The 72,089-nt window shown below is 35.3% G+C and overlaps 1 protein-coding gene and 1 non-coding gene across 3 annotated transcripts; one reads left to right on the top strand and one right to left on the bottom strand.

Annotated features, from left to right (window-relative positions):
- Positions 1-16,340: 16,340 nt before the first annotated feature.
- On the top strand, positions 16,341-24,942 carry LOC110673166 (uncharacterized). 2 transcript variants are annotated; one of them, XM_021836208.2, is made up of 9 exons: positions 16,359-17,103; positions 20,058-20,264; positions 20,381-20,650; positions 21,667-21,733; positions 21,813-22,004; positions 22,151-22,242; positions 23,370-23,552; positions 23,675-23,811; positions 24,206-24,942. In XM_021836208.2, exons 1-9 carry the CDS (start codon positions 16,612-16,614, stop codon positions 24,390-24,392), a joined length of 1,827 nt encoding a protein of 608 aa, XP_021691900.2. In that variant the 5' UTR covers positions 16,359-16,611; the 3' UTR covers positions 24,393-24,942. The 2 variants fall into 2 exon arrangements, 1 of the variants encoding a protein (XP_021691900.2); XR_009151786.1 differs by lacking the exon at positions 24,206-24,942 and having other exon boundaries at positions 16,341-17,103; positions 22,151-22,246.
- Positions 24,943-52,680: 27,738 nt separating this feature from the next.
- LOC131169927 (small nucleolar RNA R71) lies at positions 52,681-52,788 on the bottom strand. The gene has a single exon (XR_009140872.1). It is a non-coding gene; the product is annotated as a small nucleolar RNA R71 (small nucleolar RNA).
- Positions 52,789-72,089: the final 19,301 nt, after the last annotated feature.

The raw sequence follows: 72,089 nt of genomic DNA, 5'->3' as shown, positions 1-72,089 counted from the left end.
TCAGCTAAAACTCCAAAATGACTGCCCAGTGATAACGAAGGTCGAATTCTCTTTTTTTTTTTTTTTTTATAAATTCCATGTATTGATTTAATTGACTGATGAGAAAAGCATCGCGATGGATAAAAATACATATATTATTAAAAAGGAATGAAAAATATAATAATTAAATTTATAAAAAATTAATTTTAATAAATATATTCCTTATGTATAAATCATACACATATGAGTTTGAGTTGGTTTGGTATTGACAAATGCATATAAAATAGAATGAGTATATTTGTCAACTCATGTGAGGATAATAGTGAATGTTGTTTCATTGCAGAGATGGGCGTGGAAGAGAAATTATTTTAAATCATGATTGTGATGCTTTTGCCACATGAATTGGAATTCAGTAATTTGTCTCCTGCAAGAAACATTCCTTGCCATTTCAGGTCAAGCCACAAGCCACTAGCTATTAGCTTGCTGCATCACCGCATTCTCCCCTCTATATTTTTTGGCTTTGTAATCCATTATACCTTCACATTAATTGGTACTGCATTATCTGCCACAAGCTTACTTTTCATTCTTATAGTCCCATTTTGTCAAAATATCATATATTATATTTATCATTATTTTTTTTTTCGCTGTACAGATAAACCGACTATGCATTTAATAGAGAATATTACACCTTTTACACTCACATCTCAAAATATCTCAATGCATTTATATTGAAGCTAAAACCTAGAATATTTTCATGAACGAAATTAATTATTTGGATGTAGATATACAATTACACTAAAGTTTTGTTTAGTATGATGTAATTAAAGTTATAATATAATCATGATTGTATTACATATTTGATTATATTGTCTAGTAAAAAAAATTGACATAATGGAATGATAATCATATAATATAATAATTATACTTAAAATAACATAATGATCTGATATCACCTTGAATTTCTTGGATATTGGATTTGGTCGGATTAAGGGTTTCCTGAAAATCAAAGAACAGGTGAGGGTCGGCGGTAGTTGGCAATCACTGCAACGTTCATGTCAGTAATCGGTTTATGAATTGAATATTTAGCATAATAGGAGTAAGAGTATTGTTTTGCATACCTATTTCTGAAGCTTTACTTTGTTTTTATAGTGATGGGGATGAAATCTTGGCTAGATCCTCGTCGATTCCTTATTTAAGTTGCAATGATAATCATCCTTAGATTATGCTAAAAATTAGGCATGATCAGTGGCGTGGTCAGTGACACAGTCTTCATTTGGTCCGAGCTTAAAGAGAGTATCGATCTCTTCGACCCCTTCAAAATGGGTTGGAATGCTCTTTGGGCTTTCCTCAGAGCTCAATATTGATCTTTAAGATCGGATGGGTGAATTTCATCAGGTACCGAGCTCGGATGGGAGAACTCTGCCTAGTTCCGAGCTTGGATGGACGAGCTATCCGGTTTTAACTTCGAATGGGCAAGCTCTAGCTGGGTTGATTTATTAGCCTTTTATATCATTAGTCCCCCCACCAAGTCCAAATCTTTAGGTTCGAAAGATAATGTCTTTTCGAAGCTCGATGAGCATTCATGGCTTCTCTCGAAAGCTATAAAGAGAAATAACTATTTTAGGCATTCGAGTTGGTTTTGGCGTCATTCTGAATTTTTTAATTATTAATGCTCTAGCTATATATATAGGTGTATCCTTCATTTTGTTTTATCTGCTTCTCTGAATTTTCTTGAATTTTCTTCAACAGGCAATTTTGCGTCTCTTAGTGTCATTTTGACAAAGTGATTTCTTCTATCAAAAGGTAGTGCTCTCTTTTTCCTAATTTCATCTTTTCTGTTGCTTCTTTTTTTCTTTTTCAGAGATGAGTGACACCGATAGTCAAAGGACAATGAGTACTCCATCCGTTCAATTTTCATGGAGTTCCGATGAGGATGTGGGGACTAGTGGGTTGGATGATGCAGGTGGAGTGTAGGTCGAGCCGAACTTGAATAAATCTATCGGTCCAAGCAAGGAAAAAGCTCAAAAGTCGAGGAAAGAGTTGCTTCCAGTGGATGAAGTTCCATCAGTTCTGCTATCTTCCAATCTAACATAAATAAGCAAAGAGTTCAATCTCTTAGGGGATATGTTTGAGCTGATAAAGTGTTATGGGGACTTTCATGCCGATCACAGTTTTGAAGAGGTAGATCAGATCGTGGTGTATGAAGAGTAGTTCAAAGCTGGTCTACAATTTCCCTTGGAGTAGTTTTACAAAGATGTGATGAATTATTATCGTATTTATGTGGCTTAGCTTTACCTGAAGCCGTGGCAAAATTTGGTAGCTTTCCAAGGTTTGTGCCAAGCTAAAAATTTGTCTCCGACTATGAAGACTTTTGTTAATCTGCATTACCTCGAGAGGGAAAAAAAAATAAAGAGTACTCATTCTTTCAAGTGAAGTCGAACTGTGGGCTCTTCACTGAACTCCCATCTTCTTTAAAAAATTGGAAAGATAAGTTCTTTGTACTCCAGAGCAAGGATCTGTATGGCTTTGAGGGTGTTTTAAGAAGCTAGAACTACTTGGCTGAGAGACCTCGAGGAGATATCGTCCTGAATTGGGATGAAGAAGCAATTGTAATGGAGTTAAAAAGTCAAGCGAACACTTATCAGTACTTGAATGCTGATGTTATGGGTGCTGAGCTGAAGTGGTGGTTGGCTAATGTGGTGGCTGAGGAGAGCGTTCCATTACAACTTTCCGATCTTGGGCCTGGAAAGGGTAAAAACCCTAGTTCTTATTCTCGTGACTCATTATGAACTCACTAACTACTTTTTGTATGCAGATATGGCTGGGACTGAGGCTGAGAGAGCTTCTAAGAAGAGAAAGAGGGAGCTCGCCAAATAAGTTCTTAAGAAAAAGGAGGACACTGCTTAGGCTACTGCGGCTAAGGTAAGTAAATATCAAATAGCTAAAAAAGGCCCGAGCTACAGAGACGAGCTCGCCAGCTTGTGCTCAGACTAAACCTACCAATCTTGGGTCCCCTCTAATTCAAGATCGACCTTCAAGCCAACCACTAGTCCCTATAACTTTAGGGGGTGGTTTATCCAGTTAACCGATCTCCAAGGGAGCTCAAGTGCTTTCTTAGTCTGTTAAGAGAAATCGGTCTATGAAGGGCAATATAGATTTGGCTAAGGTTACTGCCGCGACCTTATGCCTTTTTGAAAACTAAGCTCAGATGGAGTCAGAGAGTATCGATGATCTTCTGAGTCAATCTATGAGCTTGAGTTTTAGCCTAGAAGCGGTTGCCACTCAATACATGGTGAAGGAAAAGGTGAACTATCTTAGGAGTGAGATGTCTAAGGTGGTCAGTGTGGCCATATACTATAAGAATAACTTGACCGTAACAGCTACTAGGGTGCATAACTTAGAAGACTAAGTTTGAGTTTCTAAGGAGCATGTAGTTCGGTTGCAGAAGGAACTAGAGGATGCCAGGGCAAGCTGAGCTGCTGATTTATTTAAATTCTTAGAGGAGCTTAAAGCCAAAGAGAATGAAATAACTGAAAAGGAGGTTAACGGCTATGTGCAAGCTTATAGTGACCTTCTTGCCGAGCTACTAATCGCTATCCTAATGAAGACTTTGCTTGGCTGAAAAGCTCACCCCAAGTGCTGAAGCTAGGGATGAGAGTGAGGATGACGAAACTAGGGGCTTTATGAGCGGGTGGGGATCTACTTGCCGAATGACTGTACTCTTTTCTTTTTATTAATGAAATATGTTTTATTCCACTCTTTTTTTGTTAATTAAGTGTGTCACACCTTACCTCTCTTTAAGGCATAATATGATCCCGTAGTATACCTAATAAATTACCGACTCTGTCTACCGATAAACCATTAAATACACTACAAGGGATTTTAAAACAATTTTCTTACTTTTTGAAAGTGGTGAGCTTTTCTAGCAGGTATTAAAAATATTTACTTGAAGTTTAAAGATTTGATAAAATTTTTGTTTATTTTTATTTTTTTACAAATTTTGAAAAAATTTCGGCAGAGTGCCGACTGTATTTGAGAAAACCGAAAATTTTACCTGTAGAAAACACTTCCAATATAACACTTCATCAAATCACAACCACCATTTCAACTAAAATCAACACAAATTAGCTCAACTCCCATAATTCAAATCAAAATTTCACAACTCAAGAATTTCAATTCAAATATTTCTAAAAATAGAGATAATTAGTTTCATACACATTACATTAAAGAAAAATTAATTTACATACATTAGTATAAATTTACATCTGAAAATCCAAAATAATAATATTACAAAATCTGTACAACTGCTCATGACCAGTCTATAAAATGCACATACAACTAATTACATCAAAATAACCATGTACAATTAGGGTATAAAAATTATACCCAACAAAATATCCAAAAGTAGCATAGCAGTCCTTAGCAGCTCACTCAGCTGCTCTACCAGTCTCTTTACCTGCGACAGCAATAAAAAGCTATTGCTGAGTACTATGACTCAGTGGTGCACAACATACTAAAATACAATTTTATGCATAAATCCAAACACATTTATTCAATTAAGGTGCTGAAAATGAAAAGCAGATACAAAACACAATTTATACTTTTAATCAAACATTCTCATTTCGAAAGTCACAAAATAAATTTCAGAAAAACACACAGTTATATAATGCCATCAGTATAATGTTCATCTCAATAGCCAGAGGCTTATGAGGAATCTCAAGGCTAGTTAGCTCAAACTATGGGTACCCATTTAAATCTTCCTCTACTGGCACACACCTCAACACTTCAGTCAGAGAGGGAATTCAAAATTCAAAACTAATTTCTCCCACTAGGCATGCTAGTGAGGCATTCAGATATATGGTCATGACACTGTGGTTTCAAAACTATCTTAACATTTTACCAAATATTTTTTTTGACAATTCAAACACATACAATCAAATTTCCAACAATTTAAGTCAAAAGCATAATTTATTCATCAAAACAAAGTGTCAAAGAGAATTTACAGAAAAATTTTATATTGTGCACAAATCTTGTACGAGTCACCTCTAGACCTTGACTCAGTGATTTAGATTCTTTTCCAGTATTCTTTTCAATTGAAACACATAATTTTTCAGTGTTTCAGTATCACAACTTATAATAAATCCAATAAATAAATTCATAATTACTTATGTCTAGGCCTAATATGCTTAAATTAACGTTCTTTGTAAATTTGTATTTCGGAGTTACTATTCACGATACTATTCAAGTCAAATTATTGACTTTCTTATGCTTAATAGGTATGGGAATTTCAATTTTACCCACATACCACATTTTGGTTGCCAATTTTGTTAGTTTTAGTTGCTCCTTAGATTTTTAGGTTTCCTAGGCACAATTTCAAATTTTTCAGATTTGGTATCTTGTTTTATATTGTTCCATTTGTCATGTTGCTATTAGAATTTGGCAAAGTGTTCTCCATAAAACTTGTTCCTTATTGTCTTAAATTTAATTCTCTTCTTGAATCACTCCTTTTGGAGTTTTGTAGCCCAAGTTATGGCCATTTGAACAGGGCTGGCCGGATTGGTCTGCCCAGAATTTCTGAGCACCTAATTTGGTTTTGACAATTTTGGACTACTAATTTTAGGTGGCAAAATGACTTAGTTATGGACAGAATTTGGGTTGGTGTTCTTCATGAAAGTTGTAGTGCTATGTCATACCTTTCCAATGCCACAAAAATCAGGTCATTTGAACTTGTATAGCTCAAGTTATGGCTAAATGAATAAACACTGTTTATTTGGTCATTTTGGTACAGTGGCAGTGCACTACACCTGAGTTTGACCTAATTGTTCACTAAGTTAAGGTCATTTTCTGGACATGATTCCTAAAATAAAAATGGTCCATTATGTGTCTAGTTTCATTTTCAATTGGCCTCACACCAATTGGATTGGTAAATTTTCAATTTTGATCCCTGAAAGAGACCTAGGTCAAGCTGCTAGAATATGCACACTAACCAATCTGAATTACAATTTAGGTCAATTGCATCAATTTACCAATTTCCTCAATTTTTTCCCCAATTGTCAAAATGCTCAAGAACCCTAATTATATAAAGTTAAAATCTAATGCATTCAAAGTATATATCCATAGTCTACATACATAATTCAACTTAAACAACCCTTCCATTGCACCAATTTCAATCAATTCAAACCCTCACATAAGCTGACCGAATTCCATCTTACTCCCCCATAATAATTTTCTTTTATTTTTAAGTTAATTTCTAGGTTCATTGAGCTAAGAACACAAGAATTAAACTAAAAGTTTCAATTTAACTCACTAACCTTAAACTTTGAAGTTCAATATTCAATTCTACTCCTTTTTTCTTCTTTCTTTCTTACTCAATCACCTTCTCTAGTGTAGATTAAAAGCTTTTTAAGGTTTAGGGTTGGAATTTATGGGACACAATCAAGAAATTCAAGCTTTAAAAGCTTGTTAATGGAGGTTGGCTATGGAGATCTTCAAGAGAGAGAGGGGCTGCCGATTTCATGAAGGAAGAAGAGTGACTTTTTTCTTTTAATTTTTATGTATTTGTCTTCTTTAAACAATTTTGGACTTGGTCAATATTGGTGGGTAATAAAAAAAATCAATTATGATGTCATAAAGGTAAGATAAGCATGATGTAATAACTTTTAAAATTTTTTTTTCTTTTGCATTTATTTTTTTATTAGTTCTTTAATTTAATTCTCGATTTCAAAATTTTTGTATTTTCATTTTCATTGAACAGTTAGGTCAGGAGTCAGCTCTAGGGGTGAATTGACCAATTTGCCCCTCATCGGCTCAATCCGGTTTGTAAGTTATTTGATATTTCTTCTGAATCCTTGACCTAATTATTTGACCTGCTTAATAATTCTTTTCTATGATTTTCTCTTTTTCACTATGTTTGCAATAGTCCTAAGGACCGCTGCGTCATATTTTCTAGTTCAAAATTCAGGTTAAGATTGACATTGCAGTCATTTCCCGGGAAGGTCACCCATCGCTGTGACTCTCGGCTCCTTTAAAATTTTATGTTTTGTTTTTCTTCTTTATACTTAACTATTTGGCAATTACTAATTATTTGTATTTAGGATTTATCTATGTGTCTTAGATGTGGTTCTAATCCCCTTAATTGTCCGGACCGATACCGATCATCGGAATAGTAAAATATACTAGGCTATACATATAGGAGTGTTACAAAGTGTTTGTACTGACCTTGCTATTTTTTATCTTGAAAGATCGTCCCTTTTTGCACTTGCTCGAAAAAATCTTTTAGAAGCCCGAACCTTAAGTAGGGCAAATTAATTTTATTATTGAAAGTTTGGAATTATAAAGTGAGACTTTAGAGAGATGTGCCTTTGGTAAGATCTTGTGCCTCAAATGATGTTTGCGCTTCGAATGATATCTTTTGTGCCTTGGATGAGGTCATTGTGCCTCGGATGAGGTTTGTGCCTCGGATGAGGTCTTTGTGCCTCAGATGAGGTCTGTGCCTTAAATGAGGTCTTTGTTCCTCAGATAAGGTCCTTGTGCCTTCGATCTTTTTTAAAGATCGATAATTATGTGTGTGGATCGGATGTTTCTTCGAAGATAGTCTTTTAATGAAAACTGAGTCTAAACTCATTTATTGATAATATTTTTTCAAGTTGCAAACATTCCATGCCCGTGGGAGTTTGCTCCCACTTGAGTAAGCGATCTTATAAGCTCCCGAGCTTTTGTGCTTTGCATGATGTCTTTTGTGCCTCAGATGAGGTTTATGCTTCGAATGAGGCCTTTTGTGCCTCTAATGAGGTCTTTGTGCCTCGGGTAAGGTCTTTCTGCCTCGGTTACCTCCGATCTTTTTTAAAGATTGACAATTATGTGTGTGGATTGGATGTTCCTTTGAAGATTTTCTTTTGATGAAAACTGAGTCTGAACTCATTTATTGATAAAATTTTTTCAAGTTGCAAACATTCCATGCCCATGGGAGTTCACACCCACTTGGGTAAGTGATTTTATAAGCTTCCGGGTGGATAACTTTCGAGATTACATATGGTCCTTCCCAGTTGCTGCCTAGCTTTCCTGCTCTTACTGTGCCTCCTGAAACATCCAATCTTTTCATAACTAGATCGCTAATAGTAAAGGATATGTGTTTTACCTTTTGGTTGTACATTCTAGTCATTCTCTAATGATATTTTGCCATCTTGATGAAATATTGGTCTCTTACTGTCTCTATTAGATCAAGATTGAATCTGAGGTCTTCACTGTTCATTGCTGCTTTTAGATTCTTAGCTTAAGATGCTGATCTCTACGGGGATTACTGCCTTTGATCCATATGCTAAGGAAAAAGGAGTTTCACCGGTTGCTGATCTATGAGTAGTATGAAGCGCCCATAATACAAATGGGGGCTCTTCTAGTCATCATCCTTTTGATTTGTCTAGTCTTCTTTTTAGTTTGTTTAGGATAGTTCGATTGGTGACTTCTATTATGCCGTTGGATTGTGGATAGTATATTAAAGTGAATCTGAGGTCGACTTCCCATTCTACGCAAAATATCTGAATTTGTGTCCTTTGAATTGAGTTTTGTTGATTGTGATGATGATTTTGGGATACCACTGTGGCAAAAGATATTTTTCTTAACAAAAGATATGGCTTTATCAACGGTGATAAGCTGTATTGCTTCTGCTTTAGGCCATTTGGTGAAGTGGTTTATGGCTATGATGACGTACTGTCTGGATCCAGTGGCTTTTAGGAATGGTCTGAGTACATCTATTCCCTACTAGTAGAACAACCAAGGGCTTCCAATTGCTGTCAATTTTTTTGCGGGGTTCAGGGGATGAAACTGTGCTCCTAGTATTTTTTGTATTACTGAACTAGATTCTTGGCATCGTCTACTTCTATAGGCCAAAAAATACCTTTATCTGAACAGTTTTTTACCTATTATCCGAGCTCCTTCATGGCTTTCGCATAACCCCTCATGAATATTGATCAGGACTGCTACTCCTTCTTCGAGTGAGATGTATTTTATCCCTAACTGAGTGAAAGACTTCCACTAGAGTTGACCATTGAGAACACTGTAACCTAATGACTTTTGAACAGCCTTCTTTGCATCTAAAGGTCCATCAGGCAATGTCCCATACTCAAGATAATTGAAGATCGAGGATATCCTTGTTGAACCAATATCGAGTGGGAGGATCTCTTCCTGGTTGATTATTGGTCGACTTATTTCCTCAAGGTGGATCGACTGAGATTGGTATTACTCCCCTCTTGCTACCATTTTGGCTAGGGCATCAGCATCACAGTTCTCTCCTCTGAGGATTTGTATGAATGTGACTTCTCCAAAGTTGGAATGGATTTGGGCTATTAACTATTGTATCCTGGTTTCGTATTTTTTCAGGTTTGGGTCTAACATTTGGAAATTACCCTGACACTAATTCACTACTAACTGAGAGTTAGAATATATAGTAACATTGGGAGTTTTTACCTCTTTGATTATGCGTAGGATGATCAACAGAGCCTCATACTCAGCTACGTTATTTGTAGCCTGGAAGTTTAGCCATGCAGTGTACTTGAGTTTTATACCTTTAGAGCCTTCCAAGAGGATCCCAATTCTAGATCCGCTAGTGCCTGCTGCTCTATCGACCCAAATGCTCTATGTTGCTTTCTCCTCTGTTTTCGCTTTCGCCAATGGTGTGAGTTCGATAACGAAATCAGTAAGGACCTATGCCTTTAGGGCTGTTCAAGGTACATACTTGATGTCATAAGCCCCCAATATTACTGACCAAGTGGATAAGTGACCTAACGTATCTAGTCTTTGCAAGATCTTTCTTAAGGGGTAGTTTATGCGTACTTTGATATTGTGAGACTTGAAGTACTTTCTTAACTTTGTGGCTACTGAGAGTACGACAAAGGCTAATTTTTTCAAGGTCGGATAGTTGAATTCGATTCCTTTTAGGACTTAGCTTGTATAGTGAATTGGTCTTTGCCGTCGATCTTCTTCTCTTACCAGAACTGAGATCATAGTCTCCTTGGTCACTGCAAGATAAAGATACAGGATCTTGCTTTGTCTGGGAGAGTCTAATAGAGGAGGGTTTGTTAAAAAATTTTTGAGTTCATCGAAAGCTACTTGATAGTCTTCTCCCCATTTGAGGCTCTTCCTTGCTTTAAGCGCTTTATAGAATGTTAGACATTTCGTTGCTGAGCATGACATAAAATGCCCAAGCGCGGTTATTCTCCTATTCAATATTTGAATTTCTTTGATACTTTTTGGTGGCTTCATCTCCATAATGGCTATGATTTTTTCAAGGTTGGTCTCTATTCCTTTTTCTAAGATTAAAAATCCCAAGAATTCTCCTACTTTGACTCCGAACGTGCATTTTTCTAGGTTTAGCTTCATTCCAACTTTGCCGAATATATCGAATGCTTCTGTGATATCTTTTGGATGATCCTCCAAATTTTTGCTCTTTATGATCATGTTATCCATGTATGCCTCTACTGTCTTGCCAATTAACTTTTTAAACATTTTGGTGACCAACCTTTAGTAAGTTGCACCTGCGTTCTTAAGGCCAGAAGGCATTACCTTGTAACAAAAGTTGCCCATGTTCATGATGAATACTATCTTCTCCTCGTATTCAGGATCCATCTTTATCTTATAGTACCCTAAGATGGCATCTACCAGAGGGCATATAGAATGATTAGCTGTGGAGTTGACTAACTTATCAATTATTGATATTAGGTAGTGATCCTTCAAGCATGCTTTGTTGAGGTAAGTAAAGTCGACACGCATCCTCTATTTGTCATTCGGCTTTTTAACTAGGACTACATTCACTAGCTATGTTGGGTACTTGACCCCCTTTATGAGACCTGCTTTTAATAACTTTTGGACCTCCTCTTTAATGATTTGGTACTTATCTGTGTTAATTTTCCTTTTCTTTTGTTGTACTAGCTTGGTGTTCCGGTCAACATTGAGGCTGTGGACCATGACTGTTGGATCTACCCTTGGCACCTCTTTCGAACTCCAAGCAAAGGTGGACAATCTCTTAGTACGTGTTCTGATGAGCTCGTCCCTATTTGGACCTTACAGCGTAATGCCTATCTTAATCTTTTTTCCCTCGTGGAGCTCAACCTCTTTTATCTGACCTGCCGGCTTTGGAGAGATGCTGCTTACTGGTTTTTCTAAGAGATTAACTGGTAGCGTGACCTTACCTCATACTTTTGTAGATCAGCTATAGCATTCCTGGATTGATTTCTGGCTCTCTCTTACCACAGCTATTTTACCTAGTGCTGGAAGTTTTAAACACAAACAGTCTATGTTAATTAATATATTATTACCATTTAAAATTGATCATCCCAAGATGGCATTGTAGGAAATGGGATGTCCACTACTATGAACTCTGCGTATATTGTATGCTTGTGGACTTTGTCGCCTAAGATTATTGTTAAATTTGTGGTTCCAATCACTGGCATGGTCTGGTCTCCTAGTCCAACCAAGGGGAATGCTACTTTAGTAGGATCTGCTTTCTTTAATCCTGCTTCTCATAAATTTCTAGCGTGATCAAGTTGACCCCACTGCTTGTATCAATGAGAACTCTTCGTACCATATACCTATTCAATAAAATATTAACCACCATAAGGTCAAAATGAGGTCTTTTAATATTTTCATAGTTTTTTAGCTAAAAAATGATTGGGTCCCTAGAGATGGATTTTGTGTCAATGAAAAATACATTTTCTGAGCTAAGAACCTCAGCTACCCTTTTACTATTGCTTTTATGCCCTCCTGGTCCTCCTGCTATGACATTGATGACTGCGATAGGCTCTTCTTTGTCGTGTTTTTCTTGGCTCCTGTTTTTTGGTTTTTCTGGTCTCCTTTCTATCCTAGCAAACCTTTTAAGGTTTCCTTGTAGAATGAGTCTTTCAATTTCATCCTTCAGCTATCGACATTCATTTGTGGTATGTCCATGATTGTCATGGAAATGGCAGTACTTCTTTTTGTCTCTTGGATTTGTGGTTTCTAATTTCAATTTTTGTGGCCATTTAATTTCTTGGCCATTCTTCTGTATTCATATTAATACCTGAGCTTTGGACTCTATCAGCTGCATGTAAGAGCTGTATTGATCTCATCAAGGAGTTCTAGAGTCTGAACCATAAGCTCACTAGTTACTACGTCTTTTTTCATATCTTCTTTTTGAACTTTAGCCCACGCGCCATTTTTCTTTCAAGGCTGTTCTTTCATCATCCAACTTGATGTACTTCTTTGCTCCTTCCATAAGTTGCTTGTAGTCCATAGCTAGATTTTTTATTAAGGAATCCATAAATCTGTTGTTTTTGGATCCCTTTTTTATTACTTCACAGGCTGTTTTATGATTAAGGTTTTCTATTTAGATAGCTTTTGCATTGAACTTGGATACATAGTCCCTAAGAGATTCTCCTTCTGCTTTTCATATCTTCATGAGGTAAGATGATAATTTTCTGGATAGGATGCAGCTCGCAAATTTCTGCTTGAATGATCTTGCTAGTTATTCAAAGTTTTCTATGAAACCGTTTGGGAGCCTTTAATACCACTTCTAGGCCAGTCCTATTAGCGTCGTTGGAAAAACCTTGCATAAAATAAAATTATTAGCATTCTATAAAAGCATCATTGTACTAAAATTTGCCAAGTGGCTCCAGTGGTCAGAGGTCCCATCATATTTTTCAAGAGTTGATAATTTAAATTTTGATGGGAAAACTTCTGATAATATTTCTTCACTCAACGGTGAACCATCTCCTATTCCATAATCATCATCGTGAGAATTCTTCTGGAACTTTTTAATTGCATGTGCAATTTTCTTACTAAGGGCACTCTGTTCAGAATCTGATTCGTTATCATCCGAATAAACTCTCTTTGCCTTCCCTTTACTGGTTTTAGATTTCACCTCTCTGACTGGCTTTCCAGATGGTATGATGGTTACGGAAGGTGGAAGTGGCGGTATTATCACTGGTGTATCAGGGGTGCTACCCTTAATATTCTGTTCATATTTTTTCTTTAATGATTCCAGCATAGCTTCTATTTTCTTGATTCTTTTGATCATAGAATCGGGATCAGAGAGGCCTCATGGCTGGGTTCCATGGGCTACTACATTTGGTCATGGGGCTATTGCCATTGGCAGAGCGTCCATGTCTCCCAAGATTTCTGAAGGTGTCTTTCTAGAGTTTGAACCTGTATCAGCCATGAGATTGTTATGAACGAAATCAAAAAATTTTTCAGGAAAAACTACAAACAACGTTCTAATGAGAAAGTGAAGGAAAAAATAGCCAGTGATTTTTCCTCATAGACGGCACCAACTGATAGTGCCGTGGATTCCTGGATACTGGATTTAGCTGGATTGAGGGTTTCTTGAAAATCAAAGAACAGGTGAGGGTCGGTGGTCGTTGGCAACCATTCCGACGCTCTAGTCAGTAATTGGATTATGAATTAAGTATTTAATATAATAAGAGTGAGAGTATTATTTTGCATACCTATTTCTAAAGTTTTACTTTGTTTTTATAGTGATTGGGATGAAATCTTGGCCAAATCCTCATTGATTTCCTATTTAATTTGTAACGATAATCATCCTTAGGTTATATTGGGAATTAGGCGTGATCAGTGGCCTACTTAGTGGCATAGTCTCCGTTTGGTCCAAGCTTGAAGAGAGTACCTATCTCTCCGATCTTGTCCGATCTCTTCGAAATGGGTTGGAATGCACTTTGGGCTTTCCTCAAAGCTCGGCATTGGTCCTTTGAGATTGGATGGGCAAACTCTGTTAGGTGCCAAGCTTATATGGGAGAACTTTGCTTGGCTCTGAGCTTGGATGGGCGGACTATCCGGTTTCTAAGTTCGGATGGGCGAGCTCCAGTTAGGTCAGTTTATTAACCTTTTATATAATGATCATTATATATAAAAATAGTGTAATCGTGAGTACTTAGTTTTGATTTCATTTATTGTTAATACTATCGTTACCACCAATTCTCGACTACTGCTATTATTATTATCACCAACCATCACTATTAACACTAGCTACTATCACATGTATCATCACCTAGCCACTACTAACGCCATTACCTCGCTGTTGTCACCATCATCTAACCACTATTGTCGTCATCACTATCACCACCATCACCACCACCACTACCACTGCCACTACCATTTAGCTACCATTATCACTCAACCACCAATCTCTACAATATTACCACTTATTATTAATACCATAAATAAATTAAACATTAAAAATCAAAATTATTATTACATTACAATATTTTATATTTTTATTTTACAACGAAATATATGAATATAATGACATTACATTATAACTTTGATTGCATTACATTACATTTTACCAAATATAACTTAAAGTTAATGACAAAATTTAAACTTCATACCTCAAATTGTCCTTACCACCTAAACCAACCCCTTCACTCGTCGACTCATTCTAAATATGGGAAAGTAATTCTTATTGACATAATATAAGTAAAGTTCAAGGTTGATATAGAAGTGATAATTTTTATGTTATGCTGCCATACATATATAATTCATCAACTCAAATAAAATTATCCCAATTAATGCAATTACTTTTTATTGAATAATAGGTCAATCAATTAATAAAGTGCTTTTGAAGTTTAGCCCAAGGATTGGCTCAGATGATAAAGAAGATTTATTTAACCTAAAAAATTTTAGGCTCGAATCCTATCACTGCTTCTCGATGTGATAGTGTATCTGTATCCAATTAATTTTATCAACGAAAATATCCTAAGTTTTGGGTTGATAGATTAAAAAAATTATTACACCACTAATATGTTATTTAAAATTATTTTATCTATTTTTTATTATTTTTTAACTATTACATCTTGAAATTCTTATTTTGATAATTAATATTATGAAGTAAAAAAATTCATTTAGTCATAAATTTTATTTTCTTTTATTTATAAATTTAGAAAATTATATTTATTAGTTAAAAAATAAAAATATAAATAGAAAATCGAATTAGTTGTAACGAATCTAAATAAAAGATTAAAAGTGTAATTAATTATTGAAATAATTTAAGAGTTAATTTATGTATTAAGTCAAACGTGGGTCGGTGAATATAAATAATTACAACGTGTAATTATTTAAAAGAAATGTAGAAGCCTTGGATTCCTGATAGAAGTCAATATTAGAAATGCAAAAGTCAAAGCATACGAGGAATTAGGTTTGAATTTTTTAGAGTTCTCAAACTTTTCAGAATTGAATTACTTGTAGCCGTAATTTTTTCATTATTCTCTCTAAAAAAAACCTAACGTGTTTAACTTTCTTTTGACAAAATCTATTTTCAAGCTTTTGATTTTGTGCTAAACCACTATTATTTTACTAATTATGTGTTATTAAATAATACTAATTATTTTTAAGACTATAAAATTTTGAATTCAAATTTCAATCGGCCATTTATAAAAAAAAAGTCAATTTTTTTTAAAAAAAGTTATATTATATTTTTTTAATTTTTTTACATTATTATCTTACTAAACTGTTATGAATTGAACTACACATATTTTATAAATATATAAATATTTTTTCTTGAAACATATAAATAATCAATGTAATTAATCATTTTTCATATTAATTATGCATATATTTTTGACTCTTAAAAACAATTTTCTAGATGCACTTATTTTTTTATGGAATACAATGGAGTTTTGTTGATAATAAAAGACTTAAAACCCAACATAGAAAAGTGCCTCACTCAATATTAACATGTTAAATTTTGACCTTAAGCTTATAAAAGAGAGCCATGACCATCTCAACTAAACACAGCCTTCCCAACCCTAGCTGAAGCGAGTTGGGATTGAACTTGTTGAAGAAGTAGATGAATCGCCGTTGTTAAAATTCAAGGTTCATTAGGACCTTTTGTTACACTAGATATCCACCCCCGATAGAAAAGAGTACACAACTTTAGACACATGATTAGGCTCTTGTATGGAATCAGAGGATAACAAAACTCACACAAAATTCAACTCAAACAGAGTAAATACACCATTATAATTTTAAAAATCGCACAAAAAAAAAAAAAAAAAAGAGCCCTCTGACTTCTCTTTTTTTTTTTTTTTTTTCAATCTCATTCCTGATACAAACAAATACTAACATCATGATACGTAAGGGTGCCAAAGCAAAAAAGAAATGAAGAACCATAATTCTCGTTCTCCCACGTTGGATCTGCATCTACGGTCAAAAGTAAACAATCACATTTACACTTGCGAGCACACAAGCATATCCCTTCTACCAATATTGGCAACAATCTTCTCCTCTTAAAAAGAATGCCAGTATCGGTTGATATCGCCCAACTGCCCAGCTCAAAAGCTTCTCTCTCCACGCCGCCACGGTATTCTGCGAAGTCACTGAAATTAATAATAAAAAGAAATCGAAAATGCAAATAAAAATTATTATAACTGCAAAAAGATAAAGCCAAAATCCAAAGTATATATTATGCTGACACCATTTACTCACAGCTCACACCAAAAAATTAAAAAAGAAAAAAGAAAAACAAAGAGAGCGAAGGGTACGTTCTCCTTCTCTCTCTCTCTCTCGAGCTCTGCACGACTGCCGATGATAACCACCAACAACCACCTCCGGCTCCGGTGGTAACGCATCCTTCCGCTTCGCCCGCTAATTATGGCCGCCCAGAGCGACGTCGTTTCGAAAACCTTCCGAGCTCTGGTGGAGAGCGCGGACCGGAAGTTCGCTCGTGTTCGTGACCTTCCGTCGTACGGACGTGCTCAGAACCACTACTTCCAGAAGGTTTTCAAGGCCTACCTGCGTCTATGGAAGTACCAGCAAGAGAACAGGTCGAAGCTGGTCGAGGCCGGTCTCAACCGCTGGGAAATAGGCGAGATCGCTAGCCGGATCGGCCAGCTCTACTTTAACCAGTATATGAGGACGAGTGATTTGAGATTCTTGATCGAAGCCTATGTGTTCTATGAAGCGATTTTGCATCGAAAGTACTTTGAAGGAGCTAAAGCTAAGGATGTCGGTGTGAGATTTAAGGAGTTGAGGTTTTACGCGCGGTTTTTGCTCGTTTCCTTGATTTTGAACCGGACCGAGATGGTTCAATTGCTCGTAGAAAGGTTTAGAACTCTCGTTGATGATAGCACGTCAAATTTCCGGGTACTTATAATTTTATATTATTATTATTATTATTATTATTATTATTAAATCTTTTAGTGCTGTAATGTGTATGACTATGTTTATTTGGTGCTTTTAGCTGCAATTATTTGTCTCTTTAGGTCTTTGCTTTGTTTTGTTATTAATTTTTTTTTTTAATAATTGCTTGGTAGTGAGACTAAAAAATTCGCACTGGAGTTCTGTTTTAGATTTATGTGGTAGCCTTCTGTTTTAGCTGGTAGTTTTTAGTGAGATGAACTCATGAAATGAGGGAATTTGTGGAATTGGAGATGGTGAAATTTCTTTTGGTGAGAATTAGCTCTTTTTTAATGATTGCAGGACCGAGGCTTAGGTAGGCTTTGCTTGATTAGCAATCAGTGTGCCGTCTTTGTGAAATTGGACAATTTTTGAGGCTCATTCGCAGAATTGGTATTTTGGGTGGGATTGAGTCGAATCGGGTATTTGTTTGGTTGCTGGGGAAAAAACTGTGATTTTTTTTAATGTTATTTTGCTGTTTAATTTATGTGGAAATTAGTTCATATTTGATAAAACTAGATTCGCAGGGTTCTTTGGTTTACTTGGAAAATTAAAACCATGGAACAGAGAATTATTTATTTTTTGCTACTAACAGAGAGAAAACTAGATTTGTATTTGGTTTTCTTGAAAGATCAAAACCACAGAACAGACAAGACAACTAATTTTAGCTTTTCTACAAATGGAGCCTTCACAGTGCCAGGGAGGTTTAGCTATTTTTCAGTCCTAGGAGATGAAGGGGATATCTTGAGAATTTTCTTTCTTTCTTTATTTTTTCTTTTTGGAGTTTTTGATTGTTTGCTAATCTAGAAGATGCTATGTTATGCGAAGTCATATCATTTAGATCCATCAAATAGGTGTCATGGGACCTGTGAGTTAGATATGACATTCAGTTTAATGCAATTCAAGGTATGTGATTTCCCTTAGTATGCATAATTACTATGCATTGCATATCATAGTAAAGCACAGTTGATTCATCAGACTCTATCTTTTGCTGTTTTTGCCCATTTATGCAATTTTGGAGGAAGGATACTTGTGATTCAACTAGGTTGTTGAATTAATTACTGTTTTAAAAATTGGTCAAGGTTAAGGCAGGAGTGAAAACTTGTCTTTATGAATGAAAAGGGCAATTTAGAGAACCAAATATAATGTATCTTAATATTCATTAAAGTTAACTGAGGTCTGGCTACTTGTTTTGGGTATTCTTTTGGTGCAAGGCCGGAGCTACTGAGAATTGAATTGGTGAGTGGAAATCTCAAAACTGCAAATACCTTCCTTTGACCCAAGGAAGATATGCCCTATTTTTAAAATGTGATGCAATTTATATAGCTGATCCGATCTCTGGCTTTTAGGTTTTTCATGTGAATAGAGGAGCTTTTACAGTTGTCGGTGTGCTATTGGAAGTGAGGAAAAACTTTGGACTTTGAGCATGCGTGAGGTATAGATGTCTTAGAGGCTATCAAGTCCTTCATTGCCTTGGATGTAATGATTTCTTTGTTTCTTAATGAAGTTAAAACTTCCCATTGAGGGGGGAAAAAACCTCTGCAAGGGTTGAGTTATCTGGATTGCTGGGCAACTGGCTGGCCATGTGGGTTTTTGGTTCCATTTTTTAGAGGAAAGTAAGGGGCAAAAAGTAGTGCTAATATGATGACTCCTTATGATTTCAGACAATTTGGCATGTGAGTGTGACTGATAGAAAAAGTATAGAGCTTCAAATTAAAGAACTTATAATCATGTCAAGACCAAAAGTCAAAGTATAGTGGGTGTTTGGATCATATGAAAGTTTAACTCCTGAAATTCTGATCGCTTTTATGAGACTTGAAGAAGTGAAAGGCTGAAAGTGACATGGTGAAGGGGACATAACTATGCTTGTATCCCCTTAATTTTCCAACTCTGTTACATATTTGTGCAGCAGCATTAGCAAAGGTCACTAAAAAATGCTCAGAATCATTAATATGACTTTATTTAGCCTAGTTCACTTGCTATGTCTCAAATAATTGATTGGCTAATTGGTCTTGTGGGGGATTGAGAATAATATTTGTTAGAGTTAGAAATCCCATATCTGAAAAATGCAAAAGAGATTAACGCTTAATAAAATTTTTGGGCCTTACCACCCTTATGTGTAAGCTTTTGGGTTGGATTGAGTGTTTCTGACATGGTATAAAACCCAGTTCTACGCTCCAATCTTTGTGTTTCCCCTCGATCTGCCATGTCTATTGGAGTGTGTTATTAGGGCTTGGCACGTTTGTCTCTTCAGTCGTTATGTTCCACCATGTCAGCAATCCAGTTGTGCCATGTGCTAATAGGGCCTAGCAGGTGTCAAGATGGGATATTAGAGTTAAAAATCCCACATTGCAAAAACACATAAGAAATTAAGGCTTAATATAATTTTTGGGCCTTACCACTCATTAGCTTAGGCTTTTGGGTTGGATTGAGTATTTCTCACAATAGTATGACCTGTCAGGTCAGGATGGGCAAGGGTGATATGTAAAATTATAAGAATTGGTCTCCATACTATGAAAAAATACAGGAGTGCAATTTGTTCACTACATAATATTTACTTCCTTCTTTTTTGTATTTATAAAACCAAATTTCCTTCTCATAACTTGAGCAATCTAAGCTTTTTGAAGTGAAAGTTAACTGAAAGTTTAGGGATGCTAATAGAGGAATTTCAGATTTATATGCAAGTGAATTTTTCATTTACTAGAAATGACCTCTGACAGTAAAATCCTCTCATCATTACAAACGCTTGATTATGAACATTTTGGAGACATTTCTTAAATATGTCATTATTCTAAGTTAACACTAAACTTTACATGTTTCCATATGTGTTTGTGCACAATTGCTCTTAAGAGCAAGCAGTAGTATGATTTTCAGCTGATACTTACTAGTGGCATGATCAAGTTTCTGGATTATATATTCAGGAAACAAACTTCAAAGAGTGGAAGCTAGTGGTGCAAGAAATTGTCCGCTTCTTGGAAGTTGATACTGCCTTTGCAAATACCAGGCCTTTGCGTTATTGTGTCCAGTTTGATTCACGTCCAACTTCTCATCCATACGTGGCCCGTTTCCATGCAAGGAAGGTCCTAAAGTTTAAAGATGCAGTCCTGACAAGCTATCACCGGAATGAGGTAAATAGTTTTTTAACTTTCTGTGATTGCATGTTGATCACTTGGATTTAAAAAATTAGGAATTTTCCATGCAAAGAGAAATATATATGATGTGCAATGTATTTTGTAACTTTCAGGTTAAATTTGCAGAAATTACTTTGGACACTTATAGAATGCTGCAATGTTTGGAATGGGAGCCAAGTGGGTCTTTCTACCAAAAGCATCCAGTCGAATCAGTCAACCAAACACGTGCAGTTGAATCATATGAGAATGGCACTATAACTGATAATTCTGGAGCTTCTGGACTAATAGATATAAACTTGGCTGCAGATTTGACTGATCCAACTTTGCCGCCAAATCCTAGGAAAGTTGTTCTTTATCGTCCTTATACGACACATTTTCTAGCGGTTAGTTTTGAAGCTTTGACTTGATTATCTTTGTTGAAGTTATTTTGCATTGTATGGGATGGTTACATTGGTATGTCCACTTTCATTTTGAAGTGGCAATGCTTCTACTCATATTTAGGTGGTTATTATCAATATTTCCTCATAACCAGGTGTCTTTTTTATATTGTAATTGTTAGTGACCTGGTGAATGATTTCTGCCTCAATCAGTTAAATTTATGCTGTGGTATATTGTTGTCATCTAATATTCTGCCCTGGTCAACTTTATAAAGATTAAATGTTATAATTTTCTTATAGGTAGTAGTTTCTATCAACTGTAGTCTGTTGTTGATAGAGAAAAGAATGCCGACAGTGATTCAAAGACACAACAACAATCAATAAGAGAATAGAAATAGAAATGGAGAAGGGAAATTTATTAATTCCAATATTTTCTCAGTACAGAGACAGAATTACAAAATGAAAAGGAGAAGAAGACTCCCCATCAGAATCACAATACAATGCTCTGCCCGCCAAGCTGAAGAACAGCTGGCCAAACATTCAAATCCACTAACAAATTTCTTGACACCCCAATCCCTCTCTTATTCTCTTTTTATAGCTTTTTGTCCCATCTTTCACATGCCAGCCGAATGTTCCTCTAACTGAATGGTTTGCACAGTTGGCCCTTTTTCTTCTAAAGCTTTCTGGATAACCAATTCTTTGCCTTCTAAAGTCTTATTGGGCCTTCTAGTGTAGACCCTCCATGTGGCTCTTGCCCTTTTGATGGTTGCAAATTCTCATCAGTTGTCCATTGTTTCTACATTCAAATTTAAAGAAGTATCAGTAAGTCAATTAGCAAAACCTTAATGTAGGTTACATATAATGTATACAAGGAAAAACTTATAAGCTCATTGAGAATCAGTAACTAGCACTAATACTAGTTATGACCATTTTAAAATTCATTTCTTGTGCACTTTTTCATGTCCCTTTTTGTTATGGATTTATGATAATTAAGGTTAATGTTTAACTATACTTTTGAACAGGTTATAGCAACAATTTGTGAGGAGCTCCCTCCAGAAAGCATTATGCTAATATATATATCAGCCTCAGGTTAATTTTACCTCCATGTTGCTACTAGAATTCAATTGATCATGTCTGTATTAATGACCTAAATGAATCCCTTATGCAGGGAAGGGTGCTCAAAGTAATGTTTCTCAGATGGAAAGCTCTGGAGGGTCCAGGAAGTCTTCAAAAAACAAAGTTGTTTCTGGAAGATTCAGTGAACAGAATAGTTCTGCATCTGAATCTCATAGTAATGGCAAGCGAGAGTCAAGTGACTATTATGACAATTGCCTATGGTTGGGTCCCAGAGGAACTGCTGGTAGGTGGCTTTCTATTTTTACCCCTCTTTCTAGAAACTAATTATTGTTCAGATGTTACTTCCAAGTTAAAAGACAATTACTTCTCTACATATCTACTTCCCATGCTATTGTTCCACAATTATGCATGGTACTTTTCAATTTTCAGGTTCAAATGCCCTTTACCCTGGTGATATAATTCCATTTACTAGAAGACCGCTCTTTTTGATTATTGATAGCGACAACAGCCATGCATTCAAGGCAGGTTTGTCATAACTTGTGTATGACTTCTTGGATTATAATTTGTTCTACTGCATTACATAGTAAACCAAAACTTGCTGCCTTCGGAACAACATCGCATTTCAGGACCAGTTTAATCTCGAAGGTATTTGTTTTTTTATAGCTTACCTTAGATGTCTGTAGTTTTTGCTTCCATCCGGTACCCAGTCTTGAAAATTGTAGCATGATTTACATAGATAACATGATTGATTGAAGTTTGATAAAATAAAATTATTTAAAAAGTTATGAATTTGTGAAAATCTTGTTAGTTTTACCCTAAACCTGGTGATATGCATATATAATACCCATGTGTTAATATGAAATAGGAATTCACCAATTGCTAGGCTAAAGTGGATGTGTTTAATTGATACACAACAGCATCTATAACCGATTAAATGTATAAATTTCACTTGAGCAATTTATCCTACAAGAATGTAGGTGGCCATGCAAAAGTAGGTTGTTCTAGGCTTTTAGCAGCTGGTAAAGCTAGTATGCACTATTAGTAAGATTCTATAATGGGGTGAGAAATAAACATTTTTGTATGGTATCATATGTCAACTTTTGGAGTAGGAATTTAGAATTTTTTATAGGCATATTAAATTTATAAAAATGGAATTAGTTATCATAATATATTTTATTTTATATAAAATATTAAATGTTTTTGGGCTGGTTTTGGTAGTATATGGGTACTGGGTAGTGTGAATTGGATTTTGGATGGTTATAGGTGCTAAGGGACGAATTTTAATTGGGTTTTGTCGTTGGAACAAGTTCAGGCAGTAAAATTGTTAAATGGGTATGGTTATGTGTGGGACAGTTTTCACATACACCTTACTCATTGCCATTCCTGCGAGGGAAGTCTTATGTTTGGGAGTACTTGGGATTCATTTTATTTACTAAATTGGGGAGAAGGAGTTGGAGCCCTCGTTATATGTTGTATTTAAATCTTCTGCCTTTCTACAATTAAGTTCAAATTTTCTTCCTGTCCATTTGGAAAGGAACACGAAAAGGAAAATCCTGTAGAACTTAATCATCTTCAGGTGTATTTCTTCTTATGTCCTTTGAAGTTCTTGATTATTGTCAGCTTACATGTGAATTGTGGACGGTTTCAGGTCTTGCATGGTGCAGAAAGGGGAGAGCCATCTGCATTGCTATTTTCGCCTTTGAAGCCAGCATTCAAGAACCTAGCTGGTGTTGATGCAACACATAATGGAAGTCAGTTTACCTTTTTCTTAACTGCTCCTCTACAGGCTTTTTACCAGATGGTTGGCCTCTCATTTATTGATACTGATACAGTAAGTTGATTGCATTTTTTTTTTTTTCCTTTTTTGATGAAGCATAATGTTTCAATTGGTATGATAATCATATTGTTCCTGCTTGGTCTTCTTTGCTAAGTGTAAGTGGACTCCGTTTTTAGGATGTTTACAATGATGCTGAGGAGATACTCTCCAGTGCATTCTCTGAGTGGGAGGTGATTTTATGTACATCAAATAGCCTGGATCTGGTTTGGGCTCAAGTTTTATCTGATCCATTTCTGCGGTGTCTTATTATCAGGTACATATTTCTGTCTTTAATATTAAGAAAAGAGAAGGGGTTGTGGGGGTTTGAACCTCTTTCCTCTTGTATTCCTAGGCAAGCATTTGACTGGAGCTATCAAACCAGTTAAAGGACATTTTTCTCTTAAGAAATGATATATGCAAACAAGTAAAGTGCGTCACTCTGCTTCACATAATATGATGGATACAGTGTTGACCTTTTGCGACTGAAATCATTTCAAATCTTACAAAGTTACAATGATGAGATTTTGGTGATGAAAATGCAGGACCTTTTCTACCCCCCTCTTCACCTGGGCTTCTTTTTTATGAAATGAATATGACAATAATTCTTTTTAGTTTTGTATATCAATAAATTTGGCTAACTGAGATATGTTTATGGAATGCGTCTCCAGATTTATATTCTGCCGTTCTGTCCTATCATACTTCTGTCCTCAAAGAGATAATGAGCAATATCTGCCTGTTTGCCTGCCCCATCTTCCCAGTTCTGTGTCTCCGAGCTCTGAAGTTGTGCGTTCGGCAGTTCTCCGACTTTCAAATCATCTGAAGGTTGCTGATTATTTTCACTTTGATGATGTGTAATTAGGATCACAAGCTGTTGAAAAAAATTGGAGGCTTTAGGCATTCAAGTTCCATTCATTTGATGAGATTAACGTCTCGAATTCAACGAGTTGGCTTTTAAGGGCACTTAAGAGAGGAATGTAACTGGTGGTGGAGCTTAAGCTGGAAAAACAGAGAATGTATCGAGCATGGTTGCTTCTGCTTGTTTCATCGCCTGTGCAACCTTGCTGATTTTTCGGACTGAATGCTAAAATCATATACAGGTTTGCTGTTATCGTTAGCTGTATGTTTGATGATTTGCAGGTGTGTAAGTATGGTTCAATTCTTTAGGAGCTGATTGGTGTATAATCTAATTGTTAGAGCTGTTTTCAGGTAGTGCTAGTCTTTTTTGTATTCTTGTAAAAGAAATCAGGTAGTCAAATGGTTTTTCCCTTTACATTTACAGTTGTTTCATATTATTCTTAGAGAACCTGCTTAAGAGGCAGATGTAAATCGAGTACTGTATTTGGAGAATGTCTTCAAAATGGTTCTAAGTTTGTCGTCTGTTTAATTCTCCAGTATTTGTTCTTCATAGCCAGTTTGTAATGTGATCTCCTGTATCCTTTTTCTTTTTAATCATAAAATTAATTTATTATAACTGAGACGAAGCGAACAAGCATTGAATTGATTTAACAATTTACATCATCCTTTTCATCCATGCATCCATATAATCACCACTATCCCCCGAGTTGTCTCTATCAAAAAATGAAAAGTCACTAAATCCACTGTAATTACCCTCTTTAACATCATAAGAGGTTCTATTGTAATAATCCTATTTTTTCTTAAATTCTATTTTCTTAAATTTAAAACATTATTTTAAATTAGATATTTCAATTGAATGTTATTTTAATAAAATTACTATTATTTAAAAATTTAAATTTATGTCATTTAATTATAAATATTTTTAAGAATTTATTTAAACATATTATTATTATTATTATTATTATTTATTGTATTTTTAATTTTTTATATATTAGTATTTTGGGACTTACTTGAAAAATATATAAAAGATCAAGGGTTTATTTGAAATTTTTCTCAGGAATGAATCTAGATAATATATATTTCCAGATTATCTAGATTCATTCCCAGCAATTTAAAAAAAAAAAACAATAGCAGTAGTAAAAAACTCTCCCACCCCCCTGTTGTTCTCTCTCCTCTCCTCACCCATTTTCTTTTCTCTCCACCATTTTTTCTGGCAACCACTCACCCCACTGCTAGCGAGGAGTTCCCTCCACCCTGGGCTACACTGGAGACTGGTTTGCTGGCTGGGCAGCGCCGACAGTGGCGCAAATGGAGGAATTTTCTCCTAAAACGCGAGCGCAGGTGGCTCAACTTCCAGGCCCAATTTCGGCTTCATCGTACCTCCGATTAAGGTGATTCAGGTAGCATTATAAAAGCTTATTCCGATAGCTTTCTTTTGATACTAATTTTGTAGCATTTGGTGATTGGATGAGTGAGATATGTAGGAGAGAAGTTTCGAGTTTTTTAAGTTTTCTGGTCAGATCTAGGACGATCCAATCGTTGGATCGACGATCCAAGACCACCGTTGGACTCAGGGCAACAAAATCTTTGAGATGAGACTGGTCCGGCTCCGATCGGATACTATTTGAAAAAGGCGATCATCGAACGGTTCAGATCGCTTGGTGAGATTTTCAGACTTTTTCAATTTCAAAAAATTAAAAATAATTTTATGATAATTATTAATAATTTTTTGGCTTAATTTAGGTGTGATTGAATCGATGGTGGCTCATCAGCATCTAGGATCATGTTTTCGATCAGATCTGGCTACCTGGCGGCTTGTCCCGGAACGTAGCCAATATTATAGTCGATCTTAACATTTTCAAATGCCTCAAATGCATTCCAAGCATTGGAATTAGCATAGGTGAACCCGAACCCTAAGTTTTTTTAATTATATAGTATCGAGTTTAGAATAAAAATTTATAAAATATTCATGGATGATTAAAAAATTTTAATTCTTTTTGCAACAGTCTTATAACCTTGTTAAGGATCGCGGGGCAAAATTTTATAATTTTTAGGGTTAGTTTGAATGATATTTGTAGAATACTAGTTCTAAGGGCCATAACTGAATCTTTTAATTTTATGAGATTTGCCTGATTTGAAGGGTCCAGTGTAAGGAAACATCCACTAGATTTGGGAACATTTCACAACCAGATGCATGCTTGTTGGTTCAAAAATTTTTCAATCCCTAAGTTTTATGCAAGTCATATAAACATTTTATACTATTACAAAACACTTAGAATAGGTCCTAATTAAGTCTTAACATTCCCAATTTGCCAATAAGAAACATGTTTCCCAAAGATAAAAGTTAGGGTTTGGTGCAGGTTTGCTCACTTCCAAGGCACAAAATCAGATTCCACCACCTTTAATCCAAGAAGTTAAGCCCTCAAATGCTGATCCTCTAGCTTGTCCACACAAGCTCCATGATAATGGTACCTCAATCCAAGCAAAGCTCTCCAGCTTTCTTTCAAAGTAATCTAGCCAAATACAAGGAAAGATGAAGGAAGAGTGCTTTCTTGGTTAAAGGGTATGGAAGTGATGAGAAACAACTTTCTCAAGCTTAATTCAAGACTCCAACTCTTGGATTTGTCCTGAATTTTGGCTTAGGAAGAAGAAGAGAACACTTTCTTTTATGGGCAAGAATATGGACGGGAGAAGAAAGATGAAGAAGACAACCATTCTTCTTTATTTATCTTTTACACTTTCTTAATCAAATTTGGAAAGATAAATGTCAACTTTTGATTAGATGACCACATGAGCTTTCATCTTCTCATTGGTCCATTTGTCCTTCCTTAATCTTAATTAAGAAAAGTGTGTTTGATTAATTAGTATTCATAATACAAATTAATTAAACTTAAGCCTCTATATTTGACTAAGTCTCGCTTTGTCCATGTAGGCATTTGACTAAGTCAACCTTTGACATGTCATATGGTCAAACTTTGAAAAGTCATATTTTCCATAAAATTTTGACGAAGTTCATAATCTTTTTGTTTCTTCCTTTAAATTTAGTCCTTCAAGTTTATATTTAAACATTTTAAATATTAACTTGAATGCTTCCATAGGTTAATTTAGTTTCAAGTTATGCTAGGGACTTTATAATCTAATTACAAACTAAATTTGTTAATTCAATTAATTAATTAAATAATTTAATTAATTAATTAAATTAATAGTGCTTTGATCATGGAACTCTTATGTGTGTGACTTACTAGGTTCATTACTAATTGGCAATGAGAATAATATTAACTCTTTAATATTATTAGAACCATTCCAAACTTAAATGAAATTCTCTTATCATCTAAGTTCTCATAAGTCATAGTTGACATCTAGCATTATGTGCTATGACTACCCAATTAGTGATAAATTGATTCCCCAATTCATGAACCTTGATCATATGCACCATGCATTATAATCTCTCCATTACAAAATCTCGATTTCAGCTAGAGTCATGGTTTATGTCAAACTCTTGCACTTAGAATCATATGTCCTTCAATTAATTCTAATTCTTGACTAATAGACTTTCCCATCAGAAATTCTTTGTAACACCCCTATATGCATAGCTTAGTATATTTCACTGTTCCGGTGATCGGTATCGGTCTGGACAATTAAGGAGATTAGAATCATATCTAAGACACCTAGATAATCCCTAAATGAAAATAATTAGTGATTGCCAGATAGTTAAGTATAAATAAGAAAAACAGAACATAAAAGGTTAAATGAGCCGGGAGTCATAGCGATGGGTGACCTTCCCCAGAAGTGACTGCGAAGGCCATCGTAACTCAAATTTTGAACCAAAAAATATGACACCACGGTCCTTAGGACTATTGCGGACATAGTGAAAAAGAGAAAATCACATAAAAGAATTGTTAAGCAAGTTAAATAATTAGGTCAGGGATCCGAAAGAAATATTAAATAATTAGCAAACCGGATCAGATCGGGAGGGGCAAATTGGTCAATTCACCCCAATAGCTTATTCCTGACCCAACTGTCCAATAAAATCGGAGAAACAAAAATTTCAGAATCGATAACTAAATTAAAGAACTATTGAAAAATTAAGGAAAATGGAAAAAGAAAAGAAAAAGTTTCATTGCATCACACATATGACATCATGAATGATGTTAAAATTCATTTTAATTTTTCCCCAATAATTGACCAAGTAAAAAACACTTAAATACACATAAAAACAAAAGAAATGAAAAAAAAAATTTGACTTGTCTTCCACCCCAAACCAGCCGGCCACCTTCACCCTCTCTCACCACTATAGCCAAACCTACATTAAAGCTTGTTTCAAGTTTTAAAACCTTCACTAAACCCTTATTTCTCCCGTAATTAGTTCATAAGACCTTCTTATCTTCCCTTGAAAAAGAGATTTAGCAAGAAAGAAAGAAGAAAAAAGGAGAAAATTTGAAGATTGAACATCAAAGTTGAGGTAAGAATTTAAATTGAAATTTTTAGTTTAGAACATATGTTTTGAGTTAATTTAACTTATATTTAACTTAAATTCAACCAAAAACGATCATTGGGGGACTAGTTAGGAAATTCGGCCAGCCTATGAGGGGGTATAGATTGAATGAATTTGATTAAGTTGAAGGATTAATTGAGGTGAATTAAGTGTGTAGATGTTAATTACACACTTTAATTTCATTGATTGAGTGAATTGTGTAATTAGGGTTCTTAACCCTCTTGAAAATTTGGGAAAAATTGACGAAATGGTCAAATGATGCAAATGACCTTAATAGAGGTTGAAAATGGTCAATTGGGACCATTTATGGTATGTTTGTATTGGTAGAAACCAAGTGCAATTCGGATTGGTTAGGTTCACTATTTTGGCAGCTTGACCTAGGTCTTTTTCAAGGATTAAAACTGAAAATTTACCAACCCAATTGGTGTGAGGCCAATTGGGAATGAAAATAGACACATAATGACACATTTTTCATTTAGGAACATGCCCATAAAATGACATTAGGATAGTGAACAATTAGGTCAAACTCGGGTGTAGTGCATTGCTACTGTACCAAAATGACCAAATTAACAAGTGTTTGTTCATTTGGCCATAACTTGGGCTATACAGGTCCAAATGACCTAATTTTTGTGGCATTAGAAAGGTATGACATAGAACTTCAACTTTCATGAAGAACACCAACCCATATTCTGCCTATAACTCAGTCATTTTTCCACCGAAATTTAGTGGTCCAAAACTGCCAGAACCGAATTAGGTGCCCAGAAATCTGGGTTAGACCAATCTGGCCAGCCATGTTCAAATGGCCATTTCTTGGGTTACAAAACTCAAAATGGAGTGATTTAAAAAGGAAATTAAAGATAAGACAATAGGGAACAACTTTTATGCAGAACACTTTGTCAAATTTCCCCAGCAACTTGATCAAAGGAATAGTGCAATACAGGACACCAAATCTAAAAATTTGAAAATGCAATTAGGAGACCTAAAAATTGAAAGGGCAACTAATACCAACAAATTTGGTAACCAAAATGTGGTATGTGGGTGTAATTGAAATTCCTATACCTATTAAGCATAAGAAAGTTAAAAATTTAACTTGAATAGTGTCATGAATAGTAATCCCAAAATACAAAATTTAAAGAAAGTTAAATTACGCATATTAGGGCTAGACATACGTAATTGTGAACTTATGATTGAATTTATTATACGTTATGATACTGAAACACTATAAAATTATGTGTTTCAGTTGAAAAGAATATCGAAAAAGAACCCGAGACATCGAGTCAAGGCTTAGAAGCGACTCGCACGAGATTTGTGCACAACATAAAATTTTTTTTGTAAATTCTCTTGACAATTTGTTTTGATGAATAAATTGTGCTTTATTTTTATTGCAAATTTGTGAATGAAATGAATATTATACTTTTGACTTAAATTGTTGGAAATTTAATTGTATGTGTTTGAATTGTCAATACATATTTAGTAAAATGTTAAGATAGTTTTGAAACCACAGTGTAATGACTATATATCTGAATGCCTCACTAGCATGACTAGTGGGGGGAATTAGTTTTGAATTTTGATTCCCTTTCTGGCTGAAGTGTTGAGGTGTGTGCCGGTAGAGGAAGAAATTGAATGGGTATCCATAGATTGAGCTAGCTAGCCTTGAGCTAGCCTTGAGATTCCTCATAAGTCTCTGACTATTGAGATAAACATTGTACTGATGGCATGATATAACTATGTGTTTTTTTGAAATTGTTTTGTGACTTCCGAAATGAGAATGTTTGACTAAAAGTATAAATTGTGTTTTGTATCTGCTTTTCCTTTTCAGTACCATAATTGAATAAATGTGATTTGATTTACACATAAAATTATATTTCTGTTATGTTGTGCACCGCTGAGTCATTATACTTAGCGATAACTTTTCATTGCTGTCGCATATAGAGAGACTAGTAGAGCAGCGGAGTGAGCTGCTAAAGATTTCAGAGCTACTTCTGGACCTTTTGTCGGGTATAATCTTATACCCTAATTGTACATATTTATTTTGATGTAATTAACTGTATGTACATTTGTAAATTGGTCATGAGCAGTTGTACAGATTTTTTAATATTATTATTTTGGATTTTTAGATGAAATTTCTGGACTGTTGAATGTAACTTAATTTTTCTTTAATGAAATATGTATGAAACTAATTATTATTATTTTCGAAAATATTTGAATTGAAATTTTGAGTTGTAAAATTTTAATTTGAATTGTGGGAGTTGACCTAATTTGTGTCGATTTGAGTTGAAATGGTGGTTGAGATTTGAAGAAGTGTTATATTGGAAGTGTTTTCTATAGGTTAAACTTTTCGATTTTCTCAAATACAGTCGGCACTCTACCGAAATTTTTCTAAAATTTACGGAAAAATAAAAATAGATAAAAATTTTATCAAATCTTTAAATTTCAAGTAAATGTTTTCAATACCTGCTAGAAAAGCTCACCACTTTTAAAAAGTAAGAAAATTGTTTTAGAATCCCTTGTAGTGTATTTAATGGGTTATCGGTAGACGGAGTCGGTAATTCATTAGGTATACTACGGGATCATGTTATGCCTTACAAAGGGGTAAGGTGTGACATATTTTAGTGGTATCAGAGCAAATTTTTAAAGTATGTTTTGACTTGTGAATTTGTATATTTTCTTTGATAAGTACAACTGCTTAATGTCCTTATTTGATACATACAGTGCATTACATTATAAATATGAACTAATGGAGAGAAATCTCCTTGTGTTATTTGTCCACGAGATATCCTACTCCCAATTTAAAATGGAAGAAGGGGACTGCTCAGTTAAGCAATCTGTAGAGACTAAGGCACAAGAGGAAGCCCCAGCTCTTCAAAATGTCAGCGGTTCAGTGGCATTAGCCCCATAAATGCCGCAGTTTCCTGCACAATTTGCTCAGCAGATGACTGCGATGTTCCAACAAATGGCTGGAAGTATGCCTGCTCAAGCTTCACTTCAGACACCTGTGGTGTAACCTCCACCTTCGGCCAGGCAGTATGACAATCTACGTAAATATGGGGCTACAGAATTCAAGGGTACAGTAGACCCTCTAATGGCAGAGCAGTGGTTGGAGAGAATGGATAGAGTATTCAAGAAACTACACTGCCCGGATGAATTGAAGTTTGAATATTCAATGTCTATGCTGCAAGGGGATGCGTATGACTGGTGGAAGACCATTCCCCACAGCTTAATGGAACCTCCAGTATTGACCTGGGACGACTTCATCAGAGAGTTCAGACATAAATATGTCCCAGATGCATATGTGGATCAGAAATTGCAAGAATTTTTAAGTCTGAAGTAAGGCATTAAATCAGTGGCAGAGTATGAGAGGGAGTTCTCCCGTTTAAGCCACTATGCAGGGAGTCTCCTATCTACCAGCAGAGATGTTAGTAGTATGCCCTAGAACATATCATTTAGTATATATCTTGTACATCTTTTATTAATAAAATGCATTTTTACTTTTTCGTTTACATAATATATTTATGTGTAATAGAAAAAGTCCATTGATATTTTGTTAGAAATTCTATTCTTAAGTTGTTAAGAATATGAGTGACAATATTTCTAATACAAAGTATCATAAATAGGTTCACAATCGAGGATACTTCATAATAAGGACATGACTTATCCAGAAAGATTGTATTCATGTTTGTTCCTAAGTTATTTATATGAGATATAAATAAGATGGAATGGTGAGTCTCATGCCATATAACAAACATGATAGGCACTTATACATGATAAGTAGGTCGAACCAGTGACACTTATGACAAGCACATGGAGTTTACTCTTGTCAATGTATTGTCATAAATCATATCAATGCATATAATCTTTAGACCTGAGATAGCACAGTTATCTTGTATATAGGTGGTTTGAGTTTGATACTATTTTCATACTTGTACTGTGTATGGGTATATGGGCATGTGTTGGCTCCTACTAGTTATATATGAGGTAGGTGTTGATCAAGATGGAATCTGTTCCTCTAAGTAAATAGGGATAAAATCCTATGTTCATTTAATTATTTTTAATGTTTCAAGTTCCTGGCCAGGATAAATAGATTTAATAAAAAAAGAGTTTCTGATGAGAAAATCTTTTAATCAAGAACTGGAATTAAAAGAAAACATAATATTCATAGCAAATGGGGTTTGACATAAACCATGACTCCAGCTTGAGTTGGGATTTTGTAACAGAGAGATTCTAGTGCATGGTAACATATGATTATTGGTTCATTTAAGGTAAACCTTATTATTGATTGGGTGGCCATGGCATTCTATGCTAGGTATTAACCATGGTCTATGAGGTGCATAAAATGGTTTAGAGAAATCATTTATGGCAAAAAGAGTTCTGATGATATTAAGAGTTGATATCATATCTCATTGCCAATTAGTGATGAGCCTAGTAAGTCACACACATACACAAGTAATCAACAAATTAAACATGATTTAATTAATTAATTAAAGAGTTTAATTGATTAATTAAATATGTTTGATTTGCAATTAGATTGCAAAGTCCCTAGCATGACTTGAAACCAAATCTAGATTATTGGATGTATAATATAAATTAAATTTATATTTAAAGTGTTTAAATATGAATTTAATTAATGAGAAATTAATTAATAAAGATTAATTAATTGATTTATATTTGATATAAATTGATTAGAAGAAGAGAAATAATTATTTTGGGTTGAGAACTCAAAATTAAGACAAGGGGCATTTTGGTCATTTCACAGGGTGACATGTGGCACCATGAGATGGTGACACATGACACTACACATAAGGTTTCCAAATGTCTTTTAATCATATAAGATGATTCAAATTTAGATTAAATATAGGTTTGACACTTGGCACAATGTGATTGGATCAATTAAACCTAGAGCCAATCAGAAGGTGACATGTGGCAAGGGTTTTAAGTGGTGACCTAGCTATATAAGGGAAAAGATGAAAAGAAAAATACCTAGCTACTATTTGTTTCATTGGTGCCGTCCCAAAGCACCTCTTCCTTTCATCTTCTTCATCTCTCATCAATTCAAAGAGATTTCCTAACAATCTCTTGAATTAAAAATACTAGAAATTGTTTTTAGTGTCTTGTTTACATCTTTAATCTTTTTAGAGGCAAAACTTGATTTTCTAATTCATAGAAAAAGCTTTAGAAGCTGTTCAAGGGCTGCCATAGGTGATCTTGGTGTGGACAAGCTAGAGGGACAATATCTGGTGTCCTAAAGACGCATCCCAAAGGTACAAATACGCTGCTGTGCATCAAGAGGTTAGTGTATTTGTTCTTGATCTAATCTAGGATTCTAAAATTAATCTGATTAATTCTAAAATCTTAAATGGCAAATACAGATCCAAAAACATATTAAAAGAGTTTTAATATGTTGTTTATCATTAAAATCAAATAGTTAAAAATAAATCTTCCATGATACATGTGACCCTAGGTGAAAATTTTTGAATTCAATGATATAAACTTGTGTTTTTTATGCTTTCGCTCCTTCAATTAGTATTAGAGCCACTATATTTGCCATTTAAATTGTCTATTATAGGATTTAATTGTGTGGAATAATCATGAGATGATAGATCCATTGCTGGTTGCAAGAAAGGTGGCGGCTTTGGTGAAGAACACCATCATTGGTGCGCCATGTTTGGCCTTCATGGGTGGCGCAAGATTTAGTATTAAATTCTGCAATTGTTGTATGATCTAAAGGCCTATCCTATGACTAATTAAAGTGTTTAATTAGTAGTTTTAATCACACAATTAAATTTTAATTCAAATCAGAATTTTAAAAATTGTTTGAATGTGATTCAAATCTGAATTTTAAAAGTTGTTTGAATATGATTCAAATCTGAATTTTTAAAGTTATTTGAATCATATTCAAATCTGAATTTTTAAAGTTGTTTGAATAATATTCAAATCTGAATTTTTTAAAAATTGTTTGAATGTGATTCAAATTTGATTTTTTAAAAATTGTTTGAATGTAATTCAAATCTTAATTTTTAAGGTTGTTTGAATGTGATTCAAATCTGAATTTTTAAATTTGTATGAATGTGATTCAAATATGAATTTTTAAATTTGTTTGAATCATATTCAAATCTGGATTTTTAAGTTGAATATGAGATATTCAATTTAATTTAAATATGTATGTTTTATTTAATTGTTAAATGGTGATTGCATGATGGATGATCATGGACTATAAAAGACCAATGTGATTGGATTTATTTCTTTTATGTTTCTTTGGGATTGTAAATTAATTAATTTATTTTAATTTATTTTGGGCATGTATTATTAAGGTTGTAATAATTTTGGGTTGTAATTTCATTTATTTAAGTTCTTGTAAATTCGCCTTGGTATGCCAAGGATTACTATGTAATTGGATTGCAAGAAGATCAAGGAGGTCAAGAGCATTGGTGGGACCAGTGGAGGGATTCAAGATCAAGTATTGATTATGTACTCCTTCAGCAACTCTTGTAAAATGAATGAATGAAATGCACCTAGGAATGCCCTGATTCAATTCTTGGTAGCTTAGAATTGAATCCCTTAGAAAGTCCATGATCATACCATATTTATTGTTTATCCATGAATGCATGAGACGTATGGGAATGTATGCAACTATATGATATATGCATGCTAAATGGATAATGTGCAAAGTGAGACCTTAATAGTAATTAGGACGACCATAAAATCTTCCAAACAAATGATTAAGTTGAAAATGCTATAATTAAAGTAATTATAACATGGGCCCTCCATTGGAACAATTATTTTAAGAAATTTTAAATAGTTGCATAAGATGCAATTAATTTAAGAGATTTTCTTAAGAATAATTGTTAAGTATGAGATGTTGTAAATATGTAAATGGTTTGGTGGCCAATATTGGATGTACCTGAGGATATTAAAATTATTTGCATAATTACTGGCTCAATGGGATCAACTTAACTAATACAAGATAAGTCAATAATGGATGTACATGAGATTTTGAGCATTAGGGGCTAGGTAAAGGATTGAACCTCACATGAGATGTGATGGGCAAGGAGTTGCTCACTTATAGTTTATTGTAATTCCAATAATAGATGTGCCTGAGGATGATCAATAGAATTATAAGAATTCAATTACCCACTAGAAATCCATCCAACTAGGATTTCCGTTTTCTACTTTGGAAGTGTAGGATTCGCTAAGTTAGTGGGAGGACCAATTTGATTAAAAGCCCATAATGATTTTGGTTAATTACATGATACATTTACTAATTAATCTGATTATTTTCTACAATTAATTTTCTAATAATAATGAGCACACCACAACCACCACCATCCAATATCCTTGCAAGCATACTTAATCGCAATAGGTTGATAGGACCTAATCTATCTGATTGGCTAAGAAATTTGAAACTTCTCCTGAACCTTGAACATATAGGATATGTTCTAGACTCAAATGTTCCTGATCCCTTACCTCTAGTGGCCACTCAAGAGGAACATGAAACTTTGGATAAGTGGAAGGAGCATGATATGAGAGCCAAGTGTTACATGCTTACTTCTACGAGTAATGAGTTATAGAAGCAGCATGAGAACATGCAGAGTGCGAGTGAGATCCTCCTTCACCTACAAGAGTTGTAATGGCGAGCACAGCAAGAATGCTAGGTATGAGATATCTAGACAGCTATTCTGTATGAGGATGTCTGAGGGACAGAATGTTGGGGATCATGTCCACAAGATGATTCGGCTAATAGAACACCTGGAATATCTTGACTTTAACATGGATTTCTAACTACAGACGGATTTGATCCTTCAGTCCCTTCCTGAGTCTTTTGGGAATTTTGTGACAAATTTCCATATGACTAAACAGGAATGCACCTTCGCTGGTTTACTCAACATACTGGTTATTGCCCAAAAGAATATGCCGGGCAATAAAGAAAAAAAGGTAGCTTTGATTGCATCTTCTTCTGCTGGAAAGTCCAACAAGAAGAAGGGCAATAAGAAAAAGAAACCTTAGATTCCTAATCCTTCCAAGAAGATAAGCTAAACAGATAGGGAAGACCAAAGCTGACAAAGGCAAAAGGAAAGTGTTTCCGCTACCATAATGATGGGCATAGAAATAGGAACTGCCCAGAGTATAGCCAATAATAGAAGCTTGCACTAACGAAATATTAAACTCCGAGTTGGCAAAAGCTCAACTGTTGAAGTTTTAGCCATAGGATCTAAATCTTTATACGTGTATAAACATGTTTTGTATTTAAACAAGGTTTTATATGTACCTGATGCTTTTAAGAACATCATTTCTATATCTAGTTTGACTAGAAATGGCTATGAACTTCTGTTCATAGATGATGTTTGCAATATTTATTTTGGAAATAAATATGTTAGTTCGGGTTATATGAATGATGGTCTTTATTATTTGGATAATAATGACAAACACAAAATGAAAGCAAGTGATCTAAATGAATGCAATGCCATGGTGATAACCAACTCAAGTTCAAAATATATTTGGCACTTAAGGTTATGTCATGCTGCAGAAGATAGGATTGCAAAACTGGGGAAAATGAGGATTTAATGCTCATTGGGTTTTGGACCTACTCCAACTTGTGAATCCTACCTTCAGGGCAAAATGACTAAATCAACCTTTGTTGGACAAGGACTAAGAGCTGAAAATATTTTGGAGCTGATACATAGTGATGTATGTGGTCCATTTAAGGAAATGGCTAGAGGCAGCTTTCATTACTTTATTACCTTTACTGATGATAAATCAAGGTTTGGGTATTTGTATTTGATGAAATACAAACATGAATCATTTGAAAAGTTCAAAGAATTTAAATCTGAAGTAGAAAACAGGGAAGGGTATTAAAGCTCTTCGATCAGATCATGGAGGTGAATATTTGAGTACTGAATTTGATGAATACTTGAGAGAGCACGGCATTGTTTCCCAGCTGACTCCTCCAGGAATGCCATAGCTGAATGGTGTATCTGAAAGGAGAAATCGTACCCTATTAGATATGGTACATAGAATGATGAGCTATACTGATATGCCAATCTCCTTTTGGGGATTTGTATTAGAATCAGCTTTGTATATTCTGAATAGGATTCCATCAAAATCAGTTTCTTCCACACCTTATTAGATATGGCATGGAAGAAAACCAAGTCTTAAGCATGTTAAGATTTAGGGTTGTCCAGCTTATATTAAAAAGCCGAACACTGATAAATTGGAGACCAGATCAGAAAAGATTCGATTTGTTGGATGTCCAAAAGATAGTTTTGGATATCCAAAAGATAGTTTTGGATATTATTTTTATTTGCCCACATCACAAAAGGTTATGATAAGTAGAGATGCCACATTTCTTGAACAACAGTTTGTTCAAGAAGGAGGCAAAGGAAGGCCAATAGAATTAGAATTGGAGAATTTTGACCAACCAACAGATCAGATGGATATAGATCCATCTAGTCAACCTACATCTATTGATGAAACATCTACAGCTATTCCTCGCAAAACAACCAGGGTATCTCAGCCACCAGTGAGATATGGTTTCCTTCATGAAGAAGAACAAGAGTTGTCTACTCATGAAGAAGTAGATCATGGAGATGATCCACTTACCTATGAAAAAGTTATATCAGATATAGACTCTTCAAAATGGATTGATGATATAAAATCCGAGATTGATTCCATGTATAAGAATCAAGTTTGGGATCTTGTTGACCCACCTGAAGATATTGTATCTATAAGGAACAAATGGGTTTTCAAGAAGAAAATTGGTTCTGATGGAAAGGTAAAGACCTATAAGGCAAGGCTAGTAGCGAAAGGGTTTTGCCAAAGGCAAGGAATCGACTATGAGGAGACTTTCTCACCTGTTGCCATGCTTAAATCAATTAGGATTCTATTAGCAATAGCTATATACTATGATTATGAGATTTGACAGATGGATGTCAAAATAGCTTTTCTTAATGGATACATTGAAGAAAACATTTTCATGGAACAACCTAGGAGTTTTTGAATCCCAACATGGTTCCCAAGTGCGTAAGCTAAAGCGATCCATTTATGGGTTGAAACAAGCTTCGAGGAGTTAGAACATCCATTTTGATGAAGCCGTTAAATCATTTGGTTTTGTCAAAAATGAGGATGAGCCATGTCTATATAAGAAGGTTAGTGATAGTGTGATCATTTTCCTTGTCTTATATGTAGATAATATTCTGTTGATAGGTAATGACACAGGTATGTTGACAATTGTAAAGGTATAGTTGTCAAATACATTCTCTATAAAAGACTTAGGAGAGGTAACCTATATTCTTGGGATTCGCATCTATAGAGATAGAGCGAAAAGAATAATTGGTTTATCCCAAATTTTATACTTTGAAAAGGTGTTAAAGAGGTTTAACATGCTTGATTCCAAGAGAGGATTATTATCAGTGAGACATGGTATCCATCTTTCTAAAGAGATGTCTCCAAAGACATCTGAAGAAAGAGATAAGATGGCCAGGATTCCATATGCTTCGGCTATTAGAAGTTTAATGTATGCAATGTTGTGTACTAGGCCGGATATCGCATATGCTGTTAGTTTGACTGGCAGGTATCAATCCAATCCAGGTTTGGAACACTGGATAGCTGTCAAGAATATCCTAAAGTACTTGAGAAGAACTAAGGATTTATTCTTGATTTATGGAGGTGGAGACTTGCAATTGGATGGTTATACCGATTCTGAATTCCAATCAGATATCGATGATAGAAAGTCTATTTCTAGGTTTGTGTTCATTTGTAATGGAAGTGTAGTTAGTTGGAAGAGTTCTAAACAGAGTATGACTGTAGATTCCACTACTGAGACCGAGTATATTGCGACATCAAATGCTGCAAAAGAAGTTGTTTGGATATAAGGAACCCCGGTCTCACTAGAAATTTAAACACATAGAAAGGCATTACCACATTATCAAAAAAATAGTTAGACGAAGCGATGTAGCCAGCAGAAAATAGCATCAGCTGAAAATCCAACTGATCCATTCACTAAGCCCATGTCACAGACTCAGCTAGACCGACATCTTGAGAAGATGGGTATAAGATATTGAATGAATAGCTCTAGTGCTAGTGGGAGATTGATAGTAGTATGCCCTAGAGCATATCATTTAGTATCTATCTTGTACATCTTTTATTAATAAAAGACATTTTCACTGTTCCGTTTACATAATATATTTATGTGTAATAGAAAAAGTCCACTGATATTTTGTTAGAAATTCTATTATTAAGTTGTTAAGAATATGAGTGACAGTATTTCTAGTACAAAGTATCATAAATAGGTTCACAATTGAGGATACTTCATAATAAGGACATGACTTATCCAGAAAGATTGTATTCATGTTTGTTCCCAAGTTATTTATATGAGATATAAATAAGATGGAATGGTAAGTCTCATGCCATATAACAAACATGATAGGCACTTATACATGATAAGTAGGTCGAACCAGTGACACTTATGACAAGCACATGGAGTTTACTCTTGTCAATGTATTGTCATAAATCATATTAGTGCATATTATCTTTAGACCTGAGATAGCACAGTTATCTTGTATATAGGTGGTTTGAGTTTGATACTATTTTCATACTTGTACTGTGTATGGGTATATGGGCATGTGTTGGCTCCTACTAGTTATATATGGAGGTAGGTGTTGATCAAGATGGAATCTGTTCCTCTAAGTAAATAGGGATAAAATCCTACGTTCATTTAATTATTCTTGATGTTTCAAGTTCCTGGCCAGGACAGATAGATTTAATCAGAAAAGAGTTTCTGATGAGAAAATCTTTTAATCAAGAACTGAAATTAAAAGAGAACATAATATTCATAGCAAATGAGGTTTGACATAAACCATGACTCTAGCTTGAGTTGAAATTTTGTAACAGAGAGATTCTAGTGCATGGTAACATATGATTATAGGTTCATTTAAGGTAAACCTTATTACTGATTGGGTGGCCATGGCATGCTATGCTAGGTGTTAACCATGGTCTATGAGGTGCATAAAATGGTTTAGAGAAATCATTTATGGTAAGAAAGAGTTCTGATGATATTAAGAGTTGATATCATATCTCATTGCCAATTAGTGATGAGCCTAGTAAGTCACACACATACACAAGTAATCACCAAATTAAACATGATTTAATTAATTAATTAAAGAGTTTAATTGATTAATTAAATAAGTTTGATTTGCAATTAGATTGCAAAGTCCCTAGCATGACTTGAAACCAAATCTAGATTATTGGATGTATAGTATAAGTTAAATTTATATTTAAAGTGTTTAAATATGAATTTAATTAATGAGAAATTAATTAATAAAGATTAATTAATTGATTTATATTTGATATAAATTGATTAGAAGAAGAGAAATAATTATTTTGGGTTGAGAACTCAAAATTAAGACACATGGGCATTTTGGTCATTTCACAGGGTGACATGTGGCACCATGAGATGGTGAAACATGGCACTACACATAAGTTTGCCAAATGTCTTTTAATCATGTAAGATGATTAAAATTAAGATTAAATATAGGTTTAACACTTGGCACAATGTGATTGGGTCAATTAAACCTAGAGCCAATCAGAAGGTGACATGTGGCAAGGGTTTTAAGTGGTGACCTAGCTATATAAGGGAAAAGATGAAAAGAAAAATACCTAGCTGCTATTTGTTTCATTGGTGCCACCCCAAAGCACCTCTCCCTTTCATCTTCTTCATCTCTCATCAATTCAAAGAGATTTCCCAACGATCTCTTGAATTAAAAATACAAGAAATTGTTTCTAGTGTCCTGTTTACATCTTTAATCTTTTAAGAGGCAAAACTTGATTTTCTAATTCATAGAAAAAGCTTTAGAAGCTGTTTAAGGGCTGTCATAGGTGATCTTGGTGTGGACAAGCTAGAGGGACAACATCTGGTGTCCTAAAGACGCATCCCAAAGGTACAAATACGCTGCTATGCATCAAGAGGTTAGTGTATTTGTTCTTGATCTAATCTAGGGTTCTAAAATTAATCTGATTAATTCTAAAATCTTAAATGGAAATGCAGATCCAAAAACATATTAAAAGAGTTTTAATATATTGTTTATCATTGAAATCAAATAGTTAAAAATAAATCTTGCATGATACATGTGACCCTAGGTGAAAATTTTTGACTTCAATGATATAAACTGGTGTTTTTCATGCTTCCACTCCTTCAAGAGAAAGGTGTAAGAGGTTTGAAATCGGCTTGAAAACCAGTCTGAGGATGCAAGTGGTTGGATTCAGACATAATAACTTCTCTGAGTTCATCTCACAAGCACTTGAGTTAGAAAGAATTGAGTCAGAAGGGGCACTAGTGAAAGAGAAAACAAAGAAGACAAAGAAATTAGAAAAAGAGAAAAGTGGAAAGTTAGTTGATCAAAGTTCCAGTGGCAATACTGAAAAAAGAAAGAAATTTGAGGGATTAGGCAAAGGTGGAAGGTCTGGTAGAGGTAGATTTTCTGGCCAGAGACCCCCTTGGTCTGGTTAGCAGACGTCTAGGAGTTCTCACCCTCCCCGCCCTTGTGAGACATGTGGCAAGACCCATAGTGGTGTTTGTTATTGGGCTACAGGAGCTTGTTTTAATTGTGGAGGCATGAGCCATCTTGTTAAGGACTACACCAGTGCCCATAGATTTAGGCCAGCTCCTACTACTGCAGAAGGATCCATTCAGAGTTTTGCTATCAGAGGTTCACAACCGGTTAGCAGAGGAAGAGGCAGAGGTAGAGGTAATACTTCTGGCAGTCAGGGTACCATTAACCAATCAAAACAAGGGAGTGCTCCGGCCAAAGTTTACATGATGAGACAGCGGGACGAGGCTGAGACTTCCGATATTGTAACCAGTACTTTCTCTATCTCTAATCAGGATGTCTTTGTGTTGTTTGATCTGGGTTCAACCCATTCATATGTTAGTGCTAGCATAGTCAGTTCTCTTGCTATTTTGTGTGCCAAAATAGATTTTGAAGTGCTAGTAATAAGTCCATTAGGACAAGAGGTCAGAGTCAACAGAATGTATAGAGATTGTCCTTTGGTGATCCAAGGACATGTTTTTCTATTAGATTTGATTAAAATGCCATTCAAAGATTATGATATCATCTTGGGCATGGATTGGTTAGCCAGGCATCATGCCATGATTGACTGTAGATTGAAGACAGTCACTTTTGGTCTCCCTCTATACGGTGATGTGGTAATACACGGGGAGAGGCAGTTATTACCATCAAACATCATTTCAGTTGCACTAGCTAGGAAGATGATCAGAAAAGAGTGTAAAGCATACTTGGCACATGTGATAGACACCCAAGTGAAGAGTCCAGCATTGAGGGACATCCCTACAGTATGTGACTTTCTGGATGTGTTTCCTGATGAGTTGCCAGGATTACCTCTGGAAAGAGAGGTACAGTTTGAGATTGATGTCATGCCTGGTGTGGACCCAATTTCTATAACACCATATAGAATGGCACCAGCAGAACTAAAAGAATTGAAAGTGCAGTTGCAAGAGCTGCTTGATAAGGGCTTTATCCGCCTTAGTGTGTCACCTTGGGGAGCGCCAGTGTTGTTTTTTAAGTAGAAGGATGGCACTCGCCTCTTATGTATTGACTACCGGCAGTTGAATAAGGTGACAATAAAGAACAGATATCCATTATCCCACATTGATGACTTGTTTGATTAGTTGAAGGGTGTAGCTGTGTTCTCCAAAATTGACCTGAGATTGGGTTATTATCAGCTAAAGGTGCAAGAGTAGGGTATCCCTAAAACTGCCTTTAGAACTCGATATGGCCATTATGAGTTCCTGGTCATGCCATTCGGGTTAACCAATGCTCCAGCTGCATTTATGGATCTGATGAACACTATCTTCAGACCATACCTCGATCAGTTTGTTGTGATATTCATTGATGATATATTGGTTTATTCGAGGAGTGCAGAAGAGCATGATAGACATCTGCGGATTGGACTGCAAACTTTGAGGGAGAAACAACTATACGACAAATTGTTAAAGTGTGAATTTTCTCTGAAAGAAATTTCCTTTTTGGGGCACATAGTATCTACAGAAGGCATTAAGGTAGATCCCAGCAAGATTGAAGCTGTCCTTAATTGGAAGCCACCCAGGAATATCACAGAAATTCACAGTTTTTTGGGTTTAGCTGGATACTACCGCCATTTTGTGAAGGGGTTTTCTATGTTGGCATCTCCATTGACCAAGCTATTTCGGAAAAATGTGAAATTTCAATGGATAGATCAATGTCAGCAGAGTTTTGATGAGTTGAAGAGGTGTTTGACTGAAGCTCCAATCCTTACTTTACCTACCCCGGGTAAAGAATACATAGTTTACAGTGATGCTTCTCACAATGGGTTAGGCTGTGTATTGATGCAAGACCAGAATGTCATTGCATATGCATCACCCCAGCTGAAACTGTATGAGAGGAATTATCCGACACATGACTTGGAGCTTGCAGCTATTGTATTTACTCTTAAGATCTGGAGACACTATTTGTATGGGGAGAAGTGCTATATCTACACAGATCATAAGAGTTTGAAGTATTTGGGTACTCAGAAGGAGTTGAATTTGAGACAGAGCAGATGGTTAGAGTTAATAAAAGACTATGATTGTTTGATAGACTATCAGCCAGGGAAAGCTAATGTGGTGGCTGACGCCTTAAGTTGTAAGACTATAACAAGTCTAAGAGTTTCTCCTTTGTCTATGGTACATGAATTGAGAGCATTGCATGCCAGTTTAGAGATTAATGATGAGGGGCAGACAGTAGTTGCATGACATGTACAGCTAGTGTTGATTGATCAGATTAGAATGGTTGCTCAGAATGATCAGAAATATCAGAAGCTATTAGAAGAAGTCAGATAGGGCAAGAAACCTAAGTTCTCAGTGAGAGAAGATGGTCTACTAATACACCAGGGCAGAATGTGCATTCCTAATGATGTTGACTTGAGACAGATCATTATGAAGGAAGCACATGAGTCTCCTTTTGCTATGCACCCTGGTGGCACTAAAATGTACAGAGGATTGAAAGAGCATTACTGGTGGATGGGTATGAAAAGGGATGTAGCTGATTTTGTCTCCAAATGCCTAACTTGTCAATAAGTAAAGGCAAAGCATCAAGTACCAGCTGGTTTGTTACATCTATTACCAGTACCTGAATGAAAATGGGAACGGATAACTATGGATTTGTGATGGGACTTCTGAGGACACAGAAGAGTCATGATGCAGTATGAGTTATAGTTGACAGACTGACCAAGTCTGCTCACTTTTTGCCTGTCCGGATGGACTATAGCCTAGAAAGATTGGCCAAGTTGTGCATAGATGAGATTGTGAGGCTGCATGGAGTGCCAGTATCGATTGTATCCAATAGAGATCCTAGGTTCACTTTTAGATTCTGGGGCAGTCTTCAGAGAGCCCTAGGAACTAGATTGAACTTCAGCATGACATTCCACCCACAGACAGATGGCCAGTCTGAGAGGGTAATTTAGATATTGGAGGACATGCTAGGGGCTTGTGTGATTGAGCTTGAGGGCAGTTGGGACACACACTTGCCTCTAATTGAGTTTGCTTATAACAACAGCTACCAATCAAGCATTGGGATGCCTCCATATGAAGCTTTGTATGGCAGGAAGTGCAGAACTCCCCTGTATTGGGATGAAGTTGGTGAAAGAAAGATGATTGGGCCTAAAATTGTTCAGCAGACTGAGGAGAAAATTAGATTAATTAGAGATCGACTCAAAGCTACATCAGACCATCAGAAGTCCTATATTGATCTGAAAAGAAGGGATATTGAATATACAGTGGGTGAGAAAGTATTCCTCAAGGTTTTCCCTTGGAAGAAAATTATGAGATTTGGCAGAAAGGGGAAACTGAGTCCTCGATTCATTGGGCCATATGAGGTTCTAGAAAGAATGGGTCCTTTGGCATATCATTTAGCATTACCTCAAGAGTTGGAGAAGATACATAACGTCTTCCATATGTCTATGCTGAGGAGGTACAGATCTGACCCATCTCATGTGTTACCAGTGGAAGAAATTCAAGTAAATCCAGACCTCACATATGAAGAAGAACCCATAGAGATTCAGGCATATGAGGTGAAGCAGCTACAGAATAAGCAGATACCGTTGGTTAAAGTGTTGCGGAACCATCATTCGGGCCAAGAAGCTACTTAGAAACGAGAGGAGGACATGAGGAGACAACACCCATAGCTGTTCAGAGACTGATACTAGATAAAATTTTGAAACAAAATTTATTTTAAGGGGGGGAGAATTGTAACACCCCTATATGCATAGCCTGGTATATTTCACTGTTCCAGTGATCAATGTCGGTCCGAACAATTAAGGAGATTAGAATCACATCTAAAACACCTAGATAAGCCCTGAACGCAAATAATTAGTGATTGCCAGATAGTTAAGTATAAATAAGAAAAACAGAACATAAAAGGTTAAATGAGCCAGGAGTCACAGCGATGGGTGACCTTCCCGGGAAGTGACTGCGAAGGCTACCGTAACTCAATTTTTGAATTTAAAATATGACGCCGCGGTCCTTAGAACTATTGCGGACATAGTGAAAAAGAGAAAATCACATAAAAGAATTGTTAAGCAAGTCAAATAATTAGGTCAGTAATCCGGAAGAAATATTGAATAATTAGTAAACCGGATCAGACCGGCGAGGGGCAAATTAGTGAATTCACCCCTAGAGCTTACTCATGACCTAACTGTCCAATAAAATGGGAGAAATGAAAATTTCAAAATCGAGAACTAAATTAAATAACTATTGAAAAATTAAGGAAAATGGAAAAAGAAAAGAAAAAGTTTTATTGCATCACACATATGACATCATGAATGATGTCAAAATTCATTTTAATTTTTTCCCAATAATTGACCAAGTAAAAAACACTTAAATACACATAAAAACAAAAGAAATGAAAAAAAAAAATTTGACTTGTCTTCCACCCCAAACCAGCCGGCCACCCTCAACCTCTCTCACCTCCATAGGCAAGCCTCCATTAAAGCTTGTTTCAAGCTTTAAAACCTTCACTAAACCCTAATTTCTCCCATAATTAGTTCATAAGACCTTCTTATCCTCCTTGAGAAAGAGATTTAGCAAGAAAGAAAGAAGAAAAAAGGAGAAAATTTGAAGATTGAACTTGAGGTAAGAATTTAAATTGAAATTTTTAGTTTAGAACATATGTTTTGAGTTAATTTAACTTAGATTTAACTTAAATTCAACTAAAAACAATCATTGGGGGACTAGTTAGGAAATTTGGCCAGCTATGAGGGGGTATAGATTGCATGAATTTGATTAAGTTGAAGGATTAATTGAGGTGAATTAGGTGTGTAGATGTTGATTACACACTTTAATTTTATTGATTGAGTGAATTGTGTAATTAGGGTTCTTAACCCTCTTGAAAATTTGGAAAAAATTGAGGAAATGGTCAAATGATGCAAATTACCTTAATAGAGGTTGAAAATGGTCAATTGGGACCATTTATGGAATGTTTGAATTGGTAGAAACCAAGTGCAATTCGGATTAGTTAGGGTCACTATTCTGGCAACTTGACCTAGGTCTTTTTCAGGGACTAAAACTGAAAATTTACCAACCCAATTGGTATGAGGCTAATTGGGAATGAAAATAGACACATAATATCACATTTTTCATTCAGGAACCATGCCCAGAAAATGACATTAGGATAGTGAACAATTAGGTCAAACCCGGGTGCAATGCACTGCTACTATACCAAAATGACCAAATAAACAGTGTTTGTTCATTTAGTCATAACTTGGGCTATACAAGTCCAAATGACTTGATTTTTGTGGAATTGGAAAGGTATGACATAGCACTTCAACTTTCATGAAGAACACCAATCCAAATTCTGCCCATAACCCAGTCATTTTTCTACCTAAAATTAGTGGTCCAAAACTGCCAGAACCAAATTAGGTGCCCAGAAATCTGGGTTAGACCAATCCAGCCATCCATGTTCAAATGTCCATATCTTGGGCTACAAAACTCCAAATGAAGTGATTCAAAAAGGAAATTAAAGATAAGACAATAAAGAACAACTTTTATGAAGAATACTTTGTCAAATTTCCACAGACACTTGATCAATGGAATAGTGCAATACAGAACATCAAATCTGAAAATTTGAAAATGCAATTAGGAGACCTAAAAATTGAAAGGACAACTAAAATCAACAAATTTGGTAACAAAAATGTGGTATGTGGGTGTAATTGAAATTCCCATACCTATTAACCATAAGAAAGTAAAAAATTTGACTTGAATAGTATCGTGAATAATAACCCTGAAATGCAAAATTTAAAGAACGTTAAATTAAGCATATTAGGGCTAGACATACGTAATTGTGAACTTATGATTGAATTTATTATACGTTATGATACTGAAGCACTGTAAAATTGTATGTTTCAGTTGAAAAGAATACTGAGAAAGAACCTGAGACATCGAGTCAAGGCCTAGAGGTGACTCGCACGAGGTTTGTGCACAATATAAAATTTTTCTGGAAATTCTCTTGATAATTTGTTTTGATGAATAAATTGTGATTTATTTTTATTGCAAATTTGTGAATGAAATGAATATTATACTTTTGACTTAAATTGTTAGAAATTTAATTGTATGTGTTTGAATTGTCAATAAATGTTTAGTAAAATGTTAAGATAGTTTTGAAACCACAGTGTCATGACCATATATCTGAATGCCTCACAAGCATGACTAGTGGGAGGAATTAGTTTTGAATTTTGATTTCCTCTCTGGCTGATGTGTTGAGGTGTGTACCAGTAGAGGAAGAAATTGAATGGGTATCCATAGATTGAGCTAGCTAGCTTTGAGATTCCTCATAAGCCTCCGGCTATTGAGATGAACATTGTACTGATGGCATGATATAACTATGTGTTTTTATGAAATTATTTTGTGACTTCTGAAATGAGAATGTTTGACTAAAAGTATAAATTGTGTTTTATATCTGCTTTTCCTTTTCAGTATCATAATTGAATAAATGTGATTTGATTTACACATAAAATTATATTTCTGTTATGTTGTACACCACTGAGTCATTGTACTTAGCGATAGCTTTTAATTGTTATCGCAGATAGAGAGACTAGTAGAGCAGCGGAGTGAGCTACTAAGGATTTCAGAGCTACTTCTGGACCTTTTTTCGGGTATAATCTTATACCTTAATTGTACATGTTTATTTTGATGCAATTAACTGTATCTACATTTGTAAATTGGTCATGAGCAGTTGTACAAATTTTGTAATATTATTATTTTGGATTTTCAGATGAAATTTCTGGACTGTTGAATGTAACTTAATTTTTTATAATGAAATATGTATAAAACTAATTATTACTATTTTCGAAAGTATTTGTATTGAAATTTTGAATTGTGAAATTTTGATTTGAATTATGGGAGTTGAGCTAATTTGCGTCGATATGAGTTGAAATGGTGGTTGAGATTTGATGAAGTATTATATTGGAAGTGTTTTCTACAGGTTAAAATTTTTGGTTTTCTCAAATACAGCCGGCGCTTTGCCGAAATTTTTTCAAAATTTACGGAAAAATAAAAATGGACAAAAATTTTATCAAATCTTTAAATTTCAAGTAAATATTTTTAATACCTGCTAGAAAAGTACAACACTTTCAAAAAGTAAGAAAATTGTTTTAAAATCTCTTATAGTGTATTTAATGGGTTATCGATAGATGGAGTTGGTAATTTATTAGGTATACTACGGGATCATGTTATGCCTTACAGAAGGGTAAGGTGTGACACTCTTTTTTGATCAAGTCCTACCGTTCTTGCCAGAAACTTGGTTCATCAAGAACAATTAAATGGACATAGGACTTTATCCCTATTTACTTAGGATAACGGATCCCATCTCCATATATGACTGACCGGAGCCAATACATGCCCATATACCCATACATATTACAAGTATGAAAGTAGTATCAAACTCAAACCACACATATACAAGATAACTATTTTATCTCAGGTCTACAGATTATGTGCACTAGTATGATCTAGATGACTTTCTATTGACAAGAGTAAACTCCATATACAAGTCATCTTGTGTCACTGGTTGAGCCTACTTATCATATAAGTGCTCATCATGTTTGTTATATGGTATGAGGCTCACCATTCCATCTCATTAGTATCCCATACTAATCATGGAAACAAACACAATGACAATCTGACCGGATAAATCATGCCCAATGAAGTATCCTCGATTGTGAACCGAATTTATAATATATGTACTAGAATATCCCGTCATTCATATTCTTAACACTTGAGAATGGAATATCTAACATAATGTTAATGGACTTTTTCAATTAAAAATAAACCATTTATATTAATTGAAAATATTCATGCCATTAGGGAGAATTATGTTTACATTGTACAACACATAAGCATTGCTCTAGGGCATACCACTAACACCCTGATGCATACATTTTGCATAGTCATTTAGGTCTAATTTTATAACCATTTTTATTTGATTATTAGTCATTTTTAGCTAATTTCATTAGTTAATTAGTTAGTTTTTCATAGTTGTCAATTTTGCATTAATTTGTGATTTTTACTTTGTTTTGTAGGAAAAATGGTGTTTTTGAAGGGCCAAAGAGAATTTTGCCATTGAGGAGTTTCTTCTACAGCCAAAGATGTCAAAAACAAGTTTTCAAGCTGAAATATGCATTGACCAAACTGTGCATAACTTGCCGCATAAGTTATGCAGATCTGCATAAGGAGAAAAATCACTGTTCCAGAACCAGCCGAAATGTGCATAAGGAAACTGCATAGCTTATGCACATTCACGCCTCCCTTATGCACTTTCACGGAATTGTGCATAGCCTATGCACCAAGTCATGCAGTTTCGCATAAGTGACCCAGAAATGAAATCGCATAAGGGACTGCATGACTTATGCATCCACTTATCTGATCCCATAAAGAGTTCATTAATGAGCTGGCAGAAGATTCCCTCAGATAATTCCTCCTAGAACATACCATTTTAGGGCTCCATGTCAGAAAAATAATATAAATAGTCTCATTTTCCCATTTTAAAGGGGGAGAGAAGGAGCAGAAAAGGAAAGGAGAAGAGAGGCAGAATTTGAGGAGTCACTTTCACCTTCCACACCATTTTCAATCAAGATTTGCAGATTTCTTTCTTCCCTTACATTTTTCTACATTTCTAGTGTTTAATTTCTTATTTCTTAGCTTAGATTAAAGCTTTATTTCCTTATAAACTCATAATATCTTGTAAGCATTATGGATAGTGAGTAGTTTACTTTTGATTCTGGAGTAAGGGTTGTAATATTTGAGATATTTTGTGGATTTTGATTGGGTAATCCATATTTTGTGGTCTTAATGAGTTTTATTCATTTCTTGTGTGCTTAATGACATGCTTAGTGTAGGATCCCATTAAGTAATGTTCTTAATCCATGGTTGAAGCACCGAAAGGAGAAGGCCTTATGATAGATAATCAAGAAATTGGACTTAATTAACTTAGACCTAGAAATAGGCTAAGGATTAAGAGGATTCACAGATTAATTAAAGAACTTAATGGGTCTTAATTAACTCTAAGTCCACGAAAGTAGGATTAGATTGATTAAGGCACTCTTTGTCTCACTCGAAAGGGAATTCAAAGGATTGAAGAATTAATCTCCTTAAAACCCATAAGTTTCATAAGATTGGATAACCAATTTAAAATCCCAAAATAGCTCGAATATGAAATCCCGAACTCCGGAATCGCCTTTTTACCATTGTTAATTTCTAATCGAATTTAATTACTTGTCATTTTGAATATTGCCATATTTGAACTTGCTTATTTCAATTTGATGCAATTTTAGTTTAATTAATACATTGTTGAATAGATTATTAATTTTGCATACATAGATTTCACATTCTCAATACCCATCAATTCATTACTTTAATTTCAAAAATAGCTCAATTTAGTCAACTTTTTATATCAAAAATTCAATCATTAACACAACTCCTCGTGGGAACGATATTTTTTCTATACTACTTGAACGACCCGTGCACTTGTGGTAGGGACACATCAAGTTTTTGGCGCCGTTGCCGGGGAGTTGTTGGTTTAAGATTGAATTCTTGATTATTTTAGTTGTTTTTAGTTTTATTTTTGTTATATTTTCATTTTGTGTTTGTTTCTTCTTTTTCAGGTACTTTTAATCTTTTATGAGAAGAGCTAGAAGCACAAGTGACACATCCTTATTGTTCAATCCTGAAATTGAGAAATTTTGTAAAGCCAACAAGAAAGAAACCAGAAAAAGGAAAGAAGCTTTGAGAGAAACCGAAATTGAAGCAGACATGGCTGATGAAAGAATTAGAATTGGTGTTGGTAATGCTGGAAATGGTCAAAACAATGAAAATGCAGCCCAAGGTGAAGAGGTTGTTAATGCTAATGTGCCTAGGGGAAGTATGATGGATCATGCTTTTCCACGTTTTGATGACTTGAGAGAGAGCATAGCAAGACCAAGAATTGATGCAAATAACTACAAGATGGATTTTGGAGTCCTTCAAATGATTCAGAATTCTCAATTTGGAGGACATCCTTCTGAAAATCCACACACACACCTGAAGAAGTTTGCAATGATTTGTGACATGCAAAAACAACCTGGAGTGTCTGATGATGCAGCAAGATTGAAGCTATTCCCATTCTCTTTGAAAGATAGAGCATTGGATTGGCTTGATTCTTTACCTCATAACTCCATCACAAATTGGGAGCAGCTCACTGATGCATTTCTTGCACAATATTTTCCACCCGGAAAAACTCAAGAGTTGAGGAATCAAATGACAGCTTTCAGACCAAGAGAAGATGAAACTTTATATGAGTCATGGATGAGATGGAAGGAATTAAAGAGACAATGCCCACATCATGCCATTCCAAAATGGATGATAAATCAGAATTTTTACACAAATGTCACTCCTGCAATCAGAGGGATTATTGATGCTCAAACAGGAGGGGAATTTATTATGAAGCATGAAGATGAAGCTTATGAGCTATTGGAGAAAATTGCAAAGAATACTCATCTTTGGAGTAGTCCAAGAGGACCAGCTCCAACTCAAAAAAGGCAAGCTGCTGGAATATATGATCTTGATCCATTCAACATGATTAATGCAAAGTTTGATGCACTTACAAATGTCCTTGCTAAGAAGATGGAAGATCTGAGTATGTTGGTTAGTTCATCATCATCAACTGGAACTTCACAACAAGGGGCTTATGCAGAGGAAACTACCAGCTGTGGAGTAGATTATGGAGAACAAGCAGCATATGTTGGTAATTATGGAAACAAACAAATGGGGAATTCTTATTCTCAAACTTATAATCCAAATTGGAGGAATCATCCCAACTTTTCATGGGGAAATCAGCAAAATCAAGTTCAAAATCAGAATTTTCAACCACAACAGCAACAAGGAGTTCCATATCAGCAAAATAGGCAACCATTGCCTAATTTTCAGCAGAAAAATATAAACCCTACACCAAAACAGCAAGAACGAAATTCCACCACTGAAGCTTTATTACAACAGATTCTTGCTAACCAAAATAAGCATGATGAGGAGATGAGAGAGATGAAAGCAAGGCTGGAACAGATGCAAACACACAACAGAATGCTGGAAAACCAGATTGCACAATAAGCATCTTCCTCAGGTGCTAAATCTTTTGGAAAACTTCCAAGTCAACCAGAAAACCCAAGAGAGCAGTGTCAAGCTATTACTTTAAGAAGTGGGAAAGTTATAAATGATGAGAAGGGTGAAAACAGTGAGAAGAGAGAAAATGAAAAAGAAACTGATGAGAGTGAAAAACAAGAGAGTGCAGAAAAATGTAAAGAGAAAATTGAAGAGAAGGAAGAGAAGTATATACCTCCTAAGCCCTACAAGCCACAACTTCCCTTTCCACAAAGATTTCACAAAGCCAAGCTTGATAAGCAATTTGGGAAGTTCTTAGAGGTTTTGAAGAAGCTTTACATAAATGTGCCTTTTGTTGATGCTCTTTCACAAATGCCTTCTTATGCAAAATTCTTGAAAGAAATTCTCTCAAACAAGAGGAAACTTGAAGATGATGAAACTGTAGCTTTGACAGAAGAATGTAGTGCTATCCTTCAAAGGAAACTTCCCCCAAAGCTCAAGGATCCAGGGAGTTTTTCAATTCCATGCCACATAGGGGAATCATGTTCTACAAAAGCTTTATGTGATTTAGGGGCTAGTGTTAGCCTTATGCCCCTTTCCATTTATGAGAAGCTCAATATGGGAGATCTTAAACCAACCCACATTTCTCTTCAGTTAGCTGACAGGTCAATCAAGTATCCTGAAGGGATTTTGGAGAATGTGCCTCTGAAGGTTGGGAAGTTCTACATACCTGTTGACTTTGTCATCTTGGACATGGAGGAAGATTTTAATATCCCAATTATCTTGGGAAGACCCTTTCTAGCTACAGCAGGAGCATTGATTGATGTTAAGGGAGAAAAGCTGACTCTTAGGGTTGGTGAAGAGCAATTGGTTTTCAATATTAATAACACTATGAAAAAGCATCATTCTGAAGCTGATACTTGCTTGAGAATTGATATTATTGATGAGCTGGTTGAAGAACACTTCAGAAAGAAATATCCAGAAGATCCACTTGAAAATTGTTTGGTTCATGGAGGAGGCATAGACTATGACAACCCTCATGTAGCTGCATATGCTCAACACTTAGAGGGAAGTCCACCATTCATTTCTGCTCCAGTTTTTCAACTCACACAAAAGGAAAAAGTAGAATCTAAACAACCATCATTCAAGGAAGAAGATGCACCTAAGGTAGAACTTAAGCAACTTCCTTCTCAGCTCAGGTATGAATTTCTTGGCACTAATAACACTTATCCAGTAATTGTAAATGCAAACTTGAGTACCTTAGAGGCTGATAAGTTGTTAAGAGTGTTGAGACAATTTAGGAAAGTCTTAGGATACACCATAGATGACATTAAGGGAATAAGCCCACACTTTTGCATGCATAGAATCATTTTGGAAGAAAATTGTAAGCCATCTATTGAACATCAGAGGAGGTTGAACCCAAATATGAAAGAAGTTGTTAAAAAGGAAATTTTGAAGTTGCTTGATGCAGGGATCATATATCCCATCTCGAGACGATGCCGGGTGAGCCAGTACATGTTGTCCCAAAAAAGGGTGGAATGACAGTTGTCAAAAATGAAAATAATGAATTAATTCCCACCAGAACAGTAACTAGTTGGCGAATGTGCATAAATTACAGAAAATTAAATGTTGCCACTAGAAAAGATTATTTTCCACTTCCCTTCATTGATCAAATGTTGGAAAGACTAGCTAGGCATTCTTACTTTTGCTATTTAGATGGATATTCAGGTTTTTTTTCAAATCCCTATCCATCCAAATGATCAAGAGAAAACCACTTTTACTTGTCCATATGGAACCTTTGCTTATAGGAGGATGCCATTTGGGTTGTGTAATGCACCAGCCACTTTTCAAAGGTGCATGATGGCAATCTTCTCAGATTTCATTGAAGACATAATGGAGGTTTTTATGGACGATTTTTCTGTTTATGGATCTTCATTTGACATATGCTTGGCTAACCTTTCTAAAGTTTTGCAGCGATGTGCAGATACTGACCTTGTGTTAAATTGGGAAAAAGTGTCATTTCATGGTCCAGGAAGGGATAGTGCTTGGACATTTGGTGTCTAACAGAGGAATAGAGGTTGATAAAGCCAAAGTTGAAGTGATAGAGAAGATGGCTCCTCCTACCAATGTCAAAGGAATTCGAAGTTTCCTAGGACATGCCGGGTTCTACAGACGCTTTATCAAGGATTTTTCTAAAATAGCCAAACCTTTGTCTAATTTGTTAAGTAATGACACACCATTTGTATTTGACCAAGAGTGTTTTGATGCCTTTTGCAGGTTGAAGCAAGCTCTTATCACTGCACCAATCATGCAACCATCTGATTGGAGCCTACCTTTTGAAATTATGTGTGATGCTAGCAACTATGCAATTGGGGCTGTTCTTGGTCAAAGAAAGGACAAAAAGGCTTATGCTATTTATTATGCTAGTAGAATACTGGATGAGGCTCAAACAAATTATGCAACAACTAAAAAGGAATTTTTAGCAATTGTCTTTGCATTGGAAAAGTTTAGACCTTACATTATTGACTCAAAGGTGGTTATATTTTCAGATCATACAACCATCAGGTATTTGCTCCGTAAAAAGGAGGCTAAACCTAGGCTCATTAGGTGGATTCTGATGCTACAAGAGTTTGATTTGGAGATTAGGGATAAGAAGGGAGCTGAAAATGTAGTTGCTGATAATCTTAGTAGACTGAAATTGGATGATGAAGAATTGGATGAAATCCCTATTGATGAGTTTTTCTTGGATGAACAACTTTTCTCTCTTGTTGCTAAACTACCTTGGTATGCAGACATTGTGAATTATCTATCTTGTGGAGTTTTACCTCTAGGTATGACATGGCAACAAAAGAAAAAGTTTTTGCATGAGGTGAAGTTTTATAGATGGGATGACCCTTTACTCTTCAGGAGATGTTGTGATGGTTTAATAAGGAGGTGTATTCCTGAAGAGGAGATACAGAGTATTATGCATCATTGCCATGCTTCTGATTATGGAGGACATTTTGGAATCTCTAAAACAGCTAGTAAAATTTTGCAAGCTGGTTTCTTTTGGCCAAATCTTTTTAAGGATGTGAGGAAATTTGTGTTGGATTGTGATAAATGTCAAAGGAGTGGAAATTTGTCAAAAAGAGATCAAATGCCCCTAAATAATATTCTTGAAGTGGAATTATTTGATGTTTGGGGAATAGATTTTATGGGGCCATTCCCTCCTTCATATGGTAATAGATACATCTTAGTTGGAGTTGACTATGTGTCAAAGTGGGTGGAAGCTATTGCAACTCCAACTAATGATGCTAGAGTGGTAGTGAAATTCTTGAAGAAATTTGTCTTGAGTAGATTTGGAGCTCCTAGGGCTGTAATTAGTGATGGGGGTTCCCATTTTTGCAATAAGCAATTTGAGAGCTTAATGAGGAAGTATGGTGTAGTGCACAAGATAGCTACCCCATACCACCCTCAAACTTCAGGACAAGTTGAAATTTCTAACAGAGAGCTCAAGCATATTTTGGAGAAAACAGTGAATAATTCTCGGAAAGATTGGTCTATCAAATTAGATGATGCTTTATGGGCATATAGGACTGCCTACAAAACCCCTATAGGAACTATTCCCTTTAGGTTGGTGTATGGTAAGTCTTGTCATTTACCTGTGGAGCTAGAACATAGAGCATATTGGGCCATTCAGACCTTGAATTTTGATCTTAAGCAAGCTGGTGAGAAAAGGTTATTCCAACTTAATGAGCTTGAGGAATTGAGGATGGATGCTTATGAAAATGCCCGTATTTACAAAGAAAGAACCAAAGTTTGGCATGATAAGCATCTTAGGAAAAAGGAATTTAAAGAAGGTGATTCAGTTTTGTTGTTCAACTCAAGATTGAAATTGTTCCCTGGAAAACTCAAGTCAAGGTGGACTGGTCCATATAGAGTTTCTAAGGTTTTCCCTTATGGAGCAATTGAAATTTGGAGTGAAAAATCTGGGAATTTTAAGGTCAATGGGCATAGATTGAAACATTACATATCTGGAGACCCAATAAAGGGAGCAAGCTGTTACAAGCTCTCCAATCCCTCACCTCTTTTCAGTGAAATTCATGAAAAGTCCAGCTAAGGATTATAAATTAGCCCTCTTGGGAGGCATCCCAAGTCCTTTTATTTTGCTTTTGCTAATTTACTTTTATTTTCATTGCTTTAGTTTTTATCTTAAATCTCCCTAAATTCAATTTTTGACGTTGTTAAATCTTGTCCCTTGTAGATGTATTTCAATGAAGAAAGGCTGGTGAACTGTTGGGGGAGTGACCCTTAACTTGAAAATTTTGTCCTTCAAACTCTCCCAAAAACTGATAAGTTTTTGCTGCATAATCTGTGCAGGAGCTGCAATCTGGTTTATGCAGAGAGAAAAAATTGAAATCTGCAGCAAAAAAAAAAAAAAAAAAAACAAAATCTGCAGCAAATGGCTTGTGTTTTTGGTGAGGTGGGGTGTGTGACTTTTAAGTATATGTGCTTTTAATGCTAATATGGTGGTAAGTTGGTCATTTTTGTAGTTTTGAGATTATTTGGGTTGTGGAATTCAAGGTGGACAATATTGCATTCTCTTGGCATAACTTGGAGAGTTCATCATTTGTGAATAGATGCAATTTTATGCAGATTTTATTGAGTTTTAATGTGCTAAATGTTGATTTACAGAATTTGAGTCAAAATGGCATAGTTCTCAAAGGTCTTTTATGTAGGATCCATATCTACATGCTTGTATGATGCATTTTTGATGAACTTTGTATATATTGATGTGTTTTTGGTGAAAATTCTCATGGTTTATGCTTCATAGAATTATATTTCCTCATTTTAGGGTATTTTTCACAGTTGCAATTCATGTTCCATTGTAATCTTAATCTTGTTGAATTGTGCATAAGCAACTGCATAGCTTATGCAATCCTGCATAACCACAATTCTTGCCATTTTTCACCTTTATTGCAAGTGCATAAGGAGAGTGCATAGCTTATGCAACTCTGCATAGCCTAATTTTGTCAAATTTCACATCTTTAGAAACTTGCATAAGCAGAGTGCATGACCTATGCACATTTGCATAACTTCAAACTCTTCATTTTCTCTCTTTGCCGAAGTTTGCATAAGGGGAGTGCATAACTTATGCACTCCCGCATGACCAAAAACTCTGAAATTCCAAACATGCCGAGGGGTGCATAAGCAGAGTGCATGACTTATGCACTTCTGCATAACCAAAAACCCAAAAATTCCAAACCTGCCGAGGGGTGCATAAGCAGAGTGCATGACTTATGCACTTCTGCATGACCAGAAATCCAAAAATTCCATACTTGCCGAGAGGTGCATAAGCAGAGTGCATAGCTTATGCACTTCTGCATGACCTCACACTCTGAATCTCAAAACCCACCGAAGAGTGCATAAGCAGAGTGCATAGCTTATGCACAACTGCATAACCACCAACCCCAAACACCAAAAGCTGTCGAGACCTGCATAAGCAGAGTGCATAACCTATGCACTACTGCATAACCGAAAATTCCAAATTTTAAAAGCTGCCGAGAGGTGCATAAGGGGAGTGCATGACTTATGCACTCCCGCATAACTTCACTCCCCAAATTTCAAAAGTTGCCGAGACCTGCATAAGCAGCATGCATGGCCTATGCACTCCTGCATGACATATTTTTCTGAACTTCAAAACAGGGCAACACTTGCATAAGCTGGTGCATAAGCTATGCACATGCACTTTCCCCTTATGCAGTCTTTTACAAAACCCGTTTAAATCAAATTTTTTCCTTTCGGCAAAAATTTTTTCTTTCCCACCTTCACCCCGATAAACCCTGTTCACTGTCCTTCTTCTCTCACAATCCTCATTCCCGCATAATTCCTCCTCACATCTTCTTCTCCATTTCGATTCTCACTACATTTGCCCTAATTCTCATTCTTCTTCCATTTTCTTCTTTTCCCTCATCTCCTCCATCCTCACCATCGATAATGGAGTCGCCTCCCCATTCCCGTCCAGCTTCTCCTCTCGAAGTCTCACCATTGTCAACGATACCCCCCACTCCCGATTCTCCTCCACAAGCGACACCCCCACCACCTCCCCCAACCACGTACAAACGAAAAATCCGGTCAAAATCTGTGCGACCCATGTCCTCTGCCCCTCCTCTATCCAAACGCAAAGAACCACCCACCCCATTGTCGGAACCACCACCCAAAAAGCCAAAAGCTCCAGCCTCTACACCCTCTTCCAGCAAAAAGACAATTTCGGTAGCTTCACATGTATCAAAGTTACCTTGGCCTCTTCCTGATACAATTCAAAAGGCAGCTTTTAAGCGACTCAAGGATAGGAGGGTACAACCCACTAGGTATATATCTGCTGATTCTCTACAATCTCTTGGGTTATTTGACAATGTAGTTACATATCTTAATGGTATGGGTTGGATGGAATTTGTGCATAAGCAGGAGATAGTTTATCCAACTCTAGTTTTGGAGTTTATTTCTTCATTCTCTGCTACCCTCAAATTGCATGATGTAGACCATAAGCCACTTATGAAATTTAGATGCTTGGGGCAAAATAGAGAGCTGTCATTGGACCAATTTCATAGCATTTTTGGTTTTGCAATTGATGGGTTGTTTCGAGTGCCACATACTGGAGTAGAGGTAGCCAACAAGGGTATTTGGAATGCTGCCCAATTTTGGAGAATCATCACAAACCAACCTCAAACTTTCTCTGCTGGAAGATCAAAAACCTCCCAAATACTTGACCCTGCACTTAGGTTTATTCATAGGCTGATTGCTAGCACCATATTGGGCAGAGGGACTAGTTCTGGTGCTGTGGGGAAATCTGAACTATTTATGTTATGGTGTGCATTTCACAAAGTTAAGGTTTCTCCTGGTTATTTCTTTTGTGAGCATGTCTTATATTGCCACCAAATCCATAGGTGACATTGTTTTGGGTGGGCTCATAACTGTCATAGCCAAGCATTTTGGTTTTAATCCTGCAGAGCACTCAATACCAGCACTTGTGGACACTTTATATTTTGATACTGCACACTTAACCAAAACAGGGTTCAATTTGTCATATTTTGATACTGCCCAACCTGCAGCAGACACTGAGCCCAATGCACAACCAGAAACCCAACCTTTCCCATCAGTCCCACAGCACCCTACTACACCTACCCCACCCCCTCAGCCTGCACAGGACACCCCAGCAGCCTCTGCTCAGCCTATACCTCCTACAGCTGAACCTTCCTCATCCACAGCCCCTCCTGCATTCAACACTAAAGCCTTATTCACCTATCTTGACAGGCTTAGTGATGATATATACTTTGTGGATAGGAAGCTTGACACTGGTCTTGATACACTCAAGGATCGTCATGATCACCTATTTGACCCTGTCATGGAAACCAGGGACAAGCAGAAAGAATTGAAGGAAATGGTGAAACAACTCATGATCTTTCTGGGCATGCCACCCCAACCTCCATCACCTCCTCCAGCACCATCATCTCGACAGCCGGCAGAAGCCACCAGCCCCTTAGCAACATCTTTGGACAAGGGCAAAACAATAGAACTAGATTAGCTTCTGTTTTACTTTTGTTCAATCTTGTAGGACCTTTTCTTTGTAAATATGTTCATACATTTATAGTTTGCTTTGAATTATGTTTCTTTTGAATTAGTTTGTTTTAAATTCTGTGTTTCTTGAAGTTTTATTGGATAGCTATTACATTAGTCTTCTTTGATTTTCATTGCACTTATTATCCTTTTGTACATATTTGCCCATACTCTGCATATATTTTAATGCTTCTACTGCTGGTTGTACATTTCCCCTTGCCAATCCTCATGCAGCAACTTTTGTATACACTGCACAGGCTATGAATTTCCTTATGCAAATATTTTGTATAGCCTGTGCAACCCTTTCTGCTACTTATGCAGAACTGCACAGGTTGTATTCCCTTTCTGCAAATGTCCTGCATAGCCTATGCAACCTATATTGCCATTTATGCAGAATCGCACGGCTTATGCACCCTACTTATGCACATGTTCTGGACAGCACTTAACTCTGCATAACCTGTGCAGCTTCTTATCCATCCCTTTATCTTGAATTCTCATCTGCTCCATACCAGGTAACTCTTTCTTTTTGCTCTTAATCTTTACAATTCCTGGTAATTATTATCTGCTTTGTCTTTTGATAATGCATTGCATGAGACATTGAGGACAATGTCCAATTTTGAGTTTGGGGGTGCACATTCTGATTTTTGCTTAATTTTTGTTTCATTTTTCACATTTTGAGTATAGGAACATCTCATTCCATTTCATTTTCATATATTGTAAATATTTTACATATACATCCACACATACATATACATAACACATTTACACACACATTATTCATCACTTAGAAATTGTACACATTGCATACAAATAGACTTCCTCCATTTAGTTAATGCATTAATCATTTTAGAAATCATGCACCTTGCATTAAAATCTTTTGCCAAATCCCTTGAGTTTTGAAAAGTTACTTATGAGAGTGATTTGACTCACCCTTTAGTTGGGTTTGTGGATTGAAAGTTTCCTAAAAGGTGCAGGGTTTTGAAGTGTCTATCCCTTGCCTATATCTTCTTAGCCAAAAAGCCACCCAACTAGTCATTTGGAGATGGAAATGTTTAGAGGGAGTTATTGGATATAAGGTAGTCAAATGATGTCTCACCAATCCTAGAACAAATTTTCTAAACCTTTCAAGGCGAAATACCAGCTTATACTTGAAAAGAGAGATGATTAGGCATTCTTTGATTTAAACCTTCTCATTTTAAACCCTTGGCCCTTTTTCCTAATTAAAATTGACCTTTGAAAACCCCTTTGAGCCTTTTTATCCCTAATTTTTCTTGAAATCCTTATTGCTACCCAGCCAATGAACCAAACACTCCAACCCTTTTCATGAGAATAATATTGAATATTAGGTACACTTTCTAAAAAAAAAAAAAAAAAAATGCAATAAAAGGGAGAAGAAATGCTTGTCACCTTGTAAAAGTGCTAGTATATGTGCTTTTCACCATTGTCATTCAAAATGAAAGAAATCCACCCAAAGTATTAAAAGAAATGAGTTTGGGGGTGGCAAATTTTAGGGACAATCATCAAAAGAAAATGCAAAATGCAAGTTTAAAAAAATCAAATGTCCCTCATTTTTTATGTGTTTTGTAAACTATGCTAGCAGTTGATAATTCTCATTGTGTATTTCTCTCCTCCACTTATATATATATAAAAAAAAGAAAAGAAAAAGAAAAAAATGTAATAAAATAAAAAAGGGTGTACCTTATGTTGTCAAAATTGAAAATATTCTCATGCTTTGAATCCTTTTTACCCATCTTTCTTCTTAGCCTCATTTTAAACCCCATGGCCCCATTACATCCCTAAAAAGACCTTTGATCTCTTGATAGTACTTGCTACATTAGTGGAGATGGGAGTAGGGAATTTGCCTATGGGATTGGAAAACTATTCATCTATTCATTCAATTCTATCATCCCATGTTGAGATACTTTGGTTATTGATTGTCCTAGAATTCCTTTTGAGCATGACTATCTCTTTTGATTTGTTGGTTTGGGGATTTTGAATGATAATTGACTTGATGGCTAAGCGGTGAAAGCTTGGATAAGCATTAAATTCTTTGCATTTTGAAGGATGGGTACATGGATTGCTGGTATGGCTGAAGGTGTGTTAAGTTACTTTAATAGGTGATTTTCATAGTTCTTTGGATAAGGCACCCCTAAAATTTTTGCACCACATTTTAAAGTTTGCTTGAGGACAAGCAAAAGCTTGAGTTTGGGGGTATTTGATGCATACATTTTGCATAGTCATTTAGGTCTAATTTTATAACCATTTTTATTTGATTATTAGTCATTTTTAGCTAATTTCATTAGTTAATTAGTTAGTTTTTCATAGTTGTCAATTTTGCATTAATTTGTGATTTTTACTTTGTTTTGTAGGAAAAATGGTGTTTTTGAAGGGCCAAAGAGAATTTTGCCATTGAGGAGTGTCTTCTACAGCCAAAGATGTCAAAAACAAGTTTTCAAGCTGAAATATGCATTGACCAAACTGTGCATAACTTGCCGCATAAGTTATGCAGATCTGCATAAGGAGAAAAATCACTGTTCCAGAACCAGCCGAAATGTGCATAAGGAAACTGCATAGCTTATGCACATTCACGCCTCCCTTATGCACTTTCACGGAATTGTGCATAGCCTATGCACCAAGTCATGCAGTTTCGCATAAGTGACCCAGAAAGCAAAATCGCATAAGGGACTGCATGACTTATGCAGTCCACTTATGCAGTCCCATAAAGAGTTCATTAATGAGCTGGCAGAAGATTCCCTCAGATAATTCCTCCTAGAACATACCATTTTAGGGCTCCATGTCAGAAAAATGATATAAATAGTCTCATTTTCCCATTTTAAAGGGGGAGAGAAGGAGCAGAAAAGGAAAGGAGAAGAGAGGCAGAATTTGAGGAGTCACTTTCACCTTCCACATCATTTTCAACCAAGATTTGCAGATTTCTTTCTTCCCTTACATTTTTCTACATTTCTAGTGTTTAATTTCTTATTTCTTAGCTTAGATTAAAGCTTTATTTCCTTATAAACTCATAATATCTTGTAAGCATTATGGATAGTGAGTAGTTTACTTTTGATTCTGGAGTAAGGGTTGTAATATTTGAGATATTTTGTGGATTTTGATTGGGTAATCCATATTTTGTGGTCTTAATGAGTTTTATTCATTTCTTGTGTGCTTAATGACATGCTTAGTGTAGGATCCCATTAAGTAATGTTCTTAATCCATGGTTGAAGCACCGAAAGGAGAAGGCCTTGTGATAGATAATCAAGAAATTGGACTTAATTAACTTAGACCTAGAAATAGGCTAAGGATTAAGAGGATTCACAGATTAATTAAAGAACTTAATGGGTCTTAATTAACTCTAAGTCCACGAAAGTAGGATTAGATTGATTAAGGCACTCTTTGTCTCACTCGAAAGGGAATTCAAAGGATTTAAGAATTAATCTCCTTAAAACCCATAAGTTTCATAAGATTGGATAACCAATTTAAAATCCCAAAATAGCTCGAATATGAAATCCCGAACTCCGGAATCGCCTTTTTACCATTGTTAATTTCTAATCGAATTTAATTACTTGCCATTTTGAATATTGCCATATTTGAACTTGCTTATTTCAATTTGATGCAATTTTAGTTTAATTAATACATTGTTGAATAGATTATTAATTTTGCATACATAGATTTCACATTCTCAATACCCATCAATTCATTACTTTAATTTCAAAAATAGCTCAATTTAGTCAACTTTTTATATCAAAAATTCAATCATTAACACAACTCCTCGTGGGAACGATATTTTTTCTATACTACTTGAACGACCCGTGCACTTGCGGTAGGGACACATCACACCCAAGAGGGGCCATGTGATGTTAATGAGATATAGAAATGGGATGTGTGATTTAGTATGTTATTTGAACTACTTTGCACGTTAGGTAGGTCCTAGGTACAGGAAAAATTCTGCCAAAATTTCGACAAGATCTTAGAAATTATTTTGATTTTATGATTTAAATCAATTATTTAATTTTGTCAGCCTTTTGATAGAGGTCAGTGTGCATGTTTAGGTAGTTGATGCCAGCCGTCTTCTCCCTCCAACTGGACCAGTTGCAGTCCAGTCGATCAATTTATGAGTATATATTGATTTTATTTATAATTTCAATATTATTATATATTCAAAGCATGCTCATGCAACACATATAAATATATGTATGTAGCTAAATATTAGACACACCTTGTGTTGCATTTTAATTTGATGAAATCATTGTGGGTGTCGCCTTAGGGTAATTTGGAGCTGTGTACATGTATCGGCGTGCGTGTGGTGTGGTGTAATGGATATGGGTAGAACGGGCAAATCGACTTGAGCTAGTCTTGTTTGTAGCCCGATCCTTTTGTGAAAGTCGGATTTAGTACGGCTTTGAGTTGATCTCGCTGACCCCCACATTTGGATTATTAAGCGAAAGTCTGGTTCGAGTTAATCTCGCCTTTAGGCATTGGATTAAGAGAGTTGTATAAGGGATAGGCTCCCATATATATATATATATATATATATATATATATATATATATATATATATATATATATATATATATATATATATATATATCTGATGTGATATATGGGTGTGTGAGTACTCCAAATTATTTTTTATGGTAGTGTTATTTGAATTTGGCTGAATATAATGATCTGTGTTGCATTTCATCTTTAGGGATGCATTAGTTTTAGTAGTTATATAAATTATACTTAAAATTAATATTTTACTCTATGAGTCGAACGCTCACTCTTGTTCACCCTGTTTTTCCAGGCTACAGGAGGAGTTCTTTTTCAGAATAACTTGCTTCCTTCCTCGCAGATTTATTAGCAGTTATTTATTTGTATTATTATTTTTAAAAATCTTAATCTAGAACTTCGCATGTGTTAGCAGTAGTAATAATTTTATTAGGTACTATGTAAATTTAAGTTTTGGTGTTTTAATAAATGTAAAATTTTTATGATATTTAAAATATTTGTAAATGGTGGTATCAGAGTTAAGCTAAGCTCTTCTAATTTTAATTTTTGATGGTTATCGGGTTGGGTTGACCCAAATAAAAATATAATACTTTATTTTATTTTATTTATGAGATGGGCCTCAGTTTTTTGTCATGGATTTGGAAACAATAAGGTTTACTACAGGCCTCAGGAGCTTTATACTAGTCCAGATCCTAGTGTCGGTCCTGCCCGTAAAATCGGGTCATGAAATGTATAATGAAATTCAAGACCTCTCTCCATGTTCAAGGACCCTAAACCATCAAATGTGCCATGTACGTTAAGCAATTGACTATAATCAACGTTGGACTTGTTTAAATTACTACAACCATCGGATTTGGGATTTAGATTTAAAAGGTTAGCAACATAAATTATCTTACATTTAAATTTAAGAAGTTAATGATAAATATAACATTGAAATTATTATTTTTTAATTATTTTATTCATAATTTAAATATTTTTATAATTTATTTTTTATTATTTAAATAAAATTAAAAATATGTCTATTAATTTTTTATTTTAGTTTGAACAATAAAAATTAATTTTTTAAGCTTTTAAATTATGTACTAATTAATTTTTTTATTTAATTGGATTAATAAATAAATATAAATATTTTAAATTTATACTAGAAAATTTTTTTCAGTATAATAATTAGAATTATGACTAAAAATCGTAGTGGGATTTGGAGAGACATTTTTATAATTTGAGTGGGAGAAATATTCCTTAATAGGATAGAGAAATATTTCCTATACAAAGTAGAACTCTTATTTTAGTGTTATTCCTAAATTGAGTGGGACTCCTAATCAGATTAGGATTAAGGGAATTAACACTATAAATAGAAGAATAGTGGAAAGGTTATTTGGCTTTCAACTCATGGAGTGAGGCTGTTGCCCGTTGTAGATAGGGGCTTTGCCAATTGCTGAGGATTTGGCTCTGCCCATTGATGAGGGGCTCCTGCCCATTGCAATCCCATGGAGGAAAAGAGGCTTTGGCCTAAAGCAGAAAAAGGGCATAGAATTTAAGAGAGAGTAATTCTTGTCCATTGGTGAGAGGGCTCTTGCCCATATAGTTGAAGACACCCTTTGTGATGTAGCATTTAAAATAGTAAAATATATTGGGTTATGTCTAGAGGAGATTGAGAGAAATTAACTAATATATTTACTATGAGTAATTTGATATAATGTGGGTTCTCTTGGGTGTAATTGGATTTATGGGTAGTATAGTTTGAGCTTGTAATTGATGATTTATTATTTGAAAATAGTAGATGGCATGCCGTGGATATAGCCTTATGTTGAGAGGGTAAACTAAGTAAATGTTCGTGTTTTATGTGTTTATTTTATTTCCTTGCAGTTTACACGTTTCAACAATGCATAACAAATTGGTAACAGAGCATGGCGATGATCTAGGTGAGTTTGGTTGAAGGTGAAGCTGTTGTGACATGTAGAAAGTCGCACATGCAATAATGGTGATGGTAGAGAGTTGAATTTAAGGTGGAGCTCTTGATGCAAAATCAAGAAAGTTGATGACGCGAAGATTTTCTAAAGAAAGAAGCAAGTTACACCCAAGATGAAGATTGAAAAGATTGATGATTTAAAGGGTTCAAACTCAAGCATGGAGATGTGATATGATTGAAGGCACCCAAGATTTCAAAGTATGCAATAGTTTATAGATTTTAAGTCAAAGTGGAGATTGTTAGAATTATGACTCAAAATCGTAGTGGGATTTAGAGAGACATTTTCATAATTTGAGTGGGAGAAATAATCCTTAATAGGATAGAGAAATACTTCCTATATAAACTAGAACTCTTATTTTAGTGTTATTCCTAAATTGAGTGGGACTCCTAATCAGATTAGGATTAAGGGAATTAACACTATAAATATAAGAATAGTGAAAAAGTTTATTTGGCTTTTAGCTCATGAAGTGAGGCTGTCGCCCATTGTAGATAGAGGCTTGCCCAATTGCTAAGGATTTGGCTCTACCTATTGATGAGAGGCTCCTGCCCATTGCAGTCCCATGGAGGGAAAGAGGCTTCGGCCTAAAGCGGAGAAAGGGCATAGAATTTGAGAGAGAGTAATTCTTGTCCATTAGTGAGAGGGCTCTTGCCCATATAGTTGAAGACACCTTTTGTAATGTAGCATTTAAAATAGTAAATTTATTGAGTTATGTCTAGAGGAGACTGAGAGAAATTAACTAATATATTTACTATGAGTAATTTGATGTAATGTGGGTTCACTTGGGTGTAATTAGATTTATGGGTAGTATAGTTTGAGCTTGTAATTGATTATTTATTATTTGAAAATAGTAGAAGATGGCATGCCCGTAGATATACCCTTATGTTGAGAGGGTGAACAATGTAAATATTAGTGTTTTGTGTGTTTATTTTATTTCTTTACAGTTTACATGTTTTCGAGATGCACAACAACAAATATGAGAATTTATTAAAAACATATTCATTTTTAATATATTCCTAATTAAAATTTAAATTTTTGGGAGGGAGATGAGCTCCCCTTGGGTTGGAGATTTAAATAACTCCCCCCCTCAACATTATTTTGTTTGCCCTTTCTCTTTTCTCTAACGACTCTCTCCTTGCTAGCTCATATCCCTCTTCAATTTCTTCTATAACTAATCCAACCTCTTATTAGTAATACTAACTAGCTCACTCTTAAATTCCTTCTTCAAACCCTATGGTGGACATACACATCCACAATCCCCGCAAATATGCTTGTCTACTTACATTTCAGCTACATTAGTGTCATTCCACGGTTTTAAATAATCTTTGTACTCCTCGGGCCCCTTCAAAAGTATCTTAACAACCCCTCAAGCTTGAGACCTTGACACCTCCTATCTATTCCTATTAGGGACATTCTATCCCATTTACATTAATCTTGCACTGTCTAAACCTTCCACTAATAATAACCCCACTAACCAAGAATCCACTGTGATGTAGCACAATATCAAATAAATTGTAATAATTAGAACCAGCAATACAATTACGAAAAACCATTACATATATCTATCCCATGTTAAGATGTAGCAATGGATAAAGATGCAAAGCAAGGGTAAAGTGGAAATAGATCAGAATCATCTTCAATTAGGAAAAAAAAAAATAAATCATATTTTTTTAACTTATAAATCAGAACTTGATAACACATTATTTGACAATGATACATTAATTTTTGCTTGACTGTGTGTGACTGTCATATCAGCCGAGCTACACAACACTGGCTGACTGAAAATCTTAAGTAATTCTACAGTATATAATTCTTTTGATTAGCCAATAATGTAGACTGTTGATGGCAATAGATTAATGGTTACCTTGTTTATAAATTCATCCTGCATAGACAAGGGAAAGAGTATGCCATGAAAAGACCTAAATTCTACATAAGATAATATAGAAAAGTGACATCTTGAACAAATCAAGATTTGGGTTTCATTTGGAACTATTGTTACGTTATTCTAGTCCAACAGGATGGCAGCGCACTGTACTCGGTTCATTTGGACAAAATTTTGACCATGTAGAAATCAACTATAAATGGATAGGACATTCATAGAAAAATATAAAAACAAATTTGATGAAAAGAAACATAACAAGTCCATTGTAAGAATAGTATAATGATTGTGTGAATGTGCCCATGTTATGATTTCTAAAGGTTAAATATGTTAACAAGCCATACAAACTAAAGCCCAAACTATCATATTATAAAGTAGGGCCAAGGGCCAGCAATCTAATCTATCTAAAATCAACAAAATAGGGCTTAAGCCCACAATGGAAATCCTAGGTAGATGGGAGGCAAAATGAGCACCGTTCGTTGTGCTGCAACGCCATTGAAAGGCCATAGCCCCTTGTGGAAGAAGGCACCAAGAAGGAAAGGAGAGAACAAGACTTGCATGCAAACCTACAAGTTTGTTGTCTTGAAGGAGATCTCGTCCTAAGCACCAAAACACACAAGGAAAGCTACTGAAACTGTGAGGATGCCATGGAAGCATCTCATAGGCAACAAAAGGCAGAGTGGCATTGGGGCTCTTGGACATCCTACTCGTGCCTTCTGGGCCAACCATCTAGATTGCAACCCATGAGTATCCACCAACCAAATGAAAACTGATATCTTAAGCCATGCAAAACCAGAGAGCTCACACCAATTCAACTACTTCCAAAGCCGATTCAACTGCTCTTAAAACCACTCTTCGCCAAACGAAGGAAAAAACTTGATAAAAGATAGAAGATGGTTCAATCTCCTTTCAGTTGAAGATCTACGAGATACAAACCAACCACCCAACACATCATGGGCCACCCAAGTCCCTCTCATAACCAATCCAAGTAGAGACGCAACAAACCCAGGCAATCGAAGTAGATCCATGTTCTTCACTCTCTAATCAGCACAAATCTGCAAGCAAAAGAAATCAATAATATTTACAACCATACCCGAAGGTGGAGAGGGAGAGCCTCACTCTTTAGAAGGGAAGACGAGCTATACCTTGTCCAAAAGAGGTAGGGGAAGGCCACCAAATGGCAAAAAGAGACTTTTAAATCGTAGGGAAGGATGAGAGAAAGATGACATTACATTTTTACTGTCAGAATACCACAAAATCTCATTCATAATCTGTTGTCAAGGAGTTTCTTTATAGTGTGAGATTCAAGCATACTATGCAACACAAAAAGTGAGAGTATAAGATCTCATCAGCATGTAAATAAATTTGCAATTAGTTTTTTACTAGCATATCTGCGGCTGATTTACTTAAAAACATCGAATAAAGGGCACATTTTGTCACACCTTACTCCTCCGTAAGACATAATATCATCCCATAGTATACCTAATGAATTACTGAACTTCGCCTACCGATAACCCATTAAATCTACTATAAGGGATTTTAAGCAAATCCAATTCATTTTAAATTGTAAAATAATGTTAAAATACTATTTAAAAACCTTTAATTGAAGTTTAAATTATGAGTTAAAGTTTTGGTCAATTTTATTTTTCATAATTTTTATAAAATTTCGGTAGTGTGCCGACTGTAATTTAAGAAAATAGTTCTTCCAAAACCTGAAAAGAAAGCACTTCCAATACAAAATTCTCAATCTCAACTTCAATAGGCCTCAGTTCAATACAATCTCAATACATTTTCCATATCCATCAATTTCATTTAATATATTCGATATAAATACAAAAGTCTAAATTTTTCAGGAAAGAAAGCAAAGGTAATATCATTACAAATTTTACTATACAACTGCTCAATTAGTAGAAAAGATACATAAGAACAAAGGTATTTAGATCAACTAATTTATAAGGGTATAAATAATATACCCGTACAAAAAGATCCTCAAACTATACTCCCCTATCACTGTAGCAGCTCACTCTGCTACTTTATCCTTTCCTTTATCTGCGACAGTAAATAAAAGCTATCGCTAAGTAATTATACTCAGTGGTACACAACTAAGAAAAATTCAGCTCATTATAAAGCGTAATAAATTAAAACATAACAAATCAAAAATTTCATATCCAAAGAAGTGTTTTCCAAAATCTCAAGTTAACATGAATCATTTATTTCAAACAACATTTCAAAAATCACAAAGTAAAAGTGTTGCCAAGAATACACAGTTTAGACTATGATATAAAATTTCATGATCAATGTCGTGTTGTACACCTCGACAAAGCAAATCACCTCACTAATCGTTATTAATGAGGGAAGGGCTAGCTAGCTAATGAGTACTCATATAGTCTTACCCCACTAATCGTTATTAATGGGAGACATAAGCAATTTTTAATTACCAAACCCCAAATAGCCGTTACTACCGGAGATTTCCGAATGGGACTGTCACGCTAACTGTGGTTTAAAAACTAATTCATAAAATTTCCATTCAAATAATTGCATTTCAATTCACTTAACACAAATCATTCAAGAATTTACCCTTATAGGGTTGGCAACACACAATTCATAAAGTTTAAAGAGAAAA

Source organism: Hevea brasiliensis, chromosome 10 (assembly GCF_030052815.1).
Source record: "Hevea brasiliensis isolate MT/VB/25A 57/8 chromosome 10, ASM3005281v1, whole genome shotgun sequence".
Taxonomy (NCBI): domain Eukaryota; kingdom Viridiplantae; phylum Streptophyta; class Magnoliopsida; order Malpighiales; family Euphorbiaceae; genus Hevea; species Hevea brasiliensis.
This window is presented reverse-complemented; position numbering and strand designations above follow the sequence as displayed.

What these genes read in the sequence shown, in the direction of transcription:
- LOC110673166 (XM_021836208.2), top strand. Translation starts at nt 16,612, where the DNA reads ATGGCCGCCCAGAGCGACGTCGTTTCGAAAACCTTCCGAGCTCTGGTG. An exon ending in AATATATATATCAGCCTCAG is followed by an intron (nt 21,734 to 21,812) that starts GTTAATTTTACC and finishes TCCCTTATGCAG; the next exon opens with GGAAGGGTGCTCAAAGTAAT. An exon ending in ACAACAGCCATGCATTCAAG is followed by an intron (nt 22,243 to 23,369) that starts GCAGGTTTGTCA and finishes GGACGGTTTCAG; the next exon opens with GTCTTGCATGGTGCAGAAAG.